At 45.5% G+C, this 72089-nt stretch overlaps 1 protein-coding gene across 1 annotated transcript; it reads left to right on the top strand.

The window, feature by feature from the left end:
- Positions 1–45703: 45703 nt before the first annotated feature.
- On the top strand, positions 45704–71519 carry LOC120916227 (transmembrane immune signaling adaptor TYROBP). The gene is made up of 5 exons (XM_040327089.1): positions 45704–45986; positions 65740–65760; positions 67933–68064; positions 69092–69141; positions 71165–71519. Exons 1-5 carry the CDS (start codon positions 45911–45913, stop codon positions 71225–71227), a joined length of 342 nt encoding a protein of 113 aa, XP_040183023.1. The 5' UTR covers positions 45704–45910; the 3' UTR covers positions 71228–71519.
- Positions 71520–72089: the final 570 nt, after the last annotated feature.

Here is a 72089-nt window from a genome sequence, read left to right as displayed (position 1 = left end):
CTGTGGGCATTACATGCCTCCTCAGACCGTCCAGAGCACTGTGGGCATTACATGCCTCCTCAGACCGTCCAGAGCACTGTGGGCATTACATGCCTCCTCAGACCGTCCAGAGCACTGTGGGCATTACATACCTACTCAGACCGTCCAGAGCACTGTGGGCATTACATACCTACTTAGACCGTCCAGAGCACTGTGGGCATTACATGCCTCCTCAGACCGTCCAGAGCACTGTGGGCATTACATACCTCCTCAGACCGTCCAGAGCACTGTGGGCATTACATGCCTCCTCAGACCGTCCAGAGCACTGTGGGCATTAAATACCTACTCAGACTGTCCAGAGCACTGTGGGCATTACATACCTACTCAGACCGTCCAGAGCACTGTGGGCATTACATGCCTCCTCAGACCGTCCAGAGCACTGTGGGCATTACATACATACTCAGACCGTCCAGAGCACTGTGGGCATTACATACCTACTCAGACCGTCCAGAGCACTGTGGGCATTACATGCCTCCTCAGACCATCCAGAGCACTGTGGGCATTACATACCTACTCAGACCGTCCAGAGCACTGTGGGCATTACATACCTACTCAGACTGTGCAGAGCACTGTGGGCATTACATACCACCTCAGACCGTCCAGAGCATTGTGGGCATTACATACCTACTCAGACCGTCCAGAGCACTGTGGGCATTACATGCCTCCTGAGACCGTCCAGAGCACTGTGGGCATTACATGCCTCCTGAGACCGTCCAGAGCACTGTGGGCATTACATGCCTCCTGAGACCGTCCAGAGCACTGTGGGCATTACATGCCTCCTCAGACCATCCAGAGCACTGTGGGCATTACATGCCTCCTCAGACTGTCCAGAGCACTGTGAGCATTACATACCTACTCAGACCGTCCAGAGCACTGTGGGCATTACATGCCTCCTCAGACCGTCCAATGCACTGTGGGCATTACAGGGCTCCTCAGACCGTCCAGAGCACTGTGGGCATTACATACCTACTCAGAACATCCAGAGCACTGTGGGCATTACATGCCTCCTCAGACCGTCCAGAGCACTGTGGGCATTACATACCTACTCAGACCGTACAGATCACTGTGGGCATTACATGCCTCCACAGACCGTCCAGAGCACTTTGGGCATTACTTGCCTCCTCAGACAGTCCAGAGCACTGTGGGCATTACATGCCTCCTCAGACCATCCAGAGCATGTAGTTTGTTCAAAACGTAATACCATAAATAATAACATGATACTTGATTTTCACTCCAGGAGTATATAATGAGGAAATTCTAGAGAAATGCTTAAATAATACATTACAATTCAACTAAACCCATCCGATTCTAGTTGACTAAATACAACTAAACTAAAACAATTCAGATGGCTAAAATACGACCAAAACTAAAATAGCATTTTATTTTATTTTATTTCTATGGGCTATGACTAAAACGAAATAGAAATTCTGCTAAAAGTAACACTGGTCGTCATCCTCAGCCTACAATGCAAAAAGGAATACGTGAAACTTTCTGGGTGACACATGAAGGATGTTTGGTGTCATCAAAAGAGATCAGAAAGATAAAACGTAAGAGTTATAAAAATCAGTGACAACACACACTGAACTATTAGAAGAAGATTCCGTAGAATGTAAAGTCGGATGATTCAAGGCGAATAAATCACCGGGACGGACGAGTCATTCTGTAAAAAGATCCTTTGATGGTCCAACTCACTGTGCAGTAGGTGGACCTCTTGTTTGTCAGCTTTGCCATTCAGGGGGCAGCCTGTGTCTCTTCTATCGGGTGCAATGATTCACACGATCATACAATAGAAAGCAAAGCAGGCAATTGTGCCAAGAAAACAAAAATTTTACCCAAATTCTGTTGAAATTTGCATGGAATTAAGCAATAGTGATGGTAAAAAGCACATACAGCAGTGGCGGTGCGTCCATAAAGGGCGCATGGGCGCCGCCCCCTCTCTCCTGCCACCGCTCTATCACCATAGATAGATTCATGCTTTGCTTGAATCTATCTATGGTCGCCGCTGCCGCCCCCTATTCAGGCGCCCAACCCATTTTTGGGTGCCGGGCAGCTGAATTACAGCAGTGGTGTATTTTTTGGAAGCACCCGATTAGAGCCGTAGGTGGATGAACGGTGGACGCCATGCTGGGGGCGCTTGCTGTCCACTCAGCGTTGTGTTAGGAAAGCAAATATTTGCTTTCCAAACACTGAACCACCTCTCAGCTCGGGTCTGTCACCCGTCACCTGATTGGCTGAAACGACAGGCGCTGTGATTGGACGCTGCCTATCAGGCGTCCAATCATAGTAGAGGATGGGAGAAGACATCGAGGAGCGTGGAGGACACCGCCGCTGTCACCTGCTGCCCCATCGAGACAAGGTAAATGCCGGGCGGGGTGGGGGATGCACACTGGCAGCAATTGATGGGCACAGTAGTGGCAATTGATGGGCACACTGGCACAGTTGATGGGCACAGTAGCGGCAATTGGTGGGCACAGTAGCGGCAATTGATGGGCACACTGGAGGCAGTTGATGGGCACAGTAGCGGCAGTTAATGGGCACACTGGCAGCAGTTGATGGGCACAGTAGCAGCAGTTGATGGGCACACTGGCAGCAGTTGATGGGCACAGTAGTGGCAGTTGATGGGCACAGTAGCGGCAATTGATGTGCACAGTAGCGGCAATTGATGGGCACACTGGCAGCAGTTGATGGGCACAGTAGCAGCAGTTGATGGGCACACTGGCAGCAGTTGATGGGCACAGTAGCAGCAGTTGATGGGCACAGTGTCAGCAATTGATGGGTACAGTAGCAGCAGTTGATGGACACAGTAGCGGCAGTTGATGGGCACAGTAGCGGCAATTGATGGGTACAGTGTCAGCAATTTATGGGTACAGTAGCAGCAGTTGATAGGCACACTGGCAGCAGTTGATGGGCACAGTGTCAGCAATTGATGGGTACAGTAGCAGCAGTTGATGGGCACACTGGCAGCAGTTGATGGGCACAGTAGCAGCAGTTGATGGGCACAGTGTCAGCAATTGATGGGTACAGTAGCTGCGTTTGATGGCACAATGGTGGCAATTTATGGGCACAGTGGCTGCGTTTGATGGGCACAGTGGCTGCCACTTTTGTTGCCAGGGGACAGCAAATTGACACTGTTATACAAGCTGCACACGCACTACTTTACATTGTAGCAAAGTGTCATTTCTTCGGTGTTGCCACATGAAAAGAAAGATAAGATATTTACAAAACTGTGAGGGGTGTACTTACTTTTGTGGTTTGGTCATTGCTGAGTGTGCAGTGTCTGCCTTCTCGGTGTCATCACTTCCCCTGGAGGTTGGGGAAGTCGGATGGTTGATGGCATCAAACAGGGAAATTCGGTGGTTTTTGGATCCATAGGAAGCGGTGAAGGTGGCACAGATTTCTCACCCCAGGAGACCCAGCGAGGGAAAACTGTACCCCCTTTTTTCCTCTCCTCCTCCTTCTTAACATTTAAAGGGGCGCTCCTATTAGTTTTCCAATTTCCAGCGAGTTAACATGTGATGTGCTTCTGAATATTTAGTATCATTATTTTATTTTACCGTATATTTATTTTATAATATTTATTGTATTTTTTCTTTTAATATTGTTTTTTTTTTCAATACCATCCCCTCTAAGGCTGGCCAGGCATGATCATGGGCGGATCACATGAGATGGATTCTCCACCCCCCAGGTGCGACTGTTTCCCCCCATATAAGGGCAGGGATAGGTGTCTGGTTACAGTCCCCTTTTCTTTCATAGTCCTAAAAATATAGGGCCAGATTCAGGTACTTATCCCGTTTACGTTACACCGCCGCAAGTTTTCAGCGTAAGTGCTTGATTCACAAAGCACTTGCGTGTAAACTTGCGGTGGCGTAGCGTAAAGCCACCCGGCGCAAGCCCGCCTAATTCAAATGGGGCGTGTACCATTTATATTTTTTGAAGGGCGACGTGCGTTACGTCGTTTCGTATTCCCGGACGTCTTACGCAAAAAAAATAAAAAATTTTATTCGACGCGGGAACGACGGCCATACTTTAACATGGATGGTGTAATTTTACACCACCTAAAGAGGACTCGTAACATTGCGACGGGAAAAGCCGACTAGCGACGACGTAAGCGAATGCGACGAACGCGCATACCTTCATGGATCGCCGTAAACTTCTAATTTGCATACCCGACGCAGGAAAACGACGCAAACTCCACCCAGCGGCCGCCGGAGAATTACACCTACGATCCGAAGGCGTACGCCTGTCGGATCGAAGCCTAAAGCCGTCGTAACTTGTTTTGAGGATTCAAAACAAGTTACGACGCAGCAAATTTGAAAATACGCCAGCGTTTCAGTAGATACGCAGCGTATTTCCTCTGTGAATCTGGCCCATATTTTAAGCAATTCAATGTTTTTTTTCGTGGGGCGTGCGCTCGCAGCCGGCAACTCGCTTCCACTCTGATTGGACACAGCGGGAGCCAATCAGCGGGTCTGGTGGACACAAGGGGCCAGATTCACATAGAGTTACGCCAGCGTATCAGTAGATTCACGAACGTACGCTTGCCCGTCGTAGTAAATTTACGTAGTTTTCGTAAGAGATACGCGGCGTAAAGATAAACATGCCCTCTAGGTGGCGTATCCAATGTTAAGTATGGGCGTCGTTCCCGTGTCGCAATTTGAAAATTTTACGGCGTTTGCGTAAGTCATCCGTGAATGGCGCTGGACGCCATTTACGTTCACGTCGAAACCAATGACGTCCTTGCAACGTCATTTACCGCAATGCACGTCAGGAAATTTTAGGGACGGCGCATGCGCAGTACGATCGGCGCGGGAACGCGCCTAATTTAAATGATCCACGCCCCCTACCCGGATCATTTGAATTAGGCGGGCTTGCGCCGGGGAATTTACGCTACGCCGCCGCAACTTTACAGGCAAGTGCTTTGTGAATCAAGCACTTGCCCGTAAAACTTGCAGCGGCGTAACGTAAATGCGATACGTTACGCCGCCGCAGATCTACCTGAATCTGGCACCAATGTTTTTCTGGTGTGTGTATAAACACAGAGATCCACATCCTGTCAGGGAGAGAGGAGACCGATGCTGTGTACATAGGGACAACCATCGGTCTCCTCCCCCAGTCCCTCCCCCCACAGTAAGAATCACACCCTAGGGAACACATTAACCCCTTGATCGCCCCCTAATGTTAACCTCTTCCCTACCAGTCACATTTATACAGTAATCAGTACATTTTTATAGGAGTGATCGCTGTATAAATGACAATGGTCCCAAAATAGTGTCAAAAGTGTCCGATGTGTCCGCCATAATGTCGCAGTCACGATAAAAAGGCGATGATCGCCGCCATTAGTAGTAAAAAAATAATAATAACAAAAATGCTATAAAACTATCCCCTATTTTGTAGACGCTATAACTTTTGCGCGAACCAATCGATAAACGCTTATTGCGATTTTTTTTTACCAAAAATAGGTAGAAGAATACGTATCGGCCTAAACTGAGGAAAAAAATGTTTTAAAAAAATTTATATTTATTATAGCAAAAAGTTAAAAAGGTTGGCCCAGATTCTCAAAGGACTTACGACGGCGCAACGCCATGTACGCCGTCGTAAGTCCTAATCTGGGCCGTCGTATCTATGCGACTGATTCTTAGAATCAGTTACGCATAGATATCCATTAGATCCGACAGGCGTAAGGCTCTTACGCCGTCGGATCTTAACTGCAATTTTTTTTGTTGCCTGCTAGGTGGCGCTTCCGTGGTTTTCCCCGTCGAGTATGCAAATTAGCTAGATACGCAAATTGCCGAACGTTCGCGCGGCCGACGCAGTAAAGTTACGACGTCTACGTTAGGTTTTTCCGGCGTAAAGTTGCCCCTGCTATATGAGGGGCAACCAATGTTAAGTATGGCCGTCGTTCCCGCGTCGAAATTTATAAATTTACGTCGTTTGCGTAAGTCGTCCATGAATGGGGCTGGACGCCATTTACGTTCACGTCGAAACCAATGACGTCCTTGCGACGTCATTTGGAGCAATGCACCCTGGGATATTTTACGGACGGCGCATGCGCAGTACATTCGGCGCGGGGACGCGCCTAATTTAAATGCTACACGCCCCCTACCCGCCTAACTTGAATTAGGCGGCCTTGCGCCGGGTGATTTACGCTACGCCGCCGCAACGTTACAGGCAAGTTCTTTGTGAATAAAGCACTTGTCTGAAAAACTTGCGGCGGCATAACATAAATGAGATACGTTACGTCCGCGCTTAGTTACGCCATTCTACGAGAATCTGGGCCTAAGTGTTTTTTTTTTTCAAAATTGTCGCTCTATTTTTGTTTAAAGCGCAAAAAATAAAAACCGCAGAGGTGATCAAATACCACCAAAAGAAAGCTCTGTTTGTGGGGAAAAAAAGGACGTCAATTTTGTTTGGGAGCCGCATCGCGCGACCGCACAATTGTCAGTTAAAGCGACGCAGTCAGGTCCTTTACCTGCATAATGGTCCGGGGCTTAAGTGGTTAATCCTTCCAGGGCTGAAGTGGTTAATAAATTATACAAATGTTTTCCTTTAAAAAAATAAATAGTGTACAAAAAAAACCCACATTGATACAATGTATATTCCCAGATCTACACTAATAAGAATGTTGTACAATGTACCATTGATGTGCTTGTGCTGCCCTCTGCTGGTGTGATAACAATAAGCACTTCAAGTTTGGTCCAGAAAATAATTTCATTACATGATTTTTTCTAATTACAATAAATGGACCCCTGTTGGGTGTTTGTTACTATCTGTGTCTCCTCTGGGTGGACTCATTTTATATATTTTATAAATTTCGAAGCGGGAACGACGTCCATACTTAACATTGGCTGCGCCACCTAATAGCAGGAGCAACGTTACGCCGAAAAAGCCTTACGCAAACAACGTAAAAAACTACCGCCGGGCGCACGTACGTTCGTGAATCAACATAACTAGGTAATTTGCATATTCTACACCGAAAACAACGGAAGCGCCACCTAGCGGCCAACGTAATATTGCACACAATTATATGCCGCCACATTCAAGTTACGTCGGCGGAGGAAGCCTGGTTTTTAGACGTATCTGCCTTTGAGAATCGGCGTAACGATACGCCGACGCAGATTTGAAATTACGGCGGCGTATATGGAGATACCCAAACTCAAACCCAAATAAAGAGAGATTTGGGTTCTCTCCCTCTTCCACTTGGTGCAAAGATTAGTAAAACCTGTTTTCAAATAATGAAAAAAAAAAAAATGCTTTTAGATTAAAATAAATAAAATAATACAAATGAAAAGTGTAAATAGAAGTACAAAAAAATTCCCTTTAACCCTTTAACGTGCAATATCTATTTTGACCACTAGAGGAATCCATTCCAAACAGAGACCCTTGGGCTATATTCAGATAGATCAGCGGATCTTTAGATCCGCGTAATCTATCTTATTTACGATCCGCCAGCGCAATTTTTTGAGGCAAGTGCTGTATTCACAAAGCACTTACCTCGAAACTTGCGCCGGCGAATCGTAACTCCCCCGGCGGAATTCAAATTCCGAGGCTAGGGGGAGTGTATTATTTAAATCAGGCGCGTCCCCGCGCCGATCGTACTGCGCCTGCGCTGGCTGCGATTTTTCCCAGTGCGCATGCTCCAAATGACGTTGCTAGGACGTCATTGGTTTCGGCGTGAACGTAAATTACGTCCATCCGTATTCGCGACCGACTTACGCAAACTACGTAAAAATTCAAAACTCGGCACGGGAACGACGGCCATACTTAACATTGGATACCCCTCATATAGCAGGGGTAAGTATACGCTGGAAAAAGGCGAACGCAAACGACGTAAAAAAAAAACGACGGGCGGGCGTTCGTTTCTGAATCGGCGGAAATCGGAATTTGCATATTCCTCGCGTATACAAACAAAGCGTCACCTAGCGGCCGGCGGGAGATTGCAGCCTAAGATCCGACGGTGTAAGTCACTTACACCTGGCGGATCTTAGGGAGATCTATGCGGAACTGATTCTTATGAATCAGTCGCATAGATCCGACCGTCGGATCTCAGAGATACGACGGCGTATCTCTATCTGAATCTTCCCCCCTTGTATGTACATTTTGGTGGATTGCCGGCTTGTTCGTTTGAATAGTCTGCCTTAAAGTGGTTGTAAACCCACGAAAAAAAACTCCAGCAAGACAAAGGCATAGCATACTAGCGCATTATGAAATACTTACCTGAGATCGAAGCCGCCGCCGCCGAGGTCCTGGCATACCGATGTGGCTGCCGACATGTCTCCCACAGTGATTTTCGGGTATCGCGGGCTCCAGGGCTGTAATTGGCTGGACCCGTCATGTCAGTCAGTGGGAGCCGCCCGTAAAGGCACAGCAGCTGAAGAAACGTCACGAGCGAGCCCTTTCTTCAGTGCGCATGCGCCGATGCCGTCCATGCTGATACAGTAAATATCTCCTAAACTCTGCAAGTTTAACCAGTTAACGACCGACCCACGAACATATAGAATGGCGCGGCTGGGCAAAGTGACGTATATTTACATCACTTTGACGCGGGCGCGCGTGGACTCGATGTCTCCGATCGGGTCACAGAGCTGCAGAACGGGGAGAGGCCAGTGTAAACAAGCATCTCCCCGTCCTGTCTGGTGACACAGCACTGCTCTCTCATTGGGAGCAGCGATCAGTGACGTATCACTCATAGCCACGCCCCCTAAGAGTTAGAATCACTCCCCAGGACACACTTAACCCCTTCCTAGCCCCCCTAGTGGCTAACCCCTTCCCTGGCAGTCACATTTACACAGTATTCAGTGCATTTTTATAGCACTGATCGCTGTAAAATTTGAATGGTCCCAAAATAGTGTCAAATAGTGTCCGAATGTGTCCGCCGTAATGTCGCAGCCCCGATAAAAATATTAATAAAAATTACGTAAAACTATCCCCTATTTTGTAGACGCTATGGCGCAGATTCACAAAGCTCTTACGCCGACGTATAACAAGATACGCCGGCGTAAGTGCAAATGTGGGCCGTCGTATCTGTGCGCCTGACCCACAAACTAAGATGCGCCAAAAAACAGGCTTCATCTCGCCGACGTAACTTGCCTACGCCGGCGTAGGGTGGGCGCACATTTAGGCTGGACGCATGGTGGCGCTTCCATTGATTAGCCATCCAAATATGCAAATGAGTGAAATACGGCGATTCACGAACATACGTGAATTTATACACAATTATATGGTGTTTAATTCACTTGTCTTTATATGATTTGTGCAGCGCAGCTTATATAATTTTTACGAACATATGTGCGCCCGACGCAGAGCGAGTAAGTTGTACGTCCGGCGTAAAGTTATTCCACATAAAGGAGGCGCAACCCAGCAGCAGACATGCAAAGGTCTGCACCAGGGAATACAAGCCAACGTATTTTACGTTGGACGTGTGTCTGGCTGGGCGTAGGTTACGTTCACGTCGTACGCAGTGATCCGGCGTAGTTTAGGCAGTTGTTCCGACGTGGTTGTGAGCATACGCACGGGGATGCGGCCACGTCTCGGCGCATGCTCAGTTCGTGATATGTATCTGTCTGGCGCTCGGCCCATCGTTTGCATGGCTCACGCCTACTTCCACCTACGCCGGCGTATGCCTTCGAAACCCAGCGCAGCGTTGGGAGCACTGCCTTGGTGAATTCCATGCTTGCCTCTCTGCGCTGCGTTGGCGTAGCGTACATTGTTTGCGCTACGGCGGCGTAATGTGCGCCCGCTCTCTGTGACTCTGGGCCTATAACTTTTGCGCCAACCATAGGTGTGCGCAGCCTATTGCATTAGGGTGTGCACCCCAAAGATCAAACATATTTGCATGTGTATATACAGTATACTGATGGTGTCAGCAGAGCCGTGGACGGTGTCAGTAGTTTTTATTTTTTTATTTTAGGAGCCCCATTAGGGAGCTTTGGTTAAATATCAGGGGTCTATTTCTGTGTGTTACTGCATGTTTAACGCAGTATGTTTCTGTGCATTACTGCATGTTTAAAGCAGTATATTCCAGTGCGTTACTGCACGTTTAATGCAGCATATTTCTGTGCATTAGTGCACACTTAACGCAGTATATTTCAGTGCATTACTGCATGTTTAACGCAGTATATTTCTGTGTGTTACGTGCCATTTAATGCTGTATTTTTCTGTGCGTTAGTGGACGTTTGACACAGTATAGTTCGGTGCAATCTGCACCACACAGGGTGATTAGGGTGTGCCTAGGCACACCTGGCACACCCTGTGCGCACGCCTATGGCGCCAACCAATCTATATACGATTTTTTTTACCAAAAATATGTAGAAGAATACGTATCGGTCTAAACTGAGGAAAAACATTTTTTTTTAATATATTTTTTGGGGGGATATTTATCTGATCGCCTGATGATGCGCCCCCCTAGGGCAAGGCGTGCCAATGGCTGGGCTGACAGGGAATAGGTGGAATGCCAGGGCTGTCCTTCTGCCCGAAGATGACTACTGGACCAGGAGAAGACTGAGGACAGCACCGGGGCATGCAGAGGCTAAGTACAACTTGCATTTTTTTTTCTAACCAGAAGGGTTTCTAACCAGGAGGGGGAGGGGAGGGGGGTAACTGATCATCTACTTAAAAAATATACGCCAAACCATGTCAGTTTTGGAGTAGAGAAAGGTTAGAACCTCTGCAATTTTTTGTTGCTGCTGGTGTCACTGGAGATACCCCACCAATGCAGTTACGGTGCGCTAGTGTGGAAATCAAGGGGTTAAAGCATGTGGTGAGGAGGCGATCCAAGCCTCTGCACCACCTGAAGAGCGATCTGAATCGACATTCAGGTAGAGCGGCGTTTCTTAGATTGGCGTAGCGCATCTCATATGCGCTACGCCGACGTAACATAGAGAGGCAAGGCCAGTATTCACAAAGCACTTGCTCCCTAAGTTACGTCGGCGTAGCATAAATGGGCCAGCGTAAGCCCGCCTAATTCAAATTAGGAAGGTAGTGGGCGTGTTGTATTAAAATTAACCGTGACCGCATGTTAATGAATTCCCGTGCGCATGCTCAGAATCACGTTGAATTTACGCCCTAAGATACGACGGCTCAATGGCAACGGGAAGGTAACCTACGCCCAGCCCCATTCACGTACGACTTACGTAAACGACGTAAAGTCTGACGGCAGTTCCGACGTCCATACCCTAACATGACTTAGACCAGATTTTTGGTGGTTTATCTTTACGCCGGACATACGCCTTACGTAAACGGCGTAGCTTACTGCGACGGGCGCAAGTACGTTCGTGAATCGGCGTATCTCGCTCATTTACATATTCGTCAATGGAAGGGCCCCTAGCGGCCAGCGTAAATATGCACCCAAGATACGACGGCGTAGGAGACTTACGTTGGTCGTAGGAAGCCAAAATTTAGGCGTATCTTGTACTGTGAATTAGGCGCAGAGATACGACGGCACATCCGTGGACTTACGCGGCGTATCATTAGCTACGTTGGCGTAAGTCTTTGTGAATCCGGGTCATTGTTTTCAGAGACCAAAGCTGGCGTGAGCGAGCCCCTTGTAGATTTTGATTGGCTGCCGGAGGTGGGGCCGGACGCTGCACCCTTCCGGGTGCATACAAATCCCGGGATGGGACTCATGTGGGCAAAACCACCCGTGTGCATGTCGCCTTATGCAGTCAGTCTTGGCAGCAAGTTTAGATATGGAAGCGTGCACAGGAAGGGTGCGGACCACCACAGAGCGGGGGAAGGGGGGTGTAATAGAAGATCAGAGGGGGGCTGATTACACGGGGGAGGGGGGGCGGTGACACGACAACCCACCCAGCACTGTGACTCAGACAGACAGGAAACCTATGATACAATGTATCAGAATATCCATCTTCACATAACACTGTATACCTAACATGAGTGACAGATCACTTCTAATCTGATTTACTGCAAGCCTTGGCTGAAGCCCCAAATGTGACCCCGTAAAGCCCCGAGTCTCACGGTGGCAGGACTGCATTGTTAGCCCTGAGCGAGCGCGGGGATCGATCTGATCCAGCGTGCCGCCGAATGTAGCCGATTGTGGCCGAGTGTGGCCGAGTCCCATAGCAGGTCCCGCTTCCGGAGTCTGCGCAACGCCTATGATGGATGTCCCACTGGTCCAAGCAGCGACCGCGGGACGTGTAACGTCCATCATAGGCGCTGCGCAGGCTCCAGAAGGTGGGAATTACAATACGGCCGCCACGCCGGCGCCACATCCCTGCTCAGCGCTCGGGTAGGCCACGGGCGGCTCTCCTTTCCTCAAGTCTCCTCTGCTCGCCTCCCCTCCAGCCAGGCTCCCAGGCTCCTGCCTACTGCTGTGACACCGCTGAGCTGAGGTAGGTTAGAACCGTCAGACAGTGTAATAATGTGTATGTAAATGTCAGTGTATGTCAGGTAGGTCAGTGTAGGTAGGTCAGTGAAGGTAGGTCAGTGTACGTCAGGTAGGTCAGTGTAGGTAGGTCAGTGTAGGTAGGTCAGTATATGTCAGGTAGGTCAGTGTAGGTAGGTCAGTGTAGGTAGGTCAGTGTATGACATGTAGGTCAGTGTAAGTAGGTCAGTGTATGTCAGGTAGGTCAGTGTAGGTAGGTCAGTGTAGGTAGGTCAGTGTATGACATGTAGGTCAGTGTAGGTAGGTCAGTGTAGGTAGGTCAGTGTATGACATGTAGGTCAGTGTAGGTAGGTCAGTGTATGTCAGGTAGGTCAGTGTAGGTAGGTCAGTGTATGTCAGGTAGGTCAGTGTAGGTAGGTCAGTGTATGTCAGGAAGGTCAGTGTAAGTAGGTCAGTGTATGTCATGTAGGTCAGTGTATGTCAGGTAGGTCAGTGTAGGTATGCTAGTGTATGTCAGGTAGGTCAGTGTAAGTAGGTCAGTGTATGTCAGGTAGGTCAGTGTAGGTAGGTCAGTGTATGTCAGGTAGGTCAGTGTAAGTAGGTCAGTGTATGTCAGGTAGGTCAGTGTAGGTAGGTCAGTGTATGACATGTAGGTCAGTGTAAGTAGGTCAGTGTATGTCAGGTAGGTCAGTGTAAGTAGGTCAGTGTATGTCAGGTAGGTCAGTGTAGGTAGGTCAGTGTATGTCAGGTAGGTCAGTGTAAGTAGGTCAGTGTATGTCAGGTAGGTCAGTGTAGGTAGGTCAGTGTATGACATGTAGGTCAGTGTAAGTAGGTCAGTTTATGTCAGGTAGGTCAGTGTAGGTAGGTCAGTGTATTTCAGGTATGTCAGTGTAGGTCAGGTAGGTCAGTGTAGGTAGGTCAGTGTATTTCAGGTATGTCAGTGTAGGTCAGGTAGGTCAGTGTAGGTAGGTCAGTGTATGTCAGGTAGGTCAGTGTAGGTAGGTCAGTGTATGTCAGGTAGGTCAGTGTATGTAGGTTAGTGTATGTCAGGTAGGTCAGTGTAGGTAGGTCAGTGTATGTCAGGTAGGTCAGTGTATGTTAGGTAGGTCAGTGTAAGTAGGTCAGTGTATGTCAGGTAGGTCAGTGTAGGTAGGTCAGTGTATGTTAGGTAGGTCAGTGTAAGTAGGTCAGTGTATGTCAGGTAGGTCAGTGTAGGTAGGTCAGTGTATGTCAGGTAGGTCAGTGTAGGTAGGTCAGTGTATGTCAGGTAGGTCAGTGTATGTAGGTCAGTGTATGTCAGGTAGGTCAGTGTATGTTAGGTAGGTCAGTGTATGTTAGGTAGGTCAGTGTATGTAGGTTAGTGTATGTCAGGTAGGTCAGTGTAAGTAGGTCAGTGTATGTCAGGTAGGTCAGTGTAGGTAGGTCAGTGTATGACATGTAGGTCAGTGTAAGTAGGTCAGTGTATGTCAGGTAGGTCAGTGTATGTCAGGGAGGTCAGTGTAGGTAGGTCAGTGTATGTCGAGTCCCATAGCAGGTCCCGCTTCCGGAGCCTGCGCAACGCCTATGATGGACGTCCCAATGGTCCATGCTGAGGAAAGGGAAAGGACTGGGAGCCCATGTGCTGATAGGGGGAGGGATCAGAGTGAGCCAGCGATGACCTCATTAGTCTAATTCTCATTTCACTGACCAATCACAGTCTAGGGGGAGGGACAAGACCCGTACATGTTACTGAACTGCAGCAAGAAAATCTCAGGTCTCATGCTGTGCCAGACAGGGCTGCACTGTGTGGCAAAGCTGTGTAAATCTGAGGACTTGATGGACAGAAATGCAAACCCTTTGGCTTTATATGTATTTCTTCAATTCATTTAGCCGCTTGCCTGGATTTTGGCTTTAAATAATAATTTGTAGTTAGTGTAGTAGTTTGCAGAGTGCAGTAATCCGCATCATCTGATTCAGTATTGACCCAACAGGAAAAGGTGAGTTCTGATTGGTTGCTGGGAGGCTGGCACATTGCTCTGGTACGTATTGAGTATATAGTGTAGGGGGGAAGTGCTGCAGTGTATATTGTAGGAAGTCACAGCCTCTCCATCGACCCTGTGATCTGCTCACTGTGAGCGTGACATTTAGTGGGCAGATGTAGGAGACGAGGTGCGAAAAACAATCTCACACTTCTAGAATAATATGGGGGGCTGTCACTGCTAACCTATTGAGTAGGCTAGAATGTAAGCCTTCCCTCCAGTCTTGCACAGTTGTATCAGCTTCTCCTGGACTGAAATGGCTTCCCCTGATTTCACCGCACACTGTTAGCATGTCACAATGTGCATTAGAAGCTGCAGCAAGTCAGACAGAGCCCTGCCTTATGTAAGACGGGTTGTAATTAAAGCGCTACACCCAGTGTCGGCTGGTGGATTACTTTTCTTGGGGGCGGGGGCGGCACCCACAGCCACCCCCCAGTCGGGTCACCAGCACCCCCCTGGTCGGTCAGTTAACAGCCCCCCAATTACCACATCTTTGGCATGGGCAGCGCTTCCCTCCGGGCAATGACTTCCCCTGCGTCTCCTCCTCGGCATCTCCTCCCTCCTCCTAGGCCAGTAGGATCAATTATTATTTTGGCCAATCAGGATATGGATCTTAGGGCGACCGCTTCCTCCTGGGAAGCCAAGATGGCTTCCCCTGTGTTTCCTCCCTCCTCCTCCTGGCAGCCAAAAGGATTGGATCTCCTTTCAGCCAATCGGGTCTCAGGACCCGCTTCCTGTTTGGCCGAGAGGAGAATCAGGAAGTCAAGAGTGAATATTCAAGTTTAACGCTGTATATTTCAGTGCGTTACGTACCATTTAATGCAGTATATTTTAGTGAGTTAAATGCCGTTTAATGCAGTATATTTCAGTGCGTTAAGTGCCATTTAATGCAGTATATTTTAGTGTGTTACGTGCCATTTAACACAGTATATTTCTGTGCATTATTGCAAGTTTAACGCTGTTTATTTCAGTGCTTTAAGTGCCATTTAATGCAGTATATTTTAGTGCGTTACATGCCGTTTAACGCAGTATATTTCAGTGCGTTAAGTGCCATTAAATGCAGTATATTTTAGTGCGTTACGTGCCGTTTAACACAGCATATTTCAGTGTGTTACATGCCATTTAATGCAGTATATTTTAGTGCGTTACATGCTGTTTAACGCAGTATATTTCAGTGCGTTAAGTGCCATTTAATGCAGTATATTTTAGTGTGTTAGGTGCCGTTTAACGCAGTATATTTCAGTGTGTTACGTGCTATTTAACACAGTATGTTTCTGTGCATTGTTGCAAGTTTAACGCTGTATATTTCAGTGCATTAAGTGCCATTTAGCTCAGTATATTTCAGTGCGTTACGTGCTATTTAACACAGTATATTTCTGTGCATTATTGCAAGTTTAATGCAGTATATTTCAGTGCGTTAAGTGCCATTTAATGCAGTATATTTCAGTGCATTATTGCAAGTTTAACGCTGTATATTTCAGTACGTTACTGCAGATTTAATGCCGTACGACTGGGTAGACTTGGGGCGCAGTGGCCTGCGCCCGAGCCCACCCTTTTTTAAGCCTATTGGAGCCTCTGGCTCTAATCATGTGCTTAAAAAAAAACATTGGAATCCATGTGTCCGGCACCCCGCATGTAGATTAGGGGCCGGGCGCATGGATTAGGGGGGCCCGCATTACAGGCCGCCACACGTAACAATCAGTATTTTTTTAAAGCAGAGACCCAAGAGAATAAATTGTCAGGTTTTGGAATTTTTTATGTCACACAGTAATTGTGCAGCAGTTTTAAAACACAATATTTTGTGAAAAAATAATATATTTTGGATTTGTCCCTTCAATACATTTGCCTGGAGATAGTCTGCCCGGGAAGACTTTAAACATCCCTGCGCCTGATATGACCGCTGTAACGACGGTCATATACACGTGGTAAGGAGACTACATCTTACGAACTTGGTGTCCTTTCGGTGGAGAAATTCCGTTTGTGTGATTCTTTATCTGATACAGATCACTGTTTATGAACTTCACTTCTAATTTATTTGTTGATCACATTTTTTGGACTTTTTTTCATCATTCACATGATTTTTTATGCTTCATTATTAATTTCATTAATTAATTTTATATATTATCATCTTTTACAAAGCGCTGTACCTTGGTTTTTATATTGTTTTGTTTACTTTGGGTATCTTAGGTAATCAGTACTGGCAGCTTCTCTCCACACTCACGTGTGGTCCTTTTCATAATTTTGTTTTTGTTGTTAGCGCAGTGTTATTTTTCTCCTTAGAGGAAAACATTTTTGTTAGTGTGAGTGTAGTGAGCGCTTAACGCCTTTATATTTTAGTGAGATAGTGCACATTTAAAGCTGTATATTTCTGTGTGTTACGTGCTGTTTTAACACAGTATATTTTAGTGCGTTATGTGCCATTTAACACAGTATATTTCAGTGTGTTACTGCAGGTTTAACGCCATATATTTCAGTGCGTTCCGTAGCCATTTAACGCAGTATATTTCTGTGCGTTACGTGCCATTTAACGCAGCATATTTTTGTGCATTACATGCTGTTTAACGCAGTATATTTCCATGCATTTACATGCCGTTTAACACAGTATATTTTAGTGCATTACTGCAGGTTCAATGCTGTATAATTCAGTGCGTAATGTGCCCATTTAATGCAGTATATTTCTGTGTGTTACTGCACGTTTAATGCCATATATTTCAGTGCGTTACATGCCATTTAATGCCCTATATTTCTGTGTTACGTGCCATTTTAATGCAGTATATTTCTGTGTGTTGCGTGGCATTTTAACACAGTATATTTCTGTACGTTACAGGCCATTTACAGGCGCAGTATATCTTATGTGCGTTAGTGCACGCTCAACGCAGTATATTTCAGTTCATTACTGCAGGTTTAACGCCATATATTTTAGTGCGTTACATGGCCATTTAACGCAGTATTTTTCTGTGTGTTAGTGCACGTTTAATGACGCATATTTCAGTGCGTTACGCAGTATATTTCTGTGCACTACGTGCCATTTTAATGCAGTATATTTCTGTGTGTTACGTGCTGTTTTAACGCATTATATTTCTGTGCGTTACGTGCCGTTTTAGCGCAGTATGTTTCAGTGCATTACATGCCATTCAGCCAGTATATTTCTGTGCTTTAGTGCACATTTAATGCAGTATATTTCAGTGCTTTACGGCAAGTTTAACACTGTATATTTCTGTGTGTTACGTGCTGTTTTAACACATTATATTTCTGTGCGTTACGTGCCGTTTTAGCGCAGTATATTTCAGTGCATTACATGCCATTCAGCCAGTATATTTCTGTGCTTTAGTGCACATTTAATGCCATATATTTCAGTGCGTTACATGCCATTTAATGCAGTATATTTCTGTGTTTCTTGCCATTTAAATGCAGTATATTTCTGTGCGTTGCGTGGCATTTTAACACAGTATATTTCTGTGCATTACAGGCCATTTAACACAGTATATTTTATATGCGTTAGTGCATGCTTAACGCAGTATATTTCAGTGCGTTACATGCTGTTTGTGATACATTTGCCGATATGTCTCAGTTTACTGCTCCCTGCTAGCCAGGTTATTGATGTGCTAATGTCCCCTCACTATTTCTAAAGGTTAATTGATCTATTGTGTTGTGTGAAGGAGAGCTGGGTTTAAGTGGCTTGTGTTAATTATTCTGATTGCTTCATTGTGGTAATTATCTCTCTATATGCGGGGTCGAGCGGTCTGGTTGATGTATTCAGTACAGCTAGTGCTCAGCGTCATTGATGTCATTGTCTAAAGAAAATGTGTTTCAGCATCGGCCCCGTCGTGTCTACCTAGTCATCTGTATGGAAGCCCCAGTGTGAGGGGGGCGGAGATTTGTCATTGTAACAGTTTTGGAAATGACATATAAGCTGTGTGTGATAACATTAAAGTCTGTCTTGTTCTAGCAGTAAGCTTGTCTCATGTGTGGCTTTCTGGGCGATTCCAGGGATATCCCTCCTCGTGGAATATTGGGGTGATTTTCGTTATGGGAAGAAGGGAACGTTGACGGGGATATCATACCGATACCGTCACAATTGGTTGGTAGCAGTGGGATTTTTCCCTTCTATTCCCCTTCACACCCGGATTCCAAGCAGACACTGGAAGAACTACTGGAAGTTCGTGGAAGGATTGCTAGCAACAAAACCAAGCGGGTCATCATAGCAGAATCAATGGAGCTAGACCAGGAGGACGGGATTGCAGCAACGCCAGCAGTACAAGAGATGGAGACACCAGTGATTCAGGAGGAGGAATCGCCAGCCAACAAGCTAATGAGAGAGAAGCTAGCGTGGTTCGGCCCGAACCCAACGTCAGATGTGGTACTGAAAGTGATGGACCTGTTAGCGAAGGAGGCTAAAGAAATAAGAGACGCGGAGCTACAGAAGGCTAAACAAATAAGGGACGCAGAACTACAGAAGGATAAACAAATAAGAGACGCAGAGCTACAGGAGGATAAACAAATAAGGGACGCAGAACTACAGAAGGATAAACAAATAAGAGACGCAGAGCTACAGAAGGATAAACAAATAAGGGACGCAGAACTACAGTTAAAACTGGCAGCAGTCCAACAAGCAGCCGCACCTTCTCCGAACAGTGAGTACAGCACAGCAGACACAAGGAAGATTCCGTTTAGCGCTTTTAAAGCTTTTGATGAAAAGGACTGTGAGATTGATAACTTCCTGGCGGATTTTGAGCGACAATGTAACCTGCACCGAATAGCTAGAGGAGACTGGGTTGCAATATTGTCAGGCAAACTGTCAGGCAAAGCTTCTGATGCTTTCCGGACCGTGCCAGATCAGGATATTCATAGCTACGCCCGGGTTAAAGAAGTGCTCCTGGCTCGTTATGCAGTAACCCCAGAGTCCCACCGACAGAAGTTCAGGGACTCACGCAAAACCACGAAAGACTGTTATGCGGAATGGGCATGCCAATTGTCCCGGTCGGCCTCTAACTGGGCTAACAGCAGCCAGGCCACCACCGCAGAGGACATTTTGCAACTAATGCTCCTGGAGCAATTTTACAATCACATCCAGACGGACGTCAAAGATTGGGTGAGAGATCGCAGGCCCATGACTCTACCAGAGGCCGCGAAGTTGGCGGATGAATATGCAGATACTCGCAAGACGAACCAGGTCACACCACAGGAACAACCTCCACCACAAACGGTGCCCTCACACCCACCAACCGCTAGATACCAACCTCCTAACAGACCGGTGACATCTAGCCCTCGCTATCATCGCCAGGAGGGCAACGAACAACGCTGCTTCCGGTGCAAACAGCTGGGTCACTTCAAGCAGAATTGCCCCATGAATGACAACACCAGGTCAAATTGGTCTCAACCTGGGTACCGCCCACCAGCAGCAGCCCATTGTGTAGACTCGGCTTGGGATCCAAAGGAGCTGGGTCAGGAAGAACCATTGGGCACCCCTTACGAAGCCCTCATGGTACAATCTGTTATTACGGACAACAGGGAACACCATTGTCAGCTGGTCATGGGCGACAGCCCTGAGCCGGAGGGGCCCTGGAGGGAGCTGGGCAGAAAGAGGCACCGCCGGCCACCCTTCAAGAAGAAGAGGTCCTGGAAGCCGTATAACAAGCTGACCTGGGAGGAGAAGAAGCGACTGGAGGAGAGGGAGTCGCAGCGGGCGTCCCAGATGCGTGCCGAGATGTTCGCCAAGGGCCCACCGGTGGCCCCTTACACCACCACCCAGTTCCTGATGATGAAGGACCACGTGGAGAGCCTGCAGGACATGAGCAAGCAGGAGCTGATCCGTGAGTACATAGAACTGGAGGAGTGCATAAGCCGCATGGAGGAGGAGAACAACCACCTGAGGTCACAGCAGCATGAACTGGAGATGGAGCTGGAGAAGCTCCAAGAGGAGAACCGGCGGCTGCGGAGGGAGCAGGGGGTGGCTGACCTTATGGGGCTCTGATTCCCCTCCCCCCCCCCCCCCCCCGGACTCTGAGCACCAGTGCTACAGCATTTCAACAAATATAACTTTTTCTTTTTATGAATCTCCTGGGATTGTCACTTCAGAGCCATAACCTGCCCCCTCCCATAGCGGGACACCTAGACGGCGGCGCACAGACCCATTCGCTGTCTTCACACTGACTTCTGGTGACTTTGCAGATCGCACAAAGACTTGGGGACTGACCGGCGTGTGATCTGACGACCCGGTGACATACCTGAGTCTGAAGCAGTTGCCAAGGGAGGTCAGTCATGCCAAACGGAGTTAACCTCTGACTAATAGCTCTGAACCCGTCAACCCTACTGGACCAGGGAAGGTCCAACCGGGTTTGCCGGAGCAGGGAGCAAAAGGGGGGCCATTGTGATACATTTGCCGATATGTCTCAGTTTACTGCTCCCTGCTAGCCAGGTTATTGATGTGCTAATGTCCCCTCACTATTTCTAAAGGTTAATTGATCTATTGTGTTGTGTGAAGGAGAGCTGGGTTTAAGTGGCTTGGGTTAATTATTCTGATTGCTTCATTGTGGTAATTATCTCTCTATATGCGGGGTCGAGCGGTCTGGTTGATGTATTCAGTACAGCTAGTGCTCAGCGTCATTGATGTCATTGTCTAAAGAAAATGTGTTTCAGCATCGGCCCCGTCGTGTCTACCTAGTCATCTGTATGGAAGCCCCAGTGTGAGGGGGGCGGAGATTTGTCATTGTAACAGTTTTGGAAATGACATATAAGCTGTGTGTGATAACATTAAAGTCTGTCTTGTTCTAGCAGTAAGCTTGTCTCATGTGTGGCTTTCTGGGCGATTCCAGGGATATCCCTCCTCGTGGAATATTGGGGTGATTTTCGTTATGGGAAGAAGGGAACGTTGACGGGGATATCATACCGATACCGTCACACTGTTTAATGCAGTATATTTCAGTGCGTTACTGCAGGTTTAACGCCATATATTTTAGTGCATTACATGGACATTTAACGCAGTATTTTTCTGTGCGTGCGTACCATTTTAATGCAGTATATTTCTGTGCGTTACGTGCTGTTTTAACGCAGTATATTTCTGTGCGTTACATGCTATTTTAGCGCAGTATATTTCAGTGCATTACATGTCATTTAATGCAGCATATTTCTGTGCGTTAGTGCACGTTCAACGCAGTCGATTTCAGTGCATTACTGCATGTTTAACGCCATATACTTCAGTGCGTTACGTGGCAATTTAACCCAGTATATTTCTATGCGTTAGTGCACGTGTAGCTCTGTATATTTCAGTGCGTTACGTGCAATTTAACCCAGTATATTTCAGTGCATTACCTACCGTGATTGGACACAGCTGATCTTGTGGTAAAGAGCCGCTGATTGGCTCTTTACCTCAATTTGTGATCAGCTGTGTCCGGAGGACAAATGGATCACAGCGTGTGCTGCCTGCATGCCGCAGCGGGCCGATCACGGAAGGACGTCATATGATGCCCTCCCAGAATTGGGCGTCCACACTGTAGCCGTCGTTTTGCTATAGCGTGGTCGGCAAGTGGTTAATTAAATGAAAAAAGAGAATTTGGAAAAGAAAACTATATTTTTTCTTACTTTCTGCTATAAAACATATCTATTAAAATAAAATCTTCATAAATGTTGTAATAAAAAAAAAAACAATACTTATATATTAATTGGTTTGCATGAAAGTTATAGCGTCTACAAACAGGTACGGCTTCACGTCACAGTTATAGCATCATAATATTATTTGTGATCCTGTAAGATTTATATGACAAAAGGCAGCCAGAGAAGAGGGCAGTCCATAGAGCGTGCGGGCGGAGAGGGGCGCTGCGTTATATTTTCCCTGTCGTTAGTTCCCTTCTGTCTCAGCACTGAGGGGAAGACAATAACCACTTGTGACATCCTGTCTTGTGAACAGCAGAAGGTGAAGACCCCCGGCAGAGCGACATCGCATTCAGCAGGCAACAAAATGAACGACGTCTTAAGGCACATCCTCCCAGCCTTCCTCATGTGGCTGCCCTGGGGTAAGAACCCTCACACCTTATCTACAACACGGAGGAAGAGGATTGGGGAAGGAGCAACAGATTTGCAAGACTTTGAGGTGGATGGAGGGGAAGGGTGGAGGGGAAGAAGTTACGCCAGATTTTCGCAAACTCTCAAAGGAGATGTACTGGTCGCAAGGACATAATCTATGGGGAAGTTTTTCATGCCATTGTAAGAAGGCTAATGCTCTGTACATACGGTTGGTTTGTTTGATGAAAACGGACCGATAGACCGTTTTCATCAGACAAATCGATTGTGTGTGGACCCCATCAGTTTGTTTTCCATCGGTGAAAAAAAATAGAACATGTTTTAACATTTCTCCTATGGATAAAAAAACGATAGAAAAAAACGATCGTCTGTGTGGAAGTCCATCGGTCAAAAATCCATGCATGCTCAGAATCAAGTCTACGCATGCTTGGAAGCATTGAACTTCATTTTTCTCAGCACGTCTTAGTGTTTTACGTCACCGCGTTGGACACGGCCGGATTTTTTGACCGATGGTGTGTAGGCAAGACTGATGAAAGTCAGCTTCCTCGGATATCCGAGGAAAAAAATCCATCGGATTAGATTCCATCAGATATCCGATCGTGTGTACAGGGCTTTACACCTAACTAATGGTCTCTGTCCTCCCGAACCCCAATATTGGGGCGTTAAGCCACTTGACAGTCTCTTGTATCTCTGTGCTGAGTTCCCGGGTCTGTACACCTGCTGTGCCCATTATGAGGGGTTCCCACCATCCCTGTGCCGAGTTCCCGGGTCTGTACACCTGCTGTGCCCATTATGAGGGGTTCCCACCATCCCTGTGCTGAGTTCCCGGGTCTGTACACCCGCTGTGCCCATTATAAGGGGTTCCCACCATCCCTGTGCTGAGTTCCCGGGTCTGTATACCCGCTGTGCCCATTATGAGGGGTTCCCACCATCCCTGTGCTGAGGTCCTGGGTCTGTACACCCGCTGTGCCCAATATGAGGGGTTCACACCATCCCTGTGCTGAGTTCCCGGGTCTGTACACCTGCTGTGCCCATTATGAGGGGTTCCCACCATCCCTGTGCTGAGTTCCCAAGTCTGTACACCCGCTGTGCCCATTATAAGGGGTTCCCACCATCCCTGTGCTGAGTTCCCGGGTCTGTATACCCGCTGTGCCCATTATGAGGGGTTCCCACCATCCCTGTGCTGAGTTTCCGGTTCTGTACACCTGCTGTGCCCATTTAACTCTATGTTTTCCTCCACACTGACCGACAGCCGAACTGTAATACAGGATTACATTGTAAGCACCACCAGAACCGGGGCAGGTTCATCTAGTGCCCAGGGCAAGAATGCGGAAGTGCACCCCTCCCTTCACTGTTAATGCATGCTTACAATAGACTTACTGCCCTATGCCCAATGTTTGTTCCCTTGCTTCACTGTGCCCAGGGCAGCTGCCCCCTCCTGCCCACCCCGTGTCCCATTCCTGGCCACCACCAACAATGTTATCCACTTCAGCTCTCAGACATGTTCACCCCTTATGGACCAGAGAAATTTTCAAATTTCTACTATGAGCCTGTTTATTCGGTGATAATTGTGTCATTACTTAACCACTTCAGCCCCGATATGTTTTTCAGACTCGGTGTTTACAAGTTAAAAAAAAAATTTTTGCTAGAAAATTACTTAGAACCCGCAAACATTATATATATTCTTTTCTAACACCCTAGAGAAAAAAATGGCGATCGTTGCAATACTTTCTGTCACACCGTATTTGCGCAGCGGTCCTACAAGCTCACTTTTTTGTGAAAAAATTTACTTTTTTGAATAATAAAAAAAAGACAACAATGAAGTTAGCCCAAATTTTTTTTATATTGTGAAAGAGAATGTTACACCGAGTAAATTGATACCCAACATGTCACGCTTCAAAATAGCGCCCGCTCGTGGAATGCCGACAGACTTTTACTCTTAAAAATCTCCATAGGCGACTTTTTAAAAAATTCTACAGGTTACATGTTTTGAGTGACAGAGGAGGTCTAGTGTTAGAATTATTGCTCTCGCTCTAATAATCGCGGCGATACTTCACATGTGTGGTTTGATCACCGTTTTCATATGCGGGCGCTGCTCACGTATGCGTTCGCTTCTGCGGGCAAAGGTCGTCGGTATGGGGAGCTTAAAATTTTCATTTTTTTCTTATTTATTTTACTTGATTTAATTTATTGTTACACTGTTTTTTTTTTTTTTTAAATGGGTCACTTTATTTCCTATTATTATTATTATTATTATTATTTATTATTATTATTATACAGGATTTATATAGCGCCAACAGTTTGCGCAGCGCTTTGAAAACACCCCTTGTAATAGGAAAAAGCATGACAGGTCCTCTTTAATATGAGATCTGAGGGTCAAAAAGACTTCACATCTCATATTTGGGCTAAAATGCAATAATAAAATAAAAAAAAAAAATGACAAAAATAAAATTGCCCTTTAAGAGCTTTGGGCAGAAGTGGCGTTTTGACGTCGCTTCCGCCCTGCTATGATATGGAGATGGGTGGGGGCCATCTTGCCCTCACTTGTATCCATACCACTGGCGTGACAGGACCCGATCGCCTCCGCCGCTACCGATGGCTCCAGTCAGCGGCGGATGGTGTGGGAGAGCAGTGCGGTGGGCTCTCTCCCGCTGCCGATAATGGTGATCTCGCGGCGAATCTATCTCAGAGACCACCATTATCGTTAACCGGACTGCCGACTGAAGAGATGGATACCTGGGTTATGGCAGCAGCTGCTGCCGTTACTGAGATATCCCTCTTCAAAGTGCCGACGTATATAGCCGCGCGGCGGTCAGTAAGTGGTTAAGATACCTTAACGACAACGTAATACATACCTTGTTTTTTTTTTTTTTAGGGCAAGCAAGGTTTTATTTTTGTGAATTTTGTCCTGCAACAATGATTTTTTTTCCCCGCAATACTTAGTCAAATAAATGTAATAAAACTAGTAGTGTTAGTTTAAAAATAAATAGTGTTACTGCACATAAAAAGTGTGCATTTGATTCTGTATTGTGTCCTGTTTAAAACAACACAAAAAATATTATTTTGGTACAAAGCATTGCAAAGTTATTTACAAAATAAATTAGGGGCCAGATCCACAGAGAGAGTACGCCGGCGTACTTTCAAATTTCCCGCGTCGTATCTTTGTTTTGAATCCTCAAACCAAGATACGACGGCATCTGGGTTAGATCCGACAGGCGTACGGCTTCGGATCCAAGATGCAATTCTTCGGCGTCCGCTGGGTGGCGTTCACGTCGTTTTTCGCGTCGAGTATGCAAATTAGCTATTTCCGACGATCCACGAACGTACGAGTGGCCGTTGGATTTTTTTACGTCGTCTCTAGTCGGCTTTTTTCGGCGTATAGTTAAAGCTGGTATTTCGTGGCGTATAGTTAAACCTGCTATGTTAACTATGGCCGTCGTTCCTGCGTTTAATTTGAATTATTTTTTTTCGTTTGTGTAAGTCGTCCGTGAATCGGGATGGACGTAATTTACGTCCACGTCACAAAAAATGACGTCCTTGCGACGTCATTTAGCGCAGTGCGCGGCGGGAAATTTAGGGACGGAGCATGCGCAGTTCGTTCGGCGCGGGGACGCGCTTCATTTAAATGAAACACGCACCCTACTCGCCGCATTTGAATTCCGCACCGTTACGCCGCTTGAGATACACTACGCCGCCGTAACTTACGGCGCAAAATCTTTATGGATTCGAACCAAAGCCAGGTAAGGTACGGCGGCGTAGCGTATGTCAGATACGATGCGCCGGGGCAGATCTTTGTGGATCTGCCCCAAAGTATTTATTTATTTTTTTCAATCTTGGGCTTTTTTTTTTTTTTTTTTTAAATGTGTAAATATATGTAGAGGGTGTAAAAATATTAATGAACAAAGCAAAAAAAAAAACAGAAAATAAGTTTAAATATTAGTTAATAACATGAAAAAAAAATTTAAAATAAAAATCACTAGGAAAATTATACAGTGACACCTCGGATTGCGAGTAACGTGGTTAACGAGCGTTTCGCAATACGAGCATTTTTTTTTTAAATCCTGACTTCTGAAACAAGCAGGATTCAAGACACAGCAGTGTGCAGTACCGCATTTGGCCAGAGGTAGGGGGGCGCCGGAGCCGAGCGGAGCCGTTCTGAAATACTTGGAAATACTAGGAAAAAAACTCAGTTCCCGAGCCGTTCTGAGGTTTTCCAAGTTCAGCCGAGCTGTCCCTGAGCCTTTCCGAGTATTTCCGAGGCTCTCTGGCGTGCCCCCCCCACCTCTGGCTACATGCGGTATTGCATGCCATAGAAGTCAATGTGGAACAAATTATTTTCATTTCCATTGACTTCTATAGGGAAACTCGCTTTGATATGCGAGTGCTTTGGATTACAAGCATTCTCCAGGAACGGATTATCCTCGTAATCCGAGGTTCCCGCTGTAATTGAAAGGAGGAGAATAAGGGCTGATTAGAGTAAACTAAGGGTTAACAATGGGATCAACAGAAGAATATTTATTTAAATGTTTCTTTAACTGACTTTATCTGCAGATTGAAGTTCATTCCTTTGATCTGTAGATGAATAAACAGAAAGATACAAAATGAAACTTTATTGCGTCGCTTTAACTGACAATTGCGCGGTCGTGCGACGTGGCTCCCAAACAAAATTGCTGTCCTTTTTTCCCCACAAATAGAGCTTTCTTTTGGTGGTATTTGATCACCTTTGCGGTTTTAATTAAAAAAATCGCAATAAGCGTTTATTGATTGTTTGCGGAAAAGTTATAGCATACAAAATAGGGGATAGATTTATGGGATTTTTATTAATATTTTTTTTTACTAGTGTTGGCGGCGATCATCGATTTTTTTTATCGTGATTGCGACATTATGGCGGACACATCGGACACTTTTGACACATTTTTGGGACCATTGTCATTTTTACAGCGATCAGTGCTATAAAAATGCCCTGATTACTGTGAAAATGACACTGGCAGTGAAGGGGTTAACCACTAGGTAGCGCTGTAGGGGTTAAGTGTGCCCTAGTGTGTGATTCTTACTGTAGGGGGACGTGGCCTGGCGTGTCACGTCACTGACGATCACTGACACTGCCATTAGGAAGCACGGGGAGAGGTTTGTTTAAACTCAGCTCTCCTTGTTCTTCAGCTCTGTGACCCGATCGCGGGACACTGGCGACAATTGGGTCCGCGGATCCCACAGACGCAGTCACGGAGCTCAGGACTGGGTCACGAGTGCACCACCGGCGGCGCACACGCGACCCACAGCTGGGCTCTTAAAGGCAACGTACCTGTACGTGCTTATGCCCAGCCGTGCGGCTCTGCCGACGTATTAAGTGTGTCCTAGGGAGTGCTTCTAACTGTAGGGGGGATGGGCTGTGTGTGACACGACACTGATCACTGCTCCCGATTACAGGAAGCTGTGATCAGTGTCATGTCACTAGGAAGAATGGTGGAAAGGCTTGTTTACATCAGCATTTCCCCGTCCTTCCTCTCCGTGAGACGATCGCGGGTATCCCCATGGACATCGAGTCCGCGGGACCCGTGGTCGGAGTCACGGAGCTTGCGTGACTAATGATGATATCCTTTATTATAAAGCAGTAATATTGACATCCTAAAACCCAACTATAGCCATATTGTTTGATTTTTTTTTTTGCTTATTTTGCTTATTGCTCCTGTAACAGGGTGACAACATTGGGAAAACATTGAGAAACGGGGACAGAGTGTTGTCACCCTATAACAGGAAGTGCCGAAATCAAGGACCTTCATGGTGGGATCACTAGGGATGATTTTAATTATTTTAGTCGCTGTGACTTGAGTCGCACCAATTAGAGCGGGGACTATTGAAATACACGGATTTTGACTTGTCATGCGACTTCACCTGTGTCAAGTCGCACAACAACTCGCAGCAGTGGAAACAGAACCTTAATGTAGCTGGAGGACACAGCCAACCAGGTTACTATGAGTTGCAGCGCTCGCCCGCCGATCGTTGTCTTGCAGTCAAAGCGAAGGGAAGATGAAGTCCTTTAAGTCACATTGATTAATGCACAGAGGTTTCCTGAGAACAGACCACATACACTACATGGCAATGAGTGATATAGAAACTCATTTCAGCGAAAACAGACTGCATGGAATAAAAAATACAGAAACCAATCTGTAGAAAACACTCTTTTGCTGGAACACATTGAGGTAGTGAGATAATAAGAACCAAGAAACATATATATATATAGAGAGAGAGGGAGAGAGAGAGGGAGAGAGTGGGAGGGGAGTGGGGGGGGGGGAGAGAGGGAGAGAGAGGGGGAGGCAGAGGAAGAGAGAGGGGGAGGGAGAGGGAGAGAGAGGGGGGAGAGAGGGGGGATGGAGAGGGAGAAAGAGGGGGAGAGAGAAGGGAGAGAGATGGGGGAGGGAGAGAGAGGGGAGGAAGAGGGAGAGAGAGGGGGGAGGAAGAGGGAGAGAGAGGGGAGAGAGAGGGGGAGAGAGGGGAGGAAGAGGGAGAGAGAGGGGGAGAGAGCGGGGGGAGGGGGAGGAGAGAGAATGGGGAGGGAGAGGTAGCGAGAGGGGGGATGGAGAGGGAGAGAAAGGGGAGAGAGAGGGAGGAGAGAGAGAGGGGAGGGGGAAAAGGGGGGAAGGGAGAGAGGGAGAGAAAGAGGGGGGAGATAAAGAGAGGAGGGAGAGAGGAGGAGAGAGAGGGGAAGAGAGAGAGGAGAGAGGGAGAGAAAGAGGGGGGGAAGAGAGAGGGAGGGGAGAGGGGAGAGAGAGAGGGGGAAGAGGGAGAGAAAGAGGGGGGAGAGAGAGAGGAGGAGAGAGAAAGAGGGGGAGAGAGAGGGGAGAGAGAAGGGAGAGAGGAGGAGAGAGGGAGAGAAAGAGGGGGATGGAGAGAAGGGAGAGAGGTAGAGAGGCAGCACATTATTATTATTATTATTATTATTATTATTATTATTATTATTATTATTATCTTTTTTTTTTTTTTTTAAGAGAGAGAGAGAGGGAAGAGGGAGGAGAGAGAGAGAGGGGGGAAGAGAGAGAGAGAGAGGAGGAGTGAGGGAGAGAAAGAGGGGGATATAGAGGGGGAGGGGGAGGGGGAGAGAGAGAATGGGGGATGAGAGAGAGGGAGAGAGAGGGAGGAGGAGAGATAGGAGGAGAGAGGGAGAGAATGGGGAAGGAGAGAGAGGAAGAGAGAGGGAGAGAAATAGGGGGGGGAGAGGGGAAATGGGAGAGAGAGAGAGGAGGGGGATAGAGAGAGGGGAGAGAGGGGGGAGAGAGAGGGGGGATGAGAGAGAGAGAGATAAGAGGAGAGAGGGAGAGAAAGAGGGGGAGAGAGATAGGGGGAGGGAGAGGTAGAGAGAGAGGGGGAGGAGGAGAGAGAGAGGGGAAAAGGGAGAGGGGGAGAGAAAGAGAGAGGAGGAGAGAGAGAGAGGCAGCACATTATTATTATTATTATTATTATTATTAGTAGTAGTAGTAGTAGTAGTAGTAGTAGTATTAGTATTGAAAAGAGAGAAGCCCAGAATGAACAGGCTGCATGTCCTCTGATCTCAGTTCTCTCATAGGCTGCAGTGTGTTGCCCCACCCTGCTAGTCTTCTGTCCAATCACATGCAGAAATCTATTCTCTACTCATATTCATGATTATAATAGTTGCAATTTCTCATGTTTTTTCTCTCTCTCTTGCTCAGGATTTGCAGCGGCCTCTGACACAGGTAAACCAATGACTCCACTTCCCTTTATCTGTTACATTGTTATATTAAAGGTTTGTATCTAGAAAAAATAATAATGGTATCAGTTTTGTAGCATGGAAGTCTCTGTTCTCTGAGATACATTGTATCACATTTGTGTTGTTTCTCTATTTTCTATGTTTTGTATTTGTGTCTTTTGTGCTGTTTTTATGGCCGCCAACAACCAGTCATTAGATTCCTCATTTCTATTTTTTTGTAAAAAAATAAATAAACGGATTTAAAAAATATATATATTTATAATATAAGAAAAGAAAGATGAAATATATTTATGTTAAAGGGACACCAGGCCTGGATCTCCAAGTCATTAATATAATATGTTATGAGAAAAGTGAAACATATTATTAATATATTATACCTGATCTATATAATATACAGTATATACAATTTATACTACAAATATTTTATACATATATATATAAGAAGAGAAAAGTGAAATGCATGTATATTAAAGCAACTAGGCCTGGGCCTCCAACTAATTAATATAATATAATATGAGAAAGGTGAAACATATTATTAAAATATTATCCTTCATATAATGAATTATGTAATATCCCCTATTTTGTAGACTCTATGGGCCAGATTCTCGTAGAATGGCGTATCTGTGCGGCGGCATAACGTATCCGATTTACGTTACGCCGCCGCAAGTTTTTTTAGGCAAGTGCTTTATTCACAAAGCACTTGCCTGTAAAGTTGCGGTGGCGTAGCGTAAATCACGCGTGTATCATTTAAATGAAGCGCGTCCCCGCGCCGAACGAACTGCGCATGCGCCGTCCCTAAAATATCCCAGTGTGCATTGCTCCAAATGACGTCGCAAGGACGTCATTGGTTTCGACGTGAACGTAAATGACATCCAGCCCCATTCACGGACGACTAACGCGAACGACGTAGCTTTTTAAAATTTTGACGCGGGAACGACAGCCATACTTCACATTGTTGCGCCGCACTTAGGCCACCATATAGCAGGGGCAACATTATGCCGGGAAAAAGCCTAACGTAAACGTCGTAACTTTCCTGCGTCGGCCGCGCGTACGTTTGGGAATTAGTATATCTAGCTAATTTGCATACTCGACGCGGAAATCAACGGAAGCGCCACCTAGCGGGCAAAAAAAAAATTGCAGTTACGATCCGACGGCGTAAGAGACTTACGCCTGTTGGATCTAATGGATAGCTATGCGTAACTGATTCTAAGAATCAGTCGCATAGATACGATGGGCCAGATTAGGACTTACGATGGCGTACATGGCGCTGCGCCATCGTAAGTCCTTTAAGAATCTGGGCCTCTAACTTTTGCGAAAACCAATCGATAAACACCTATTGTGATTTTTTTGCCAAAAATATGTAGAAGAAAACATATCGGCCTAAACTGAGGAAAAACATATGGGCCCAGATTCAGATACAATTGCGTATCTATCGGCGGGCGTAACGTATCTCAGATACACTACGCCGCCGTAACTTAGGGCACAAGTTCCGTATTCAGAAAGAACTTGCGCCCTAAGTTACGGCGGCGTAGTGTAAATGTGTCGGCGTAAGCCCGCCTAATTCAAATGTGGATGATGTGGGCGTGTTTTATGTAAATTACTTGTGACCCCACGTATTTGACGTTTTTTACGAACGGAGCATGCGCCGTCCGTGAACGTTTCCAAGTGCGCATGCTCCAAATTACGCCGCCAACTGTCAATGCTTTCGATGTGAACGTAACTTACGTATAGCCCTATTCGCGAACGACTTACGTAAACGACGTAAAATACAACGCCGTTCGTGTGTTTCCGACGGCCATACCTAACATGACTTACCCCTGCTTTATGAGGGGTAACTTTACGCCGGAAAAAGCCTTACGCAAACGACGTAAAAAAATGTGCCGGGCGGACGTACGTTTCTGAATCGGCGTATCTACCTAATTTGTATATTCTTCGCGTAAATCTACGGATGCGCCACCTAGCGGCCAGCGTAAATATGCAACTAAGATACGACGGTGTAAGAGACTTACGCTGGTCGGATCTTAGGGAAATCTATGCGTAAATGATTCTCTGAATCAGGCGCAGAGATACGACCTCCCGCACTCAGAGATGCAACGGCGTATCCGGAGATACGCTGTCGTAACTCGTCTCTGAATCCGGGCCATGTTTTTTTTTTTTTTAATTGGGATATTATTATAACAAAATGTAAAAAAATATTGGGTTTTTTTTTTTCTGTCTATTTTTGTTTATAGCGCAAAAAATAAAAAACGCAGAGGTGATCAAATACCACCAAAAGAAAGCTCTATTTCTGGGAAAAAAAGGATGTCAATTTTGTTTGGGAGCCACATCGCACGACCGCGTAATTTTCATTTAAAGCGTGACAGTGCCGAAATCTGAAATTTCACCTGGGCAGGAAGGGGGTATATGTGCCCAGTAAGCAAGTGGTTAACTAATTCCTCATCGTTTCCCCTTAGCTATTTTTTTTTATTTTTATTTCTTTTGTTTTTTTGTGGGAAAAAAATGATAAAAATATAATTTGGGTACAATGTTGTATGACCGCGCAATTGTCATTCAAAATGCGTCAGCGCTGAAAGCTGAAAATTGGTCTGGGTGGGAAGGGGGTTTAAGTGCCCAGTAAGGAATGTATTTCACCTTTCTCATATTATATTATATTTTCTCTTCCTGAACAATACAGGAAATTGCACAGACTACCAAAAATATATATATATATATATATATATATATATTTAGAAATAAAAAATACATTTCCAAATGTCTTTCCTAACGAGTGATAAAGACGTCACAACTTCTATTTTTTTTATATATATACAGTACATGTGGATGTTTCTGCTTTTTGTAGACTTTAAGTACTCCGTTTAGGGAAGTGAATAGTCTTGACTATGGAAAAATAAACACAACAGTGTTTGATAATATTTTATAAACATAATTATGATGGGGAACATAACAAGGATTCTCGTCATCATCGATTTTATTATCTGTACTTAAAGGGGAGTTCCACCCACAATTTCACTTTTTATATATAAATACCCCTGTAATACACAAGCTTAATGTAGTCTAGTAAAGTTAGTCTGTAAACTAAGGTCCGTTTTGTTAGGTTGTTACAGCATTTAGTTTGTTTATAATCTAGAAATAGACCGTGGCCATCTTAAGTGTGGGCATCATGAAGCCAGACTGTATGACTTCCTGGATTTCAGCCTTGCAGATCTCACACATGCTCAGTGCTGCACAAGCGATGTAATAGGTTTCAGTCAGGTTTCCATAGCAACGGGAGTGTCAGAGGAAGTTGCCGCCCCTTCTCTATGCAAATAGGCTATTTGCAAGGACTCCTGGGATACATGATGCCTATCCCAGAAACCCTTGCGAATAGCCTTGTGACTTAATAGCCTAGGCTAATAAGGAGGAGGAAGTAATGAAGGACTACAAAATAAAGGCATTTACAAGCAACAAAATAAAAAAAAATTGTCCATTCTGAACACTATGGGCCAGATCCACAGCCAGCCGCCATAACTTATCTTTTCCCATTTAAGTTACACTGCCGGAAAATTTCTACCTAAGTGCCCGATCCACAAAGCACTTACCTAGAAATTTTTGGGTGTGTAACTTAAATTCCGCCGGCGCAAGGCGTTCCTATTCAAATGGGGGCGAGTCCCATTTAAATTAGGCGCGCTCCCGCACCGGACGTACTGCGCATGCTCGTGACGTCATTTTCCCGACGTGCATAGCGCGAAATTACGTTACGCCGAGCTTCGTTAAACGCGCCGGGGTCAAAAAAGTTGCATACCCGAAGCGGCATTTCGACTCGAAATGCCCCCAGCGGCGGCTGCGGTACTGCATCCTAAGATCCGGCAGTGTAAGTCCCTTACACATGTCGGATCTTCTGCCTATGTTTTGGAAACTGATTCTGTGGATCAGTTCCAAAGATAGAAACAGGGATACGACGGCGTATCAGTAGATACACCGGCGTATCCCTTTTGAGGATCTGGCCCTATGAGATTAGGGCATGCAGCACAGACAAACATAAAAAAAATGGGTGGAACTCCACTTTAAGCAATAAAGAAGGAACAGCCATCCCATAATGCAAAATAAGTGTAAAGTCTGTGACAGACCCCTTTATACATTTTAATCCTAATATATAAATTTGCACAATCCAATTAATTAAAGGGGCATTGAACCCAAAATGCATTAGGGTTAGCAATAGGGTAAGAGTTAGTGTTAGGATGAACAATAGGTTTAGAGTTAGTGTTAGGATGAACAATAGGGTTAGAGTTAGCATTTGGGTTAATAGTAGGGTTAGGGTTAGCATTAGAATTAACAATAGGGTGAGAGTTAGTGTTAGGGCTAGCATTAGGGTTAAAAAATAAGATTAGAATTAGGGTAAGCGTTAGCATCGGGGTTAACAATAGGGTTAGAGTTAGCATTAGCGTTAACAATATGGTTATAATTAGAGTTAGCGTTGGCATCATGGCTTAACAAATTAATGGAGATGCTGATTTCATTTTCCCGCCAAAACTACCAATACCTGGTCACATGACCATGGGATCACTGTGCTTGATTGGCCAGCAAACTCGCCTGACCTAAATCCCTCGAGACTCTGTGGGGTATTGTCAAGAGGAGGATGAGAGACACCAGACCCAACAATGCAGACGAGCTGAAAGCTGCTAATAAAGTAACCTGGACTTCCATAACACCTCAGCAGTGCCCCAGTCTGATCCCCTCCATGCCACACCACATTGATGCCGGAATTCATGCAAAAGGAGCCCCGACCAAGTATGGAGTGCATACTATACTGTACATGGACAGACTTTTCACTAAGACAACATTTCTGCATTAAAAATCCTTTTTTTTTGTTAGTCTAATGTAATATTCAAATTTTCTGAGACAAAGAATTTTGGGGTGTCACTCGCTGTAAGCCATAATTATCAAAATTAAAAGAAAGAAACGCTTGAAATATATCACTCTGTGTGTGATGCATCTATAGAATATAGAAGCATGAAATTGAATTACTGTAATAAATTAACTTTTTGAGGATATTCAAATTTTATGAGATGCACCTGTATATTTATATTAGAGCTCCCTCTAGTGGTTAATCCAGAATTTTACACACTAGAGCTCCCTCTAGTGGCTAATCTTAAAATCTCTATATTAAATATAATACCAAAAATATGGAAGAGCAAACATGTAAAATAGTTAAAATAACTGTATTAAAAAAGTATAAAAACAGAAATAATCATGGAAACCTTCATGCATAAAAATGAAAAACATATAAATATAAAAATCAATAAATAAAAGGTAATCTCTGAAAATATATAACAGTGCTCAAAATAAACAGTAAAATATTATAGTTATTTTATATTATATGTTTGGATGACTTGTCCTATGAAGAATGTTGGATACATGTTATCATTTTTGACCCACTGCCCCATAGTTGGATCTACTTTTGAGATTGCCGCTGCTGCATCAGTCATTTTGTCTATTACTCTTTGGTGATGGACGGCCCAATCTCCACATGTAGGCCTACCATCGAAGGAGTTTTTGTATACCAGAGATACAGAATATTTTTCCTTCAAATTGGTAAAACTTTCCAGTATAAATGTTACCCCATCACCTATTGTTTTGCAGAACCTTCCTGTGCAGACTGTTACCATATTGATACAGTCACTCTGATTGGTGTGGTGATTGGAGATGTTTTCTTAACGGTGGTCATCATCCTGGTGGTGTACTACTGCACGAAACAGAGCTTCCAGAGAAAGGATAAAGATGGTAAGACCTATTGTACTGGAGGGGGGGGGGAGAGAAAGGAAGGTGAAAAGGGGGAGGAAGAAGCAAAGGGAAGGAAGGAAGGAAGGGAGGAAAGAAGTAAAGAGTGGAAAGAAAGAAAGAAAGAAAGAAAGAAAGAAAGAAAGAAAGAAAGAAAGAAAGAGTGGAAAGAAAGAAAGAAAGAAAGAAAGAAAGAAAGAAAGAAAGAAAGAAAGAAAGAGTGGAAAGAAAGAAAGAAAGAAAGAAAGAAAGAAAGAAAGTGACAGAGTGGGAAGAAAGAAAGAGTGGGAAGAAAGAAAGAAAGAAAGAGAAGAAAGAAAGAAAGAAAGAAAGAAAGAAAGAAAGAAAGAAAGAAAGAAAGAAAGAAAGAAAGAAAGAAAGAAAGAAAGAAAGAAAGAAAAAAGGAAGGATGGGAGAAATGAGAAGGAGGTAAGGGAGGAATGGAGAAAGGATACAGGAAATATGAATCAAGGATGTAGGAAGGATGAAGGAAGGAATAAGGGGGAAATTAATGAGAAAATGGGAAGGAAGGTTGGAGAGATAGAAAATATTAGAAGAGCATGTGAAGGAAGGTGATAAGGGGTAGAAAGAAGAAAAGGAAAGGAGGAAGGGAGGGAGGAAGGAAGGTAGGAAAGAAGGAAGGAAGGTGAGAAAGATGGAAAATATGAGAAGAGAAAGGGAAGAGAAGAGTGGGAGGGAAGAAAGAAAGATAAGAGAAGAGTGAGAAGAGGGAGGGAGGGGAAGGAAGAAGAAATAGGGGGGAAGGGAAGGAAAAAAAGGAAGGATAGGAGAAAGGAGAGAGAGGAAAGAAAGGAAGGAAAGAAAGAAGGGAGGAAGGAATGAAGGAAAGATGAAGGAAGGAATGAAAGGGAAATTAATGCCAAGATGGGAAGGAACTGAAGGGATAAAAAGGGAACTGAATGAGAAGATGGAAAGAAGGGGGGAGGAAGGAAGGAAGGAAGGAAGTAAAAATATGAGAAAAGGAAGGTGAAAAGGGAGGAGAAATGAAGGTAGGAAGATGAAAGGGGGGACGGAAGGAAGGAAGGAAGCGTGGGAGAACGAAAGGAAAGATGTAGGAAGGATGAAGGAAGGAATAAGGGGGAATGAATGAGAAGATGGGAAGGAAGGAAGGTGGAAGAGATATAAAATATGAGAAGAGCAAGTGAAGGAAGGTGATAAGGGGTATGAAAGGGAAAAGAGGAAGGGAGGGAGGAAGAAAGGTAGGAAAGAAGGAAGGAAGGAAGGAAGGAAGGTGAGAAGGATTGAAAATATAAGAAGAGAAAGGGAAAGGTGGGAGGGAAAAATATATGAGAATAGAAAGAAGAGGGAGGGAGGGGGAAGGAAGAAGAAAGAGGGGAGGGAAAGGAAGGAAAAAGGGAAGGATTGGAGAAAGGAGAAAGAGGAAAGAGGGAAGGAAGGAAAGAAGGGAGGAAGGGAGGAAAGAAAGGAGGAAGGATGAAGGAAGGAAGGATGAAAGAAGGATGAGGGAAGGGATGAAAGGCAAATTGATGAGAAGATTGGAAGGAAGGGATAAAAAGGGAAATTAATGAGAAGATAAGAAGAAGGAAGGAAGGAAGGAGGGATAGAAGGAAGGAAGGAAAGAAAAATATGAGGAAGGCGAAAAGGGAGGAGAAGGGAAGGTAGGAAGAAGAAAGGGGGGATGGAAGGAAGGAAGGGTGGGAGAAAGAAAGGAAGGGAACTGTGAAGGGACACAGGAAATATTTGGTGAAATTGGGCTAAACTAGCTTTCAGTAAAATGAAGTTGTTTCCTTTCAGACTATCTCTCCTAAATTGAAACGTCAAATAAGGAAAGACTGATGACAAAATAATTCCATGCATTTAACCTTAAAAGGAAACAAAGCGATCATTTTAAATCTATATTGTTTTTCTAAGAATCTTACAAAGATTCTTTGTCATTTGTCGACTGCCCTGTGATGGAAAACTGTCCCCTTTGTATCTTCCAGAAGACAGGAAAGTCTACATGAACATGCCCATAAGATGAGAACGACCTCCTCGCCCACTCGTTGGATTCTGACCCTTTTTTATTTACTACACGTTTTATTCAGGTAGCAGAGATCTGCTCCCGCACCAACAAGCTTCACAGTCTTGCTGTGTTTCTTATTTGTATTTTATGTATCATACATGTATAAAGTTACTTATTGTTACTTACTAACAATAAGGAATCCTATTGTTAGTTTTCAATATATAGAACGCCTATTGAAATACATCTATAGGAACTGTTTCACCTACATTTGTAAAATGTTCAGCCAGTCTTTTTGTAGTGGGCACCCCTTCCAGGCATCATAGCCAGGTCCCAGATCTGCAGTGCCACTTAAAGTGTACATAAACCTTAACATCAATGATTAACAAATGCATTCCTTTTAAAAAATAAAGTAACTGGTAAATGTTCCTTCTTTAGCTTCCTAGTATCTTGTTTACTTGAGAATACCTTGAGATCCTGCCAGTTCCACTTCCTCCCTGTGGCATTCTGAATCGAAAACTGTGAAAGGATAAGTAGGATGTTCTGTGACCGTGACCCAAGACCTCTATTGCTTCCATTCATTGCTGCCAATTCCATATTCATTGGCTTTCTTTAAACCATATTAAGAACAGTTGGCCACTAGCAGTGTTAAATGGTTTGTCCAAACCGGTTGGCTGGGACAAGGTCCTTAGCAATCAAGATGAAAAGCTCCCCCTTGCATTAGGTTGTAGACTACTTCAGTGTCATAATTTGCAGGTTTTGCCTTTTTTGCACCAAAAGCAACCAAGGTCAATTTTGCGGGACTGTTAAAGGAAATAAAAAATCATGCAGTACATTCAGAGTACCCTTCCAGTTCCAGAACTTTCAGAACTCCTACTCTCAGAATCCTTGCCAGGACTTCCCGTAATAATAAATCAATGTGAGATTGCAGGATGGTTTCTGTCCTAGATTGACAAAGACTGCTCTCTTGATTGCCTCCTGCCTTCAACTTTTGCCGGGACCTAACTACTCTTTCATGTTTCACCTGCCAAGACCATTGCCTGGACCTGACTACTCTTTCATGTTCCACCTGCCAAGACCATTGCCTGGACCTGACTACTCTCTCCTTTGCCATCTTCCAAGACCCTTGACTGGACCAGATTACAATCTTCTTTGCCATCTTCCAAGACTCTTGCCCGGACCTGACTACTCTCTCATTTGCCATCTTCCAAGACCCCTGCCTGGACCTAATTACTCTCTCCTCTGTCATCTTCCAAGACCCTTGCTTGAAACTGACTACTCCCTCTTTTGCCAATGTCACCTTCCATGACCCTTGCCTGGACCTGACTACTCTCTCCTTTATCCTCTTCCAAGACCCTTGCCTGGACCTGACTAATCTCTCTACCAGGCTGGATGCTGAGGTGACGAAAGGGCTCCCCTTGCGGCTGAGAGCAGAGTACCCCTGGAGTTGGAGACAGAGGGTGCTCTGCCCAGAGATGCACAGGTTGCCTACCGATGAAGCTGTCTGATGATTCCAGAAGCGGACTCCCCGGAGCAGAGAAGGTGGTCACAGCCAATGATTCCCTGGAGGTTCTGGCGGATCTTAGCAGGTGGATAAGCATACGTTGTCAAAAGCCAGGCCACAGGAAAACAATCTGGAACAGGCAAGGAGCAGGTCCGTGAAACAAGCTGGGTTCAGAGCCAGGAGAGAAGCCAGAGCAGGTCATGGTAAACCAGGTCGGTAACAGGTAATCAAACAGGAGCAAGGAACACAGGAACACAGGATACAGAGCTGACGATAATCCAGCGATTTATGAGAGCAGTTGAAGTCCTTATATAGGCCAGCAAAACACTGGTAATTGGCAGGTTTGCGTACGAACGTTAGCCGTTGCTATCGAGCATTTGCTGTTACGCGTCGATTGCTAATGCATATGTGTGGACTAGTGCGGCCATAACGGGTATTGGCATATCTGCCAGTTCTTCTCCAGTTTCTTCCCTGACACTCTCTTTTGTCCCCTTTCAAGACCCTTGCCTGGACCTGACTACTCTCTTCTTTGCCACCTTCCGATACCCTTGCCTGGACCTGACTACTCTCTCCTTTGTCCCCTTCCAAGACCCTTGCTTGGACCTGACTACTCTCTCCTTTGCCACCTTCCAAGACCCTTGCCTGGATCTGACTACTCTCTCTTTTGCCACCTTCCAAGGCCCTTGCCTGGACCTGACTACTCTCTCCTTTGCCACCTTGCAAGACCCTTGCCTGGACCTGACTACTCTCTCCTTTGCCACCTTCCAATACCCTTGCCTGGATCTGACTACTCTCTTACTTGACACCAGCCTTTGATGCTTGCCTGGACCTGACTACTCTCTTACTTGCCACCTGCCTTTGACCCTTGCCTGGACCTGACTACCCTCCAACTTGCTACCTGCCTGTTCTCCTGTCTGTTCCCTATTGTACAATCCCCACATCATAGCCATTCTGTTCCTGCTATTCCCTTGGTAGGATGATCCTGAGCTGGTGAAAGTTTGCAGAGAAGTAAAACCAAGTGTGCCCGAGCAGCCGCGTGACCCAATAGACTTTAATGGAAAGCTGGTGCACCCAACAATTGTGCATCCCCGTGCTGGTAAAAGATGTCCCTGCACTGGACATGGAGCAAAATGCTCCATGTGAATGGGGCCCAATAGACCCGGTGCCATTGATGAACCCACGTCACCTGCCAGGGGGCAGTATACCAGATAATGATACTATGTTAAAGGAAGTACTCAAAAAAACAAAACGTGTTGAGTAATACATAAAGTATGTATTACATAGGTGTCATGTTTTTTTTTTCCTCCACTATAAGGCCTCATTCACACTTTGTACATTTTCTGTGGATGATTTTCATGCTATTCCATGTGCCGTGCATAGGGGAGTCCAGGGCAGGACTTAGGGTGGTGGGGGCCCCTGGGCTTAATAATCAAAGGGGCCCCCCTGGAGCAGAGAAGCGTGGGGGTCGGCTGTCACCGCGGGGGGAGCAGTGCGCCAATCATACTCTTTGAGCGGGGGGGATTCGCCAACTGACCGATCAAAGTAATTTTGGGGCCCCTTACACTGCAGTGAAGGGGCCCCCTGGTTTTGAGGAGCGGGGGAGGCCCGAAATTGCCGCAAACGGGAGATTGCCGCGAAATTTGCGGGAGGGGATTGCCACGAACGGGGGATTGTCTCAAAATTGCTGGAGGGGATTGCCACGAAATTGCGGGACGGGGTTGTCGCAATTGGAGGGGGTTGCCGAGATTGGGCCCGGGGCCCCCGATTAGGCGGGGGCCCATGGGCTTGAGCCCAGTCAAGCCCAATGGTAAGTCCGGCCCTGGGGAAGACCATTCCCTTTAACGGGCTGCCCTATGAGCGTTTGTTGTCCAAAAGAACCTCCTGTACCTTTTTGGGACCACAAGCTTTACACTATTTTTGAAGGCACCTGCAACACGATTCTGTCACGTGACAATCGTGGCAAAATCGCACTGCCCTTGTAATGTCATTTAGAATGAACGACACCCAAATGGCGATTCCGCCCCTTGATCCCAAATCGCCAAGTGAGAATGTGTCCTAAGGAATAGAGGCTGTTCATTTAGCAACACTGTTATTGCTGTTTTCATACTCAGGGAAAGTGGAAAAAAGACGGGATTTTAGCTTGCATCTGATTGGCTGACAGCTTCACTAATTTGCCAAGTGAACGGTCCCCTTTGTCAATGCGAATGGCTATAGAACGTCTTGCAAAAATAAAAACGTATAAAGAAAAATAAAAAAATTGCAAAACCGAGGAGAGCAAGATGTATCGCCAAGAAGAGTTTCTGCAATAAAAGTTGAAGTTGCAAAATTTGGAATTGCAGATGTTCTTTTCTTTCTTTGTTGTGTAAGGGAAGCGGGACGGCGGGTGACGGCGGGTCTGAGTCACATATCACAAGGACAGGCTTCTATATTTAAATAAGAACCGAGAGGAGGAATGGAGTCCAGTCTACAGACATCACAAGACGTGTATTCTATTGGGGTTCAGAGGACACTGTGATCATTTTTTTTATCTACGTTATTATTAAAGTGGACCTGTCTTTAGACATGTTTTATGTTAGTGAAGGTGTCGGTGCAAGCCGAGGCTCGAGTGTCTCTCCGCTGGTACTTGATGGGAGAAGATGGGAGCAGGCCTCTGCTCACTAATCCAGGAGCAGGGCTGGACTGGGCCAAAAAATTTGTCCCTGGACTTCATCCAGACTGGCCCACTTTGACAGGTCTCTCCCACAGCGGCCGGACAACTCCCGCACCCCCCCGGCCACCCAAGCCCCCTCTCCCCCTTCACTAGCCACTAGCCGTTCTACTTTATTAGAGTAGAACGGCTGGTACTGGTACTCTTATAGGCAGTACCAGTGGGGAAGCTAGACATTATTTCACCCGGGGAAAAGAATCAGTTCGGTGCCCCCCCCTTATGGGACAAGATTAGGCAGAAGTGAGAAACTCCCAGGCCATAGCTGTTGAGTCAGCTGTCTGTCCCCTCCCCCGTGCTCCTTCTGGTCCCCCCCATGCTCCTCTGTCGTCCCCCCTGTTCCCTCCCCCTGCTTCTCTGTTCCCGCCGAGGTTGAGCGGAAGGAAGAGACAAAGGAGTGGAGGGGGGCAGCGGTCCGCTGTCACTGAAGCCGGCCCACTGAGCCATCGGCCCACCGGGAAACTCCCGGTAGTCCCATCCCTGTCCAGGAGTATCAAAGTATCGGGCATAAGATGCCACTGGAACCGACCTGGTGCTTGCATACTGTGTGGCCTCAGCCAACGCTGGTCTGGCCACACCCACTAATGCATTTTGCCCCGCCCAGTCAGGCCAGTCAAGTTTCTCCACCCCAAACTCGCTCACCCATGTCTTTATGGAGCTTGATTTTTTGCAGTGGTGCACAGTCGTGTTGGAACAGGAAGGGGCCGTCCCCCAAACTGTTCACACAAAGTTGGGAGCATGAAATTGTCCAAAATGTCTTGGTATGCTGACACCTTAAGAGTTCCCTTCACTGGAACTAAGGGGCCAAGCCCAACCCCTGAAAAACATCCCTGCACCATAATCCCCCTCCACCAAATAAGTTGGACCAGGGCACAAAGCAAGGTCTATAAAGACCTGGATGAGCGAGTTTGGGGTGGAGGAACTTGACTGGCCTGCATAGAGTCCTGACCTCAACCCGATAGAACACCTTTGGGATTAATTCGACTGCGAGCCAGGCCTTCTCGTCCAACATCGGTGCTTGACCTCACAAATGCTCTTCTGGAAGAATGGTCAAACATTCCCATTGGCACCAGTGGTGGCTGGTACTCCAGCCAGGGGTTGGGGTTATGGATGGCAAACCCCCCCTCCAGCAGCCCCCCCGTAGGTGGTACTCATGCAGTCGGGCTCCGCTGTTTGCAGCGATGCAGAGCAAGATCGCTCCCTCCCATGAGGACGGCCTCCTCTGAGCCTCCCGAATCTCCACATACAATCCTTCCCCCCCCAGTACCAGACAATATGGTTGCTTCTCCTCTTGCCCAATTGGGTCTTCCTGGAAGGAAAAGCAGGAAGAAAATAGCGAATAATATTTTGCTATTGTCACACAACTGGGTGGGCTCAGGGCGCAGTGCTGTGCGCCCCAATCCCACCCTTTTTTGAAGCCGATTGGAGCATCAGGTTCTAATCATGTGCTCTTAAAAAAAAAAAAACATAGAAATCCATGTGTCCGACGCCCTGCATGAAGATGAGGGGGCTGGACACATGGAGCGGCCGTCACTGATAGACACTCCTAAACTCTGTTAGGGGTGCCTGGGCTCCACCCCCTCTCTCCTAGGGTGGACTTGGGACACTAAGGATGCGTCTGGAGCCCACCCAGGTGTGTTGGAACAGCAAATGAATATTCGCTGTTGCAACACTGATCCTCCTATCAGCCAATCGGGAAGAGGGACTGATACCCATCACCCGATTGGTTGAAAGGATAGGCGATCCTATTGGACTCCTAGGAGGAGGGGAGGAGACGCACAGTGGAAGCGAGGAGGAGAAGAGCTGCCCGGTCCCTGCCGCCCAGATGGGGCAAGTTTTAATATTTGCATAACTCCTCCTAAGAGACCGCCCACTGCTTGTATCAGAACTGAGGGCTCTAGAAAGGAGTATAGAGGCAGGGTGAATTTGATATTTGCATAACTCCTCCCAAGAGACCGCCCACTGCTTGCCTCAGAACTGAGGGCTCTAAAGAGGAGTATTGATAGGATCGCTTTTCCTCTCAACCAGTCGGGTGATGGGTCTCAGGACCAGCTTCTTGATTGGCCAGGAGGCGAATTAGGAACAGGTGCTGCCCCTATATAGTAATGGATAGCAGGGGGTGAATTTGATATTTGCATAACTCCTCCCAAGAGACCGCCCACTGCTTGCCTCAGAACTGAGGGCTCTAGAGAGGCGTAATGAGGAGGGGTGAATTTGATATTTGCATAACTCCTCCCAAGAGACCGCCCACTGCTTGCCTCAGAACTGAGGGCTCTAAAGAGTAGTATTGATAGGATCACTTCTACTCTCAGCCAGTAGGGTGATGGGTCTCGGGACCAGCTTCCTGATTGGCCAGGAGGAGAATTAGCAACAGGCGCCGCCCCTAATTGATTTTCAGGGGGTGAATTTAATATTTGCATAACTCCTCCCATGAGACCGCCCACTGCTTGCCTCAGAACTGATGCCTCTAAAGAGGAGTATTGATAGGATCGCTACTCCTTTCAGCCAGTCGGGTGATGGGTCTCAGGACCAGCTTCCTAATTGGCCAGAAGGAGAATTAGGAACAGGCGCCGCCCCCTAATGGATAGCAGGGGGTGAATTTGATATTTGGATAACTCCTCCCAAGAGACCGCCCACTGCTTGCCTCAGAACTGATGCCTCTAAAGGGGAGTATCGATAGGATCGCTACTCCTCTCAGCCAGTCAGGTGATGGGTCTCAGGACCAGCTTCCTGATTGGCCAGGAGGAGAATTAGGAACAGGGCCGCCCCCTAATGGATAGCAGGGGGTGAATTTGATATTTGGATAACTCCTCCCAAGAGACCGCCCACTGCTTGCCTCAGAACTGATACCTCTAAAGAGGAGTATTGATAGGATCGCTACTCCTCTCAGCCAGTCGGGTGATGGGTCTCAGGACCAGCTTCCTGATTGGCCAGAAGGAGAATTGGGAATAGGCGCCGCCCCCTAATGGATAGCAGGGGGTGAATTTGATATTTGGATAACTCCTCCCAAGAGACCGCCCACTGCTTGCCTCAGAACTGATGCCTCTAAAGGGGAGTATCGATAGGATCGCTACTCCTCTCAGCCAGTCAGGTGATGGGTCTCAGGACCAGCTTCCTGATTGGCCAGGAGGAGAATTAGGAACAGGGCCGCCCCCTAATGGATAGCAGGGGGTGAATTTGATATTTGGATAACTCCTCCCAAGAGACCGCCCGCTGCTTGCCTCAGTGCTGAAGGCCCTTGAGAGGAGTACTTGGACAGGTAGCTTTCAGTAGGGTATGTACAGCACCCTGATGGCCCCTCCCACCAGCCATGATCTGCCTGCGTTGCATAGAGAAGCACATAAACCCAGTGATGACATCACTAAGTCTAAAATTAGGCATGTAATAAAAATTTGCAAGTTGATGGGAGAATCGGGGGAAACCAGGGAAGACAAAACAGAAGTAGATTAAGCGAACACAGAGAAGCAAGCTTGTCTTATAAATAGTATTTTCCGTGTGCTGCAGAGGAGATGACTTTGTGCTTGCAGAGCTGTTCACGGCCGGGTTGAGCAAACCTCACAATGTGGTTTCGCAAGCCTTTCCTCTTTCTGAGCTGGGCAGAGGGTCCTGTGACCGCTACGCTGCGTCACAAACGACATCGACTTCCTCTTCAGACGAGGACGAGAATCGAAAGACAGAGCTGGTCCGGGCGGCCATCTGTGTGTCTAATGCCCTTGTAAAAGGGGAGATTCTCCTGCCATGAGATCCTAAAAGGGAGAGACTGGAAGAGAAGACCCAAGAGAAGTCTTATTAACTGCCCATAGAAGGTTGACCTCCACCCTGGAAGAAATGCCTCAAAGGATACCCACCACCACCATACCCAGCACCACCATACCCACCACCATACTGCTCCTGGCAATGTTGGGTAAGTAGACGCTCATGCCAAACCTGCTGCCCTAGAGCCACATGCAAACCTTTGGTATTTGTTGTGCGGCCCTCGAACCCTCGGACCCTCAGCCCTCAGACCCCCTGACCCTCGGCCCTCAGACCCTCTGACCCTCTGACCCTCTGACCCTCGGCCCTCGGACCCTCGGCCCTCAGACCCTCTGACCCTCGGACCCTCTGACCCTCAGACCCTTGGACCCTCTGACCCTCGGACCCTCGGCCCTCAGACCCTCTGACCCTCGGCCCTCAGACCCTCTGACCCTCGGACCCTCTGACCCTCGGCCCTCGGACCCTCAAACCCTCTGACCCTCGGCCCTTGGGCCCTTGGACCCTCGGCAGTCTGAAATGGGAGCATTGATGATGGTAACAGCGTCGATCTCTACTAGCGTTACGTAACGTGTTTCCACTCCTGTATTGTCTTCTACATCATCTTCCGAGCCGACAATGTCTCCTGTCCTCACTCTCTGACAGTCCTCTCAAGTATTGCATACACTATATTGGCAAAAGTATTGGGACACTTGCCTTTACATGGACTTTAATGGCATTCCAGTCTTAGTCCGTAGGGTTCAATATTGAGTTAGCCATGCCAAACCTGCTGCCCTAGGACCACATGCAAACCTTTGGTATTTGTTGTGCGGCCCTCGGCCCTCGGACCCTCTGACCCTCGGACCTCGGCAGTTTGAAATGGGAGCATTGATGATGGTAACAGCCTTGATCTCTACTAGCTTCACGTAACGTGTTTCCACTCCTGTATTGTCTTCTACAGCATCTCCCGAGCCGACAAAGTCTTCTTTCCTCACCCTCTAACCCTCACTTCATCTATTAGCTCTGCAGTCTCTGACAGTCCTCTCAAGTATTGCGTACACTGTATTGCCAAAAGTATTGGGACACTTGCCTTTACATGGACTTTAATGGCATTCCAGTCTTAGTCCGTAGGGTTCAATATTGAGTTGGCCATGCCAAACCTGCTGCCCTAGGGCCACATGCAAACCTTTGGTGTTTGATGTGTGGCCCTCGAACCCTCGGCCCTCAGACCCTCGGACCCTCAGACCCTCGTGTAACGGCTACCCACTGGTAGTGAGGGGTATCGGCCGTTGGAGACGTCCTTTTCCCTGGCAAGCTGCGATATGCAGGTACCGCCGGTATATCCCATCGAACGCCCTTCCAGGAAACGAGACGTGCTACGTTTGAAGGGTCAAGTAGACTGACTTTATTTGGCATATTTCACCTGCTTATATCTGGTTACAACTGTTACAAGAACAATGACAGTTTCCGCCCTCCCCTTTTCCCAGTAGGGGGCTTCAACACAGACCCCCTGAAACAATGACATCTCCTTGAATTAATCACTTGGCCAGTTTCTAGACTCTTCGGCACCTCACCCCACTTAACATTTCCTGGCCAGGCACATAGAATTCAATTAACCTTTAAAACAATTATCACTCACACATAATCCCCATCAGCATACACCTCACAGGGGGGCTGTTTACCTGCACACAAAAGAGGGTTCATTAGCATTCCAGCAATGAAAGAGACTTGTCCAGTTAACCCTTTGAGCTCAGAATACAATGTGGTACCTTCACTTGTGACAAGCCATGCAGTTCCTTGTAGTCCCCCTGCACGAAGATTATAACTGTCTCGGCAGCATGCCTGTGTCCGTTACACTACTCCCCCTTTGTGGAACACTCCGGCAGACCCGGATTGATCCTTTTCGGATCAACTTGGGGATGTCCGGTCTGCTGTTAGGGTAAAAGTTCCGTTTGCCTGGACAGTCCGTCGGCCTTCCCATTGGCTTACCATGTCGGTAGCTGATGGTGACGGTGAAGAATAGAATTCAATTCTGGAACAGTCACTTGCTTTGCTCTCTCAATGGCTCCCAAAACCTGTTGCTGATGCTCTTGGGACAGATACGGCACCACCTGGATGCAAATCCCATTTAATCTTTTGACAATTTCCGCCTGTTTGTGCATTTCAATGTTCAAGCCACGGGACATCTCATAATACGTGACATAGTGTCGTTGCATCTCTGATTTCTCACTGGCCAACTTGTCACATTCCCATTTTAGACTGTGATATTGTGCCGGATCTACAGTACATGTCGGGGAAGGTAGTCTTACCCGGTTCTCAGCAGCAAGCGGGTTGATTCCAGCAACGCGGGTGGTCACGGGACAAGCAGCAGCAGGTGTAGGTAAATAAGCCGAAGTCAGAGGGCCAATGTCGTTGCCCAGCACCACCTCGGCAGGTAGGTTGTCCATGATACCAACTGTGGACTTTCCTGACCCGGCTCCCCAGTCTAAGTGCACCCGGGTGGTGGGTACGTGAAATACAGCACCCCCTGCGACCCGGACGGCAACTGTGCGAGTGGACACGTTCTCTGGCTTCACCAGATGTTTTTGAATCAGAGTGATAGTAGTCCCGGAATCTCTTAAGCCTTGTGCTACTTGTCCATTCACCCGTACCTCCTGACGGTGATGCTGACGGTTATCCGGAGAGGCCGCTTGTATTGGGTCTGCCTCATACCAAATTCCCAGACATTCCTCAGGGCCCCCCTCGGTCTCCAGGCAGTGGGCCGCAGAGGGACGTGATGGAGTGACCTCTGTGTTAGGTTCTGTGCGTCTCCAATTGTTATTTGTAGCTCTCAAAGGGCAATAACGAGCAATATGTCCCGTGTCGCTGCAGTGATGGCACGTCACCCTAGGCGAATCCCGGGGGTAGTTGCTAGGCCCCTGCGGATGTGGTGGGACTGGAGCCCGAAACTCTGGGCGTGGGGTGACGGTTGGAGTACGCGGTTCTACCTTATGAGCCAGCCGTGTAGTACCCTGGCTTACTTTCCTTGTTTCCGCGTACTCATCTGCTAGCCGAGCCGCCTTGTTTAAGTTAGCGGGCCGGCGATCTCGTACCCAGTCTTGTATGTCTGTGGCCAGGTCTTGGAAGAAATGTTCCATTAGGAACAGCTGCAATACTTCCTCCCCGGTGTTGGCCTTGCACCCTTGGACCCAAAGCGATGCCACCCTTTGTAACTGGTTGGCCCATTCCATGTGGGAGTCCACAGCCATCTTCTTGGACTCCCGGAAGCGCCGGCGGTAGGCTTCTGGCGTTACGGCATATCGGGTTAGCAGCGCCTTTTTAACTTGCTGGTATTGTAAAATATCCTCTGGAGTGAGAGCCCGAAAGGCTTCATTGGCTTTGCCCGACAATTTCCCCGACAAAATAGTGACCCATTGGTCTGGTGGGACCTGGTGTAGTGAGCACTGCCTCTCAAAGTCCGCCAAATATCCATCGATTTCCTCCTCACTTTCTACAAAAGCTTTGAATGCAGTGAACAGTATTTTCTTTCCTGTAGCAGCAGGTGGGGGGGTAGGAACTGCAGGTGTAATGGGCTGTCTCGCTCTTACCAGTTCCAGTTCTTGTCCCCTCTTCGTTTGTATTTCTTCCCTTGCTTCCCGGAACAGCTGGTTGATTAGTTCCACGGACGTTTCTGGATACAAGGATAATCTCCGCTGTACAATCCCAGTAATTACATCTTCTTTGCTGACCGGTGCAAGGGGCTCCGTTCCTTCCATGGATCCATCCATTTCGTCCAGCTCCAGCAGGTCAGCTATCAGCTCCCTCCGTGGTCTGTTGCTGGCGCTCCTACCACGAATCTCCAATAGATCTTTCAGTGTGGATCTTTTCAGCCTGGCGTACTGCGACTCCATTCAGAACTTGCTCTTTGGATAAAAGGACCATCCCACTGCTACCAACCAATGTAACGGCTACCCACTGGTAGTGAGGGGTATCGGCCGTTGGAGACGTCCTTTTCCCTGGCAAGCTGCGATATGCAGGTACCGCCGGTATATCCCATCGAACGCCCTTCCAGGAAACGAGACGTGCTACGTTTGAAGGGTCAAGTAGACTGACTTTATTTGGCATATTTCACCTGCTTATATCTGCTTACAACTGTTACAAGAACAATGACAGTTTCCGCCCTCCCCTTTTCCCAGTAGGGGGCTTCAACACAGACCCCCTGAAACAATGACATCTCCTTGAATTAATCACTTGGCCAGTTTCTAGACTCTTCGGCACCTCACCCCACTTAACATTTCCTGGCCAGGCACATAGAATTCAATTAACCTTTAAAACAATTATCACTCACACATAATCCCCATCAGCATACACCTCACAGGGGGGCTGTTTACCTGCACACAAAAGAGGGTTCATTAGCATTCCAGCAATGAAAGAGACTTGTCCAGTTAACCCTTTGAGCTCAGAATACAATGTGGTACCTTCACTTGTGACAAGCCATGCAGTTCCTTGTAGTCCCCCTGCACGAAGATTATAACTGTCTCGGCAGCATGCCTGTGTCCGTTACACCTCGGACCCTCTGACCCTCGGCCCTCAGACCCTCGGCCCTCGGACCCTCGGCCCACGGACCTCAGCAGTCTGAAATGGGAGCATTGATGATGGTAACAGCCTTGATCTCTACTAGCCTTACGTAACGTGTTTCCACTCCTGTATTGTCTTCTACAGCATCTCCCGAGCTGACAATGTCTCCTGTCCTCACTCTCTGACCCTCACTTCATCTATTAGCTCTACAGTCCTCTCAAGTATTGCGTACACTATATTGCCAAAAGTATTGGGACACTTGCCTTTACATGGACTTTAATGGCATTCCAGTCTTAGTCCGTAGGGTTCAATATTGAGTTGGCCATGCCAAACCTGCTGCCCTAGGGCCACATGCAAGCCTTTGGTATTTGATGTGTGGCCCTCGGCCCTCAGACCCTCTGACCCTCTGACCCTCGGCCCTCGGACCCTCGGACCTCGGCAATCTGAAATGGGAGCAATGATGATGGTAATAGCCTTGATCTCTACTACCCTCACGTAACGTGTTTCCACTCCTGTATTGTCTTCTACAGCATCTCCCGAGCTGACAATGTCTCCTGTTCTCACTCTCTGACCCTCGCTTCAACTATTAGCTCTGCAGTCTCTGACAGTCCTCTCAAGTATTGCATACACTGTATTGCCAAAAGTATTGGGACACTTGCCTTTACATGGACTTTAATGGCATTCCAGTCTTAATCCGTAGGGTTCAATATTGAGTTAGCCATGCCAAACCTGCTGCCCTAGGACCACATGCAAACCTTTGGTATTTGTTGTGCAGCCCTCGGCCCTCGGCCCTCGGACCCTCGGCCCTCAGACCCTCGGACCCTCTGACCCTCAGACCCTTGGACCCTCTGACCCTCGGCCCCTCGGACCTCGGCAGTTTGAAATGGGAGCATTGATGATGGTAATAGCCTTGATCTCTACTAGCCTCACGTAACATGTTTCCACTCCTGTTTTGCCTTCTACAGCATCTCCCGAGCTGACAATGTCTCCTGTCCTCACTCTCTGACCCTCGTTTCCTCTACTAGGTCTGCAGTCTCTGACAGTCCTCTCAAGTACTGCATACACAATATTGCCAAAAGTATTGGGACACCTGCCTTTACATGGACTTTAATGGCATTCCAGTCTTAGTCCGTAGGGTTCAATATTGAGTTGGCCATGCCAAACCTGCTGCCCTAGGGCCACATGCAAACCTTTGGTATTTTGGTATTTGATGTGTGGCCCTCGACCCTCGGACCCCTCGGACCTCAGCAGTCTGAAATGGCAGCATTGATGATGGTAACAGCCTCGATCTTTACTAGCCTCACGTAACGTGTTTCCACTCCTGTATTTTCTTCTACAGCATCTCCCGAGCCGACAAAGTCTCCTGTCCTCACTCTCTGACCCTCGCTTCATCTATTAGCTCTGCAGTCTCTGACAGTCATCTCAAGTATTGCATACACCATATTGCCAAAAGTATTGGGACACCTGCCTTTACATGGACTTTAATGGCATCCCAGTCTTAGTCCGTAGGGTTCAATATTGAGTTGGCCATGCCAAACCTGCTGCCCTAGGGCCACATGCAAGCCTTTGGTATTTGATGTGTGGCCCTCGGCCCTCAGACCCTCTGACCCTCTGACCCTCGGCCCTCGGACCCTCGGACCTCGGCAATCTGAAATGGGAGCAATGATGATGGTAATAGCCTTGATCTCTACTACCCTCACGTAACGTGTTTCCACTCCTGTATTGTCTTCTACAGCATCTCCCGAGCTGACAATGTCTCCTGTTCTCACTCTCTGACCCTCGCTTCAACTATTAGCTCTGCAGTCTCTGACAGTCCTCTCAAGTATTGCATACACTGTATTGCCAAAAGTATTGGGACACTTGCCTTTACATGGACTTTAATGGCATTCCAGTCTTAATCCGTAGGGTTCAATATTGAGTTAGCCATGCCAAACCTGCTGCCCTAGGACCACATGCAAACCTTTGGTATTTGTTGTGCAGCCCTCGGCCCTCGGCCCTCGGACCCTCGGCCCTCAGACCCTCGGACCCTCTGACCCTCAGACCCTTGGACCCTCTGACCCTCGGCCCCTCGGACCTCGGCAGTTTGAAATGGGAGCATTGATGATGGTAATAGCCTTGATCTCTACTAGCCTCACGTAACATGTTTCCACTCCTGTTTTGCCTTCTACAGCATCTCCCGAGCTGACAATGTCTCCTGTCCTCACTCTCTGACCCTCGTTTCCTCTACTAGGTCTGCAGTCTCTGACAGTCCTCTCAAGTACTGCATACACAATATTGCCAAAAGTATTGGGACACCTGCCTTTACATGGACTTTAATGGCATTCCAGTCTTAGTCCGTAGGGTTCAATATTGAGTTGGCCATGCCAAACCTGCTGCCCTAGGGCCACATGCAAACCTTTGGTATTTTGGTATTTGATGTGTGGCCCTCGACCCTCGGACCCCTCGGACCTCAGCAGTCTGAAATGGCAGCATTGATGATGGTAACAGCCTCGATCTTTACTAGCCTCACGTAACGTGTTTCCACTCCTGTATTTTCTTCTACAGCATCTCCCGAGCCGACAAAGTCTCCTGTCCTCACTCTCTGACCCTCGCTTCATCTATTAGCTCTGCAGTCTCTGACAGTCATCTCAAGTATTGCATACACCATATTGCCAAAAGTATTGGGACACCTGCCTTTACATGGACTTTAATGGCATCCCAGTCTTAGTCCGTAGGGTTCAATATTGAGTTGGCCATGCCAAACCTGCTACCCTAGGGCCACATGCAAACCTTTGGTATTTGTTGTGCGGCCCTCGGACCCTCGGACCCTCGGCAGTCTGAAATGAGAGCATTGATGATGGTAAGAGCCTTGATTTCTACTAGCCAGGCTAGTCAAGTTCCTCCCCCCCCCAAACTCGCTCACCCATGTCTGTACGGACCTTGCTTTGTACACTGGTGGGCAGTCATGTTGGAACAGGAAGAGGCCGTCCCCAAACTGTTTCCACAAAGTTGGGAACATGAAATTGTCCAAAATGTCTTGGTATGCCGACGCCTTAAGAGTTCCCTTCCCTGGAACTGAGGGGCCAAGCCCAACCCCCTGAAGAACAACCCCCACACCATAATCCCCCCTCCTCCACCAAATGATTTGGACCAGTGCACAAAGCAAGGTCCATAAAGTCATGGCTGAGCGAGTTTGGGGTGGAGAAAATTGACTGGCCTGCACAGAGTCCTGACCTCAACCAGATAGAACACCTTTGGGATGCATTAGAGCGGAGACTGCGAACCAGGACTCTAAAATAATACGTAAAAATTTTTTGGGGGAAAAATTCTTTCTAATACGCCCCTTTCCGACCTGCAGAGAAAATGCACTACACTTTTGCAGACGCTCGGGGGTGCCATTGTTTGTTAATGGCACCCCCACGCATTGGCAAGTGTGCCGAGTTTTTGTGCATGCCAAATTGCATGGTTCATGTGGCTCGGTGAAGAGCAATTTAAAGAAAAAGGCCAGGAGCAGCCTATTGGAATGAATTGTCTGCCTATACAAAGATCATTATTATAAATAATAATAATTATTATTATTATTATTATTATTATTATTATTATTATTATTATTAATATTTTTCTTCTTCTTATATATTATTATCATTATAACTACCATTATAATAATAATAATAATAATAATAATAATAATAATAATAATAATAATAATAATAATAATAATAATACATATTTTTATTTTATAATTTGTCAACAAATTATTTGAATATGTCTATGTTTTTAATTATGTTTAATTTTATTATTATTATTATTATTATTTTTATTTTTATTCTATATTATTATCATTAGTAAAATAAATCAAAAAAATAAAATAAAAATTACAATAAGGTATGTTTCTGATGCAAAGCAAGGCAGAATTATGTGCAAATTAAAATATTTTTCTTCTTCTTATATATTATTATCATTATTACTACCATTATAATAATAATAACAATAATAATAATAATAATAATAATAATAATAATAATAATAATACATATTTTTATTTTATAATTTGTCAACAAATTATTTGAATATGTCTATGTTTTTAATTATGTTTAATTTTATTATTATTATTATTATTATTATTATTATTATTATTATTATTATTATTATTATTATTTTTATTTTTATTCTATATTATTATCATTAGTAAAATAAATAAAAACAATAAAATAAAAATTACAATAGGTATGTTTCTGATGCAAAGCAAGGCAGAATTATGTGCAAATTAAAATATTTTTCTTCTTCTTATATATTATTATCATTATTACTACCATAATAATAATAATAATAATAATAATAATAATAATAATAATAATAATAATAATAATAATAATACATATTTTTATTTTATAATTTGTCAACAAATTATTTGAATATGTCTATGTTTTTAATTATGTTTAATTATATTATTATTTTTCTTTTTCTTCTATATTATTATCATTAGTAAAATAAATTTAAAAAAAAAAATTAAAAAAAATTACAATAAGGTATGTTTCTGATGCAAAGCAAGGCAGAATTGTGTGCAAATGAAAAAAAAATGCTTATTTTGCGCATTTTCTTTTTCTGCGACAATAAAAAAGAAAAAGCAAACAAACAAAAGAAATTAAACAAATAAATAAAAATTAGCCAAGGGGAAAAGAAGAGGAATTAGTTAATTAGGGTTGATTAAAAGGTTACTAGTAGTACATTTTATTTAAAAATAATGTTTTACTTGTTTCTTTCACTGGTGTCATAGGCAGGTCAATGTTCACACCTTTGATCTACATATACAATATAGTCAATACAATGATACAAGGTGTTGACTAATTTTGAAATTACAGCTACAAGATAGAAAATAAAGATCCTTATCCTTGTGTAAAAATGTGTGAATTGAGCCCTATATATACTGTATACTGTAGGCTTTCTTTTTGAAAATGTCTTGCAAAAAAAAAAAAAAAAAAGTATTTTATTTTCTAGGCAATCTACAAACAAAATTAATTAATTAAAAAGAAGTAGTTCTACTGTAAATAAAAAAAAAAAAAAAAAAAACGGATTAAAATTACAAAGTGTTGTTTCTGGTGCAAAGCAAGATAAATTATTTGCAAATGAAAACAAAATGCTTATCTTGCACATTTGCTTTTTCTGCAACAATAAAAAAAAATATCAAACCACATTTTTTTTTTAATTAAAATAAAAAAATAGCTAAAGGGAAAAGAAGAGTAAAAAAACAAAACAAAAAATCAAACAAAAGAAATAAAAAACAAAATAGCTAAGGGGAAAAGAAGAGTAATTAGTTAATTAGGGTTGGTTAGGGTTAACTAAGGGTTACTAGTATTACGTTTTATTTAAAAATAATGTTTTACTTGGTTTCTTTCACTGGTGTCATAGGCAGGTCAATGTCCACACCTTTGCTCTACATATAAAATATAGTAAATACAATGATACAAGGTGTTGACTCATTTTGAAATGACAGTCACAAGATTTACTAAAACTGGAGAGTGCAAAATCTGGTGCAGCTCAGCATGGTAGCCAATCAGCTTCCAGCTTTTATTGTCAAAGCCTAATTGAACAAGCCTAGGTTAGAAGCTGATTGGCTCCCATGCAGAGCTGCACAAAATGTTGCACTCTCCAGTTTTAGTAAATCAGCCCCAAAGATCCTTATCCCTGTGTAAAACTTTGTGAATTGAGCCCTATATATACTGTAGGCGTTCATTTTGCAAAAAAAAATAATATATATATTTTTTTATTTTCTATGCATACTACAAACAAAATTACAAACATTTTTTTATATATATCTTGGCCAGAGTTAGTTTTAAAAAAAAAGTAGTTTTACTGTAAAAAAAAAAAAAATAATGACACTAAGGTATGTTTCTGGTGCAAAGCAAGGCAAAATTATTTGCAAATGAAAAGAAAGCTTATTTTGCACATTTTCTCTTTCTGCAACAATAAAAATAAATAAAATAAAAAAAATAAAACTAGATAAGGGGGAAAAGAAGAGGAATTAGTAAATTAGGGTTGATTAGGGTTAACTAAGGGTTACTAGTAGTACATTTTATTTAAAAAAAAAAATATATATATATATATATATATAGTAAATACAATGTGTTGACTCATTTTGAAATTGCAGTCACAATATAGAAAATAACGATCCTTATCCTTGTGTAAAAACTTTGTGAATTGAGCCCTATATATATATATACTGTAGGCTTTCTTTTTGCAAAAAAAGAAAATAACATTTTATTTTCTATGCAATCTACAAACAAAATTACAAACCTTTTTTTTTCCTATCTTGGCCAGAGTTAGTCTTTTTTAAAAAAGTTGTTTTACTGTAAAAAAAATAAAAATAAAATAATGACACTAAGGTATGTTTCTGGTGCAAAGCAAGGCAAAATTATTTGCAAATGAAAAGAAAGCTTATTTTGCACATTTTCTCTTTCTGCAACAATAAAAATAAATAAAATAAAAAATAAAACTAGATACGGGGAAAATAAGAGGAATTTGTAAATTAGGGTTGATTAGGGTTAACTAAGGGTTACTAGTAGTACATTTTATTTAAAAAAAAAATATATATATAGTAAATACAATGGGCCAGATTCACGTAGCCCGGACGCAGTGTAACGTAACCGATTTAGGTTACACCGCCGCAAATTTTCTGTCTAAGTGCCCGATCCACAAAGCACTTACCTGGAAATTTGCGGCGCTGTATCCTCAATCCGTCTGGCGCAAGGCGGGCCAATTCAAATGGGGCGGGTACCATTTAAATTAGGCGCGCTCCCGCGCCGGACGTACTGCGCATGCTCCCGACGCAAGTTTCCCGACGTGCTTTGCGCGAAATTACGACGCGCCAACGTTTTGTGAATCGCAACGTGAAAAAAAGACTTGCGCCGGGAAAAATTTTTTTAAAAAAAAATTCAAAAGCGACGCGGGAAAGACGGGTATAATTTTACATGGTGTAGTAATTTTACACTTTGTAAAAGGTGCCCTATCTTTGCGATGGCAAACTAACACTTGCGGCGACGTAACGACGGGAAAAAGTTTTGTGGATCGCCGTAACTGCTAATTTGCATACTCGACGCTGGTTTACGACGCAATCTCCCCCCAGCGCCGGCCGCGGTACTGCATCCTAAGATCCGACAGTGTAAAACTATTACGCCTGTCGGATCTTAGGGATATCTATGCGTAACTGATTCTATGAATCAGTCACATAGATAGAAATTGCAGTTACAATATAGAAAATAACGATCCTTATCCTTGTGTAAAAACTTTGTGAATTGAGCCCTATATATATATATACTGTAGGCTTTCTTTTTGCAAAAAAATAAAATAACATTTTATTTTCTATGCAATCTACAAACAAAATTACAAACTTTTTTTTTTCTATCTTGGCCAGAGTTAGTTTTAAAAAAAAGTAGTTTTACTGTAAAAAATAAATAAAAATAATGACACTAAGGTATGTTTCTGGTGCAAAGCAAGGCAAAATTATTTGCAAATGAAAAGAAAGCTTATTTTGCACATTTTCTCTTTCTGCAGCAATAAAAAAAAAATAAAAAAAATAAAACTAGATACGGGGGAAAAGAAGAGGAATTTGTAAATTAGGGTTGATTAGGGTTAACTAAGGGTTACTAGTAGTACATTTTATTAAAAAAAAAAAAAAAAAAAATAGTAAATACAATGTGTTGACTCATTTTGAAATTGCAGTCACAATATAGAAAATAACGATCCTTATCCCTGTGTAAAACTTTGTGAATTGACCACTATATATATACTATATACTGTAAAAAAAAAATAATAAAAAAATAATGACACTAAGGTATGTTTCTGGTGCAAAGCAAGGCAAAATTATTTGCAAATGAAAAGAAAGCCTATTTTGCACATTTTCTCTTTCTGCAACAATAAAAAAAAAAACAAAAAAAAAAAAAAACAAACAAAAAAATAAATAAAATAAAACTAGATAAGGTGGAAAAGAAGAGGAATTAGTAAATTAGGGTTGACTAAGGGTTACTAGTAGTACATTTTATTTAAAAAAAGAAATAAAAAATAATATGTGTTGACTCATTTTGAAATTACAATCACAATATAGAAAATAACGATCCTTATCCTTGTGTAAAACTTTATATATATATATATATATATATATATATATATATATATATATATATATATATATATATATATATATATATATATATATATATATACTATATATATACTGTAGGCTTTCTTTTTGTAATTGTGTTGCAACAAAAAAAAAGTTATTTATTTTCTATGCATTCTACAAACAAAATTACAAACCTTCTTTTTTTTTTCTATCTTGGCCAGAGTTCATTTAAAAAAAAAAATAGTTTCACTGTAAAAAAAAATACAAATACATAAAAATTACACTAAGGTGTGTTTCTGGTGCAAAGCAAGGCAAACTTATTTGCAAATGAAAAAAAAAATATTGTGCACATTTTCTTTTTTTGCAACAATAAAAAACAAAACAAACAAAAGACATTAAAACAAAAAATAGCTAAGGGCAAAAGAAGAATTAGTAAATTAGTAAATACTAGTAGTACAATTTTTTTTTTACTTTTTTCTTTTGCTGGTGTCATATGCATGTCCACACCTTTGATCTGCATATAAAATATAGTAAATACAATGATACCATTTTTTTTCAGGAAATGTTAGCTTTTTGCTAAAAGAGGAAGCTTCTGATTGGTTTTGCAATGCATAAAATAAACATGACATCCGTCAGGAAGATAAGCCCACTAAGAATGATTCTGCTTTTTGCAAGGCGGCAAGGCTACCAGAATCCTCTTTTTTTTTGCCATATCCGTCTTTACTTCCTTTGTTGTAGTTTACTGTAAGTGAGTCATAGCGAGTGTGTTCTCCTTTTCATTGGAAAGAACCTGTGTGCATGAAATATATTGGAAAATACTTTTATTGGTTCTACAAAAAAAAGCTCCTCCCATAGCAAGTGGAGAGCTGGGGATTTACCCAGACACCTCATCCCCGTCATGCTGAGTATACCATAGAAAATCATTGTTTGTAAAAGGTTTGGAGTGAATGTTGAGGAGCACCTGGAAGAAAAGTTCATGACTCTCAAAGAATCTTAGTCCAAGCTTTTATTGATATAGCGTATCAAATATTCCAACGCGTTTCGGGGGAAAATGCTTCCTCCTTCATCAGGGCTGAAGCCATGGATACAACTGGACTAAAGGTGTTATTGTCAGGGCTCAGGCTCGGAGAACAGTAGTTATAGCAGTAGAGAAGCTCCCACCGACCAGCAGAATAAGTATACACGCAGGTCACCCTGGCAGATCACGCGGGCTCACCCAAGGTGTGGGGTCTGAGCATTAACCAGTGTTCACCAGAGTTCCTGATGGTAGCGATGGATTTTGTGCATAAGTACCAGGTCGTGGTCCTCAGGATTGGCTGCCAGGTAGGGATCAAGCAGAACAGGGCCGTTTGAAGGAATTTGGGGACCCCAAGCAAAATGGGGGCCCCCAAGCACCCCCCTCGCACGCAAAGCCAACGTTAGCGCTACAATAATTTTTTACACCCATGTTCTTACTCCCCCCCCCTCCCTAGTCGATATGTTTTTCTATTCTCACCTCCCCTTCTTCCCTGTAGGCTGCCGCTGTAGCGTGGCCGAGCTCCTCTTCCTCCTGTCAGTCCGGTGTTCTATCATTATGGGTCCCCAGTCCCCTATGAGATAGTGCCTGGGCCAGGCCGGGTACCGTGCGGTACAGGAGATTCAGTTTCCTGTGTTCCCGGCCGGACTGAAAGGAGCACTTTCTGTCAGGACCGACATTACTCCAGGAGGAAGGAAGAGGAGCTCAGCCACGCTATAGCCTGGGAAGGGGAAGTTGGGGGCCCCAGGCCAGCTCGGGGCCCCAAGCAATTGTTTGTTTTTCCTGTCCTGTAGCGACGGGCCTGAAGCAGAAGCATAGTCAGTAAACAAGCCAGAGGTTGGTAACAAGTGGTTGTGGGTTGGGATAAAGCAGAAGCATAGTCAGTAAACAAGCCAAAGGTCAGTAACAAGTGGTAGTAGAGATACGGAAGGCAGCAGGTGCAGTACGTTGCCATTCAATCTGAATAGCATGGGAAAAGAGTCTTACAAATTGTACGTTGCTCAGAATCACGGGTTGGGTGGATCAGGTTAATGTTACAATGTTACTCCAGAGCAATAAGTGAAAAACAAATTCTCTTCTTAATGTTACAATCGTAGTTTTATATGTGCGCTCCTCGCAGAAGCTGCGTTTCACCCGGGTGACACATAGACCGCGATACTCTCAAGAACAGCTTCTAGCTCAGCTGACCACAAAATTCCGGACATTAAAAACATGAAACCGTGTCAAGTTTCCTGTCTGGCCTCTCGTCTCACTCAAACTTCCCTGCACAGTGGTGGATGTTACTGCCGGAGACCCTCAAAACATGAAAGATAATCCCTGTGCATTTCTTATATTTTTGTAAAATGTCTGGCTCTGTACACCTGCTTTTCCCATTATTAAGGGGTTCCCACCATCCCTGTGCTGAGTTCCCGGGTCTGTACACCTGCTGTGCCCATTATGAGGGGTTCCCACCATCCCTGTGCTGAGTTCCCGGGTCTGTACACCTGCTGTGCCCATTATGAGGGGTTCCCACCATCCCTGTGCTGAGTTCCCGGGTCTGTACACCCGCTGTGCCCATTATGAGGGGTTCCCACTATCCCTGTGCTGAGTTCCCGGGTCTGTACACCCGCTGTGCCCATTATGAGGGGTTCCCACCATCCCTGTGCTGAGTTCCCGGGTCTGTACACCTGCTGTGCCCATTATGAGGGGTTAATTTTGTTTATTGAAAAAATCTTACAAACAACAACGTATATACAATAAAACAAAATAATTGAATATGACTATACAAAACAGAAACAAACACAAGAACATAATAAACGGTGCAAACCAAATTGCGCACAACATAATCCCTACGGGATAGCCAGACTAAAGAGCATCACCATGCATGTCACCTTTTATATAAAGTGAGTGGGAACTGCCATTAAGGTGGCTGAGGCTGTTTCCCAGCCTGGCTCCTCCCTCTCCCTGGAGAACCAGCGCGCTTCGTTGCACCCTGGCACTCATCATCCATAGAGGATGCAGAACTGAACGAGTCCCATTCATAGTCATCCTCAGACAGTACCGTAAATTTATTCGCCAAAGGCAAAACCTCAGGACTTAAGGTAACTGTACCTCCTTTTTTCCCCTTCTTTTTGCCTCTCTTCCTTTTATCCTCCAACCACTCCATATCATCCTTGGACAACCCAGAGTCAGCAGCCTCCCCACACCCTTCACCCCCCTCCCCCCCATACTCCCTTCCCTTATCTACCCCCAGGCCAGCCTCTTCACCATCCTCCCCACTCCTCTGCACCCCACGATCCTTAACAGGAACCCTGCAGCATCGAGGGAGGGGGACTGGCACCGCACCTGATGCACCAGCACCTCTTGCTGCCTCTGCAATTTTAGAAGACACAGAAGGATTGGACACATTCTCTGCAACTGACACCTTACTTACAGACTGGGAAGACACTGACACATTGGGAATTGGCACAGTCTGGGGCACCACGGACACATTGGGAATTGGCACAGTCTGGGGCACCACGGACACATTGGGAATTGGCACAGACTCAGATGGACTCACAGGCCCTCCAGCTGTTGAGCTCCGAGCATCCTCCATGTCCAGGCGGAAGAACTCCCTCATGAGCTCAGGCTTATTGTGCATTGCCTCAGGACACTGACTATAAGGATGTCCCACCGCATTGCACAGATTGCACCTTATGAGGTTACAATCCTTAGCCAGATGTCCTATACCCTGGCACAGAGAGCACTTCATCACTGGACAGGAGGACGCAAGGTGACTCTTGTCTCCACACTTATTGCAGAGCTTTGGCTGGCCCGGATAAAATATGGTCAGCCTGTCCCTCCCCAGGAAAGCTGAGGATGGCAGATGCTGGACGACATGGTCAATGACTTTTAGTTTCAACTGAGCAGACCATCCCCCCGTCCATATTCCCCGATCATCCAGAATCTTCTTTAGGGGGCCCAGGACGTCTCCATACCTCCTCAGCCATATACATAAATCCCCCGGTGGTATGGACTCATTACGGACCAGAATCGTGACCACTTTAATGAGTGGCTGGCGGGAGACAAGTTTGGGCATGAGCCCCTTCCAGTCCGGCAGGCCCCTACACACGTGTTCATATTTCTCCCAAAATATGTCCAAAGACTCCGGACGGAGAAAGGACAAATCATACTCATAGGAACCTGCCGGACTGATCAGGGCGAAGATATCTGCGGGCGTGAACCCCATCTGTAGGATCTTATCCACCACCGCCCTCCTATGTGGGGGGATTCCACCGCCTTCCCACCTCAGCTGCACAACATTCCTCCTTTTAAACAGGGAGGAAGACAACCCATTCCCATGCTCCTTCCCCGCTTGTTCCCCCTTCCCAGATCCTGCAGCAGCAACACCAGCATAGGATTTCCTTCCACCCCCAGCATTTGCAGTCCTGTCCTTAGACACAGTCACACCTGCCGGCAAAGCGTCTGATTTAGCTGGGATTGTATCAGCAGAGGCAGGACCCACCCCCTCCCCCCGCTCTGTACACACAGCTCCAGTCCTGTCCAATGCAGACTTCTGCTGAGTTGTGGCACTACTGCACCCAGCATCTCCTCCATCATTCGCAGGTACAGCCGCTGTGTCTGGTCCAGGCAAAGTCACTGTATTGTCCATGGACCTTTCTGCAGACTGGCAGTTTTTATCAGGTGTATGCTGTACATTGTCCATGGGCTGACTGCCTGCAGCACTACAACTCTCAGCAAGCTTATTGTCAATAATAAAGTTCCCACCACCATCCTGCACACACACTGTACCTGCTTGCTGGGTTGTCACCTGTGCGATTTTATGGCTGGGATCAGAGCTTCCCTCAGCTGCTGCAGACTCCATGGTGGATCTTGCTCTCTCCACAGGATTGGAAACGGCGTCCATCTTGACATCACCATCCGGGGAAGCCGCATCTGGAGGGGATTCCAACTTGGTTATGAAATCCAGCATGGCAGGACCTTCACCCTCCTGAGACATTCCACATTGCTGGGGTGTGAAGGGGGCAGAGGGCTCAGCGAATGTCAGAGGTGCCTGCACCTGCATCTCCTCGCTGGCTTCCCCATCCTCCATGCATGAAGCGGCTCCTCTTCTCATGCGATTAAATCGCTTCTCATTCTTATATATTTTTTTAAATATTCCGCTCTTCTCCTTCAGAGAATACAGCAAATCCTTCTGTTTCCTCACAGCTTGTTCCAGGTCCTTCAGCTCAGGCCTTAGAGCCGGTCTTTTCTTACTGTATACTTTAGCACAGATCTGTTTTTTCTTTCTGAACTCGGCCATCAAAACCATCAATTTCTCCTCCTCCTTCTCAATCCGCTTCAACTTACTGACAGTCCTCTGTCTGAAGGCTGACAGGGACTCATCTTTCCTTTGGGTAGGCCCAGAATCTTCCACAGGCCTATCCAGGGGGGCCCCGCCCGGCTCTTCCCCAGGATCCAGCATCCCTCCTGGGGCTGAGAAGCCACTCTAGCCCCTGGTCTCTGGAGCACAGGAGCAAAGGAACCAGCAACCACACCCTTCACTGACAAGGAGTGGAATGGCAGTTTCCCACCATCCCTGTGCTGAGTTCCCGGGTCTGTACACCCGCTGTGCCCATTATGAGGGGTTCCCACCATCCCTGTGCTGAGTTCCCGGGTCTGTACACCTGCTGTGCCCATTATGAGGGGTTCCCACCATCCCTGTGCTGAGTTCTCAGGTCTGTACACCTGCTGTGCCCATTATGAGGGGTTCCCACCATCCCTGTGCTGAGTTCCCGGGTCTGTACACCGCTGTGCCCATTATGAGGGGTTCCCACCATACCTGTGCTGAGTTCCCTGGTCTGTACACCCGCTGTGCCCATTATGAGGGGTTCCCACCATCCCTGTGCTGAGTTCCCAGGTCTGTACACCCGCTGTGCCCATTATGAGGGGTTCCCACCATCCCTGTGCTGAGTTCCCAGGTCTGTACACATGCTGTGCCCACTATGTAGGTTTCCCACCATCCCTGCATCTGCACTCCTGATGGGCTCGTTATGACGGATCCCCGCCATCCCTGTCAGCTTTCGAATTATTTTTTTTACACAATGGAGGATGTAATAGGAGGAGATTGGACACACAAAGATGGTCAGGAACACCTGAAACTCCGAGGTGTACAGGGAACAGAGTTTAGAAGATCTCACTGTTGGATTATCCAAGACATATAAGAGTCCAAGGGGCACGCCGGTATCCAACTATGAAGCCTCGTACACACGCTCGGTTTTCTCGGCAAAAACCAGCAAGAAAACTGCTGGCAGAGCGTGTGTACGAGGCTTTCAGGTTTCTCGTCAGGAAATCTGGCCAGAATCTCGACGAGACAAATAGAGAACCTTTGCTCTATTTTTTTAATTGAGATTCTTGTCGGCCTGTTTCCCCGACGAGAAACCCGAGAGTGTGTATACTTTCCTGTCGCGGTGATAACCCGAAATGACTTTGACGCATGCGCGGTAGCTTCAACGACATATGCGATGACGTCACCGCGTTCTTGCCTTTCAAGAGAACCGCGGTTCTTTTGAAAGGTCTGTCTGTACACTCGGGCGGCAAGAGATTCTTGCCAAGAATCTCGTCGGGAAAAACAATGGGGCAGATCCACAGACAGTACGCCGGCATATCTACTGATAGGCCAGCGTACTTTCAAATCCTCAAACCAAGATACGACAGCATCTGGGTTAGATCCGACAGGCGTACGTCCTTGTACGCCTTCGGATCTAAGATGCAATACTTCGGCATCCGCTGGGTGGCGTTCACGTCGTTTTCCACGTCGGGTATGAAAATTAGCTATTTCCGACGATCCACGAACGTACAAGTGGCCGGCGCATTTTTTTACGGCGTCTCTAGTCGGCTTTTTTCGGCGTATAGTTAAAGCTGGTATTTTGCGGCGTATAGTTAGACTTGCCATGTTAAGTATGGCCGTCGTTCCCGCATCAAAATTAGAATTTTTTTTTTTTGCGTAAGTCGTCCGTGAATCGGGATGGATGTAATTCACGTCTAAGTTAAAAAAAATGACGTTGTTGCGACGTCATTTAGCGCAATGCACGGCGGGAAATTTAGAAACGGAGCATGCGCAGTTCATTCGGCGTGGGGACGCGCTTCATTTAAATGAAACACGCCCCCTAATCGCCGTTTTTTCTGTGGATTGGCCCAATAATATGTCAAATCAAAGGTTACATCAGAGAAAAAACATCTGTATAAATATTGTTTTTTTTCCAGTTTGTTTACTTTTATGTTTTCTTTCATTTACAGGTTTTGCTGTTGGACAGAATGGTAAGGTCCCTTTTTTTGTGTATAATCAAAAATCTGCTCTATTTATTATGTTTTGCCACAGTGATAGTAACAGGAATGCCGATCTGTAAAATGTATATGCAATAAAAAATAAAAAAATAATACAAAAACGAATTAAAAAATTTAATACGAAATCAAATGAAGTAAAAAGTACGCTTACTAATAAACTCACTAAATATGATTTACAAAATTACAAATTTTTTTTTTTAAAACGATTTGGATTAAAATGACAGCCATGAAATAAAAATATAACTGTATAGTCTCTAATCCAGCTATTCCCGGCCAGGGAACTCTAGGGCTCCTTCAAAGGTTGTTAGGGGTTCCTTGCGCTGTGGCTGATTGGCGTTCCAGTTGATGGTGCCAGCATAGTTCCAAAACAAACATTTTTTTTTTTTTTACTTTCATAAAGTGATTGTAAAGTAATTCTGATGTTTAAACATTTTTTACCTTAACCACTTAAGGACCCCCTCACGCAGATATACATCGGCAGAATGGCACGGGGTCGCCTTACCCCCCTCTCTATCCATCCCTTCCCCTCTCTCCTTCTCTGTCCTTTCTTTCCCCTTTTCTTCCCTTCCCCCCATCTCCTTCTCTATCACTCCCTTCCCTTTTTCCTTCCCATCTCTCCTTCTCTATCCTAACTTCCCATCTCGTTTCTTCCCATCCCATCTCTCCTCTATTCTGCCCTTCCCCTCTCTCCTTCTCTATTCCTTTCTTCCCTTCCAGTCTCTCCTTTTCTATCCCTCCTTTCCCTTTTCTTTCCTTCCCCTCTCTCCTTCTCTATATTTCCCTTTTCCCTTTCTCATTCCTTCCCCTTTCCTTCCCTCCTTCTCTGTCCTTCCCTTCCCCTCTCTCATTTTCTGTCTTTTCCTTCCCTTCCCCTCTCTCCTTCTCTATCTTTCCCTTTTCTCCTTCCTTTCCCTTTCCTTCCCTCCTCCTCTGTCCTTCCCTTCCCCTCTCTCCTTTTCTGTCTTTTCCTTCCCTTTCCTTCCCCTCTCTCCTTCTCTATCTTTCCCTTTTCTCCTTCCTTTCCCTTTCCTTCCCTCCTTCTCTATCCTTCCCTTCCTCTCTCTCTCCTTTTCTGTCTTTTCCTTCCCTTTCCTTCCTTCCCCTCTCTCCTTCTCTATCTTTCCCTTTTCTCCTTCCTTTCCCTTTCCTTCCCTCCTCCTCTGTCCTTCCCTTCCCCTCTCTCCTTTTCTGTCTTTTCCTTCCCTTTCCTTCCCCTCTCTCCTTCTCTATCTTTCCCTTTTCCCTTTTCTCCTTCCTTTCCCTTTCCTTCCCTCCTTCTCTATCCTTCCCTTCCTCTCTCTCTCCTTTTCTGTCTTTTCCTTCCCTTTCCTTCCTTCCCCTCTCTCCTTCTCTATCTTTCCCTTTTCTCCTTCCTTTCCCTTTCCTTCCCTCCTCCTCTGTCCTTCCCTTCCCCTCTCTCCTTTTCTGTCTTTTCCTTCCCTTTCCTTCCCCTCTCTCCTTCTCTATCTTTCCCTTTTCCCTTTTCTCCTTCCTTTCCCTTTCCTTCTCTCCTCCTCTGTCCTTCCCTTCCCCTCTCTCATTTTCTGTCTTTTCCTTCCCTTTCCTTTTCTTCCCCTCTCTCCTTCTCTATCTTTTCCTTTTCCCTTTTCTCCTTCCTTTCCCTTTTCTTCCCTCCTTCTCTATCCTTCCCTTCCTCTCTCTCCTTTTCTGTCTTTTCCTTCCCTTTCCTTCCCTTCCCCTCTCTCCTTCTCTATCTTTTCCTTTTCCCTTTTCTCCTTCCTTTCCCTTTTCTTCCCTCCTTCTCTATCCTTCCCTTCCCCTCTCTCCTTCTCTATCTTTCCCTTTTCCCTTTTCTCCTTCCTTTCCCTTTCCTTCCCTCCTCCTCTGTCCTTCCCTTCCTCTCTCTCCTTTTCTGTCTTTTCCTTCCCTTTCCTTCCCTTCCCCTCTCTCATTCTCTATCTTTCCCTTTTCTCCTTCCTTCCCCTTTCCTTCCCTCCTCCTCTATCCTTCCCTTCCCCTCTCTCATTCTCTATCTTTCCCTTTTCCCTTTTCTCCTTTCTTTCCCTTTCCTTCCCTCCTTCTCTATCCTTCCCTTCCCCTCTCTCCTTCTCTAACCTTCCCTGTTCTTCCCTTCAGCATCTCACCCATAGTAACCTGTTTTATCTTCCTGTGTTGTCTCTGTAGATTGTGGAAATTGCCTGCATCTTGATTCTGGGGCCGTGGTCGGCATTGTCACCTGTGATGTCATCATCACTGTGCTGATCGCTGGTATGGCCTTCTGGGTATCCAGCAAGGTGCAGAAGAAGAAGTACGATGGTAAGTCATAGAATTTACCCTGATGGCTGGGGGCATTTACCGTATTTATCGGGGTATAGCGCGCTCCTGCGTATAGCGCGCACCCCTAAAGTTGCCCTGAATTCCTGTGGAAAAAAGTTTTTTTGTACTTACAGTTTTGGTGTCTTGCGCGGCGTCCATCGGCGGCCTCGTCGGGTCTGGCGTCCGTCTGCGGCTTCGGGTGTCCTCTTCGTCGGGTCCGGCGCCCTTCTGCGGCGTCCTCGCGTCCTCCCCGCTCGTTTCCCGCGCCGAGTTTGAATACTGCGCCGACATATACAGAGCGCAGTACACTCGTGTATTGTCGGCAATGCTCGGCTACTCTCGCGCTGACGTCCTGTACGTCCAGGACGTCAGCGCGGGAGGAGCCGAGACTGCCCGACAATACATGAGTGTACTGCGCTCGGTATATGTCGGCGCAGTATTCAAACTCGGCGCGGGAAAGCGGGTATCGGCGTATACCGCGCACCCACGATTTTGCCCTGATTTTCAGGGCAAAAAAGTGCGCGGTATACGCCGATAAATGCGGTACATTGTTACATAGTTAGTCTGGTTGAAAAAAAAACACAAGTCCATCTAGTTCAGGGATCTTCAAACTACGGCCCTCCAGTTGTTCAAGAACTACAATTCCCATCATGCCTAGTCATGTCTGTGAATGTCAGAGGTTTACAATGCCTCATGGGATGTGTAGTTCCGCAACAGCTGGAGGGCCGTAGTTTGAGGATCCCTGATCTAGTTCAACCGATTTGTATCAAGTGACTGGAATAAACCACAAACATTCCATTATTCCCAATGACAGGTGATAATGGGGAAGAGGGAAAAGGCAGCGGCCATATTAGTTCAGCGCCCTTATTCTCTAGGGTAGTCGGGGATTGTGGGAAAGATTAGAGAGGAACCTGCAGTGGTGTAGAAGTGTTAGTTTTATTTTTCGGAAATATAAATCCAGTCTAAAAAGTTAAAATTGATGTAAGTGAATATTTGATTTTTCTCATATACCTTCTTTATTCTTCAGCTCAACTGCAGCAGAAAAACGCAACAGAGCCCCCCGACCACACCTACGAAGTAAGTATTTCATTCCTCGGGAGATTCAATGTATACAGTGTGAAGATAGAACAATTACAGTGGAACTCCAGCCAAAACTTTTAATGTTTTGACTACCATGGGGCAGGGTGAAACCCAGTGCCATGACAAGGTCATCCAGTGCCCAGGGCAAGGATTCCAAACTGCGCCTTTTTTTATCATTTTTTTTCTTTTTATTTATTTGTAGCTTGTCGTTTACTTTTTTTTATTTTTGTATAATTTTCTTATTATTTTGAATATTATATTTCTTATTCTTTACTTTTTAATTACTTTTTTATTTTATTAATTTAATTATTATTATTATTTTATTTTTATTTTTTTATCAATTTTTTTTACTTAACTTTATTGCTATCACACAGGAGAAAACTGTTTCCTGTGTGATAGCCATTGGAGGTGACAGGTTCTCTTTATTGACTCTGTCCCCTCCAAAACAGGAGTCCTAGCACTGTGCTAGAACTCTTGTCACAGCTGAGATGGGAAGAGCACAGCTCACCCCTCTCACTGTGTACATCGGCGGCAGGGACAGGAGACAGACTCTGCAGCTGGGGGGAGGACGGAATCCCGAAGACAGAGCCAGCAGAGAGAGGTATGTGGGGTTGGAGGACGGACAGCAGCACACTTGACAAGTGATTTTGGTGACATTGCCGCAATCACTTAACAAGCGAGCGGATTCCCCCACTCAATTCTCCCACACAGCAACTTACCACCCTCAACTGTATGTTCCGGCCGTCAGGGGACTTCATGCCCTGAGGCCTGGCCTTGGTGGCCTTGTGGGAAATCCGGGCCTGGTGGCGGCTGGTGTAATTTTTCTTTTTGGGGGGCGGCAAACAGTATTCCACAGACAACCTCCCCTGTTGGTCAGTCAGTCGATGGGTCGCACTTATACCATCGCGGCTTCCCATGCTCAGTGGCGGCCTCCTATTCCCCTGCTCTCCATGGATCTCCACGGTGGCTTCAGTTTCCTCCCTACTTCTCGTCGGTAGTGGTGTGGTTTTAACCCCCACAAGCGTCCGGAAAAGGGTTAATACAGCCGGAAATGCACCTCTGCAGAGCCGCATTGCCGGCGGTATAGCCGCGGTTTCCCATTGCTTTCAATGGGAAGGAGTAGTGGAGGAGCAGTAAACACACCGCTCCTCTCACCGCTCCAAAGATGCTGCTAGCAGGACTTGTGGAGCGGTCCTGCTAGTGCACCGCACCAGTGTGAAGGCCCAGGGCTTTCACACTGGAGAAACCGCAGCCGCAATTTAGGGTCAGTTTGCCGGCACTATTTTTAGCGCAATATCGCCTCAGTGTGAAAGGGGCCTAACAAGCTAATCCAAAACATTGATGTTGTGCCTTTACTGTATAATTCACTAGCTGAATACCCGGCGTTGCCCGGTCTTCCTATCTTAACCTTTTGGGGAGGAAAATCATAGTAATATAAATATACCCATCTTTTATATAAGGGTGTAGGTAAGGGTTAATTTAACTGTCATATATTTTTATTTGGCATATAAGTAATATGTGTACCAGGTATTATTGAAATATCTCCAGGCGTACAGAAGTTATGTGGGAACATACATTTCCCATTGATTTGCATGGGACTTTAAACAAAAACCCCGACCCTCACAAATGGGGGTAGTTAAGGGATAAATTAACTATCCTATAGTTTAAGTGGACATATAAGTAACATGTGACCAAGTGTTATCGAAATATCTACAGCCGTTTGGAAGTTATGAAGTAACATGTATTTCCCATAGAGTTGAATGGGACTTTAAAGAAAAACCCCGACCATGGCAAATGGGGGTGGGTAAGGGTTAAACCACCTATCCTATGTTTGTTGCTGACATATAAGTAACATGTGTGCCAAGTTTCATGTTAATATCTTCAGCCGTTTGGACGTGATGCTGGAACATACATACATACATACATACATACATACATACATACATACACACGTTGAGTTTTATATATATAGATAGATTGTTTGAAGTGATTTTTTATGTTTTTTTGTTTCATCTCCCAGCACTTGCGTGGACAGCAGATGGATGTCTATAATGATATAAACACAATAAAAAATCACAAATAACCACAACTGTCACCGATCTTCAATCGTCAAGACCTCGTCAGTCGTCTCCAATCTGCAATTTTCTTTTGAAAGACGTTGAAATCACCTTTTAATCTTGATGGACGTGATCTGCTACTGAAAAATCAGGGATGAAGTATCTAAGAGAGTTCAGAAGGTCGTTATCGACCGCTATATAATATTGCCTATCTCTGGTATTCAAGATTCTTTGTGTCTGAAGACTTTGTAACCAATCCATGTCTCCCTTACGTGTTCTCCGCAATAGTAAAATGGAAAGATGATTACTGGGGCGGAAGTACGGAAAGTTTTTAAGATGTGATCTCCAAATCTTTTTATGTTTGTGTCCATATATCGCTTACAAGGTTATAATTTAACTTAAAACTGTAACTTAACTTAAAATGTATCTAAACCCAAAAACAAAAGTATCATATTGTGCAGATTACTGGTACTTAGATATGGTAGCTTTCTCTTTTCATGCTTTTTTTTCTTTATATTGACCTGGAGATCCGGCCAGTAGCACACTCCCTGATCTCTAGACTCCACATGCGCACACTGAAATATTTTGTTTCGGAATTTCGTCCGAAAAATACATTTATTTAGTTGCTCCTGAAATTCGTTTTTATTTATTTTGTTTTGTTAAAAAAATACATCCGTCCGAAAATCCGAATTACCGTATTTATCAGTGTATACCGCGCACTTTTCTCCCCTTAAAATAAGGGGGACATCGTGGGTGCGCGATATACGCTGATACCCGCTTCCCGCGCTGAGTTTGAACTGCGCCGCCGACATATACCAAGCGCAGTACACTCGGGTACATTCGGCCAGGCTCGGCTTCGCTCACGGTCACACTCTAGCCTTTATGCGT

Source organism: Rana temporaria, chromosome 10 (assembly GCF_905171775.1).
Source record: "Rana temporaria chromosome 10, aRanTem1.1, whole genome shotgun sequence".
In the NCBI taxonomy this organism is placed as follows: Eukaryota; Metazoa; Chordata; class Amphibia; order Anura; family Ranidae; genus Rana; species Rana temporaria.
The sequence above is the reverse complement of the archived record's forward strand: the minus strand, read 5'-3'. Positions and strand labels throughout refer to the sequence as shown.

Bases quoted from the DNA above. Each gene is read 5' to 3' on its own strand.
- LOC120916227 (XM_040327089.1), top strand. From the start codon at position 45,911: ATGCCTCAAAGGATACCCACCACCACCATACCCAGCACCACCATACCC. The intron at 45,987-65,739 runs GTAAGTAGACGC...TTTCATTTACAG, and splicing joins ACTGCTCCTGGCAATGTTGG to GTTTTGCTGTTGGACAGAAT. The intron at 65,761-67,932 runs GTAAGGTCCCTT...TTGTCTCTGTAG, and splicing joins TTTTGCTGTTGGACAGAATG to ATTGTGGAAATTGCCTGCAT.